The 58,333-nt window shown below is 39.5% G+C and overlaps 3 protein-coding genes across 6 annotated transcripts; 1 reads left to right on the top strand and 2 right to left on the bottom strand.

Annotated features, from left to right (window-relative positions):
* Positions 1 to 770: 770 nt before the first annotated feature.
* gdpd5b (glycerophosphodiester phosphodiesterase domain containing 5b) lies at positions 771 to 46,501 on the top strand. Of its 3 annotated transcripts, XR_005707703.1 has the most exons (18): positions 773 to 1,206; positions 16,821 to 17,000; positions 27,735 to 27,838; positions 29,880 to 29,973; positions 30,233 to 30,292; positions 30,830 to 30,928; positions 31,860 to 31,953; positions 33,663 to 33,808; positions 35,320 to 35,402; positions 36,979 to 37,129; positions 39,081 to 39,302; positions 39,599 to 39,756; positions 39,854 to 40,001; positions 41,351 to 41,433; positions 42,246 to 42,260; positions 43,929 to 44,041; positions 44,362 to 44,661; positions 44,853 to 46,501. XR_005707703.1 is itself a non-coding variant. In XM_040130022.1 (17 exons), exons 2-17 carry the CDS (start codon positions 16,884 to 16,886, stop codon positions 44,936 to 44,938), a joined length of 1,773 nt encoding a protein of 590 aa, XP_039985956.1. In that variant the 5' UTR covers positions 771 to 1,206; positions 16,821 to 16,883; the 3' UTR covers positions 44,939 to 46,501. The 3 variants fall into 3 exon arrangements, 2 of the variants coding, with proteins under 2 accessions (XP_039985956.1, XP_039985957.1); XM_040130022.1 differs by lacking the exon at positions 44,362 to 44,661 and having other exon boundaries at positions 771 to 1,206; XM_040130023.1 differs by lacking the exons at positions 42,246 to 42,260; positions 44,362 to 44,661 and having other exon boundaries at positions 44,853 to 44,964.
* A 1,624-nt stretch (positions 46,502 to 48,125) lies between these two features.
* Positions 48,126 to 51,657, bottom strand: hspa13 (heat shock protein 70 family, member 13). The gene is made up of 5 exons (XM_040130024.1): positions 51,484 to 51,657; positions 51,027 to 51,367; positions 49,995 to 50,208; positions 49,643 to 49,810; positions 48,126 to 49,311 (listed from the first exon to the last, which is right to left on the bottom strand). The coding sequence occupies exons 1-5, from the start codon at positions 51,506 to 51,508 to the stop codon at positions 48,731 to 48,733; spliced, it is 1,329 nt and encodes a 442-aa protein (XP_039985958.1). The 5' UTR covers positions 51,509 to 51,657; the 3' UTR covers positions 48,126 to 48,730.
* A 470-nt stretch (positions 51,658 to 52,127) lies between these two features.
* samsn1a (SAM domain, SH3 domain and nuclear localisation signals 1a) lies at positions 52,128 to 58,128 on the bottom strand. Of its 2 annotated transcripts, none has more exons than XM_040131640.1 (8): positions 57,967 to 58,128; positions 56,869 to 56,949; positions 56,558 to 56,686; positions 55,772 to 55,865; positions 55,385 to 55,542; positions 54,963 to 55,178; positions 54,393 to 54,540; positions 52,128 to 52,958 (listed from the first exon to the last, which is right to left on the bottom strand). In XM_040131640.1, the coding sequence occupies exons 1-8, from the start codon at positions 58,021 to 58,023 to the stop codon at positions 52,804 to 52,806; spliced, it is 1,038 nt and encodes a 345-aa protein (XP_039987574.1). In that variant the 5' UTR covers positions 58,024 to 58,128; the 3' UTR covers positions 52,128 to 52,803. The 2 variants fall into 2 exon arrangements, with proteins under 2 accessions (XP_039987574.1, XP_039987575.1); XM_040131641.1 differs by having other exon boundaries at positions 55,385 to 55,536.
* Between the last annotated feature and the right edge of the window lie 205 nt (positions 58,129 to 58,333).

Genomic DNA, 58,333 nt, shown 5'->3' with positions numbered 1-58,333 from the left:
TCTGACGGTGTGTATCAAGTAACCAAAATATCATCCAAGTGACCTTTACTCTCTGTCGCACGTTAATGATAAAGACTTAATTTTGGTCATTATCTCTCAATATCAGCAAATGCTGTACGCTGTTAGGAAATTAAGCAGATTGATGAAATACCCTTTTGGCTTAAAGGGTAGCCTCACATTTTTTTAAGTCTGTCAGGGGCCCATATGAACACACTTTGTTCACACTAGACATGTTCACTTCCTAATGTACTTTCAGTGTAAATGATGGGGGGGATTCACAGTCTCAATACTGTGTAAAAATGTATTCAAAAGTTTATCTGAGGCTATTTTGAGACTTTGGCGGTCCTAGTCTGACAAGTAAAGTTGGAACTTGACTGTTGTTTTAAGACAGACTTTGAAAAATAGTGAACGTATTCTTTAAATGATTATATTTACATGCTGTTGCGTTCACGTCACATCGGATTTTCTGCATTCGAACGAACTGCCGACTAGGGGAAAACCGATGATGCTAGTTTGGTTTAGTGGCCACGGTATCTCTCACTACACAGTGCTAATAGTGGCAGGGAATAATGGCAAGTAATTTCGAAAACCCTCAAATGTCCTTCAATTTGTTTTAATTTTGGGAGCTGCCGTTTTTGTAAAACGGCGCGAAGGGGTAGCAAAGGCGAAGCAGTCCGGCCAACGATGTGACCTGAAGGCGGAGACCGGGATGAAAGTAGGCTTGGTGACGCTCTTTCGCTGAACTGGAGGGCTGGAGATAAAAGGACCCACACTCACTCCGCCCACCGTTCAGTACGTTGAAATACTCTACCGGTGTGTCTATGTGTCGCTGCTCGCAAAGAGACAAGGCGGCGCGCTGTACCTACAGAGAGGACAAAAAAACAAACAAGCAAAAAAAAAAAAAAACCCACTGGACGCATAGTCTGGGACGAGCAGACGGCACTTCTTTTAGCTAGACCGAAGCCACTGACACCGTCCGTACTCACCCGGCTCCTTTCTCCTTTGTTTTCAGTGTAAAACTTCGGCTTTGTCAGCATTTACCGGTGTGCCACTCACCTCTCGCACGTTACTTTTGACACGGGTTGTCCCCGTTTGAATCTCGGGGGCTCCTCGTCGGGGAGAAAGAAAACCAAAAGCCTGTACTTTACCGCGGACCTCCTGAGCTACCTCTGAAATCACAGAAAAGTGGTAGCAGCCACCAGACAGGTGAGTGTGTAACGTTGTGGGTTTTTTTGACATGTCCATCACGTTTTTATTATGGCGTTTGTGGATACCTATATTTTTTTTCATTTCAACATTTTTGTGGTTGCATATCTCAATGCCATATGTTTAAAAATTGTTTGTGGCTCTCTGTAATGAGAATTGTAACTATGGTAGCATTAGCTAACATGCGTGTAATGTACCTACAGTCAAATGCAAGCAAAATAGTATCCCTCACAAGTTCTCAGGATTGAGGTCTTTCTTTCCTGTATTATTATTATTGTCATTATTATTATTTATTAATATTATAATTATTATTATTTTGTCTTACCGATTTCAGGCTTTAAGCTAAGTACTTGTTCTACTGCTCACTGGTGGTCTCATGTGCACCCATAGACATGGGACACGCCCATGTTTTATCCCGTGTGAACCAGGTTTTCCCTTTTGAACTATTGACTGATTCTTTCACCTGAGTTTACGATCCTCAATTTATATCTGTCACAAAAAATGAATGCAATGTAAAGCTGTATTGTGCGAGTAAAGCTACAGAGGCTGTTTGTTCATTCATCCATTCATATTTACTGTACATGCGTTTGTGTTTACTCGTTTGCAGCCCTCTTGCCACATACTTTCATAATTCATGACGCCATGATTTTTTTTTTTTTTTCGTTTTTGTGGATAAAGATTGCCTGCCTTTTGGATGTTGCTGGTGCATTAGCTTTCCAAGAAAGATTTTATGGTGTGCACATTCACTTATTACTTTCATGTCATGTAGGTTTTGATCATTTTAAGGCTTTGGCTGTTGGAGAGGACCCATTTGGTCCAGTGTGTCTAACCATTACATCCTTCTTGACAGTTTTAACACTTCCCCATCTGTCACTGCTACACCCCCAGTAAAAACAGATAACACTTATTTGTTTTTGTTCTGAGCTCCAGTTGAAAAATGACATTTATTTACATCCCACTGGCATGTTAATAATTACTTTAAGAGATTAGAACCTGTTTAGTCAAGAGTTTCAACAGACAAGTGACTCAGGACTACTTGAGAAATTAAACTGCAAAGCTTTTCTCTTTTTATCATTTTTTTTACAACATCTATTAAGGGATTGAAGGGCTTTTGGGTGCAGCGGGCTAAATTTGTTTGTTTTTTTTTTTGTTTTTTTGGCTTTACAATACAGTACTTTTATATGTTGCTATATAGTAAGAGGGCCTCATGTCTCGAGCGCACCCAGCACTATGAAAATGTTTTCAGGTCATGACACTGAAAGTCATATTGAACGGCACGTAGGAAAATAAATATTACTCTTGATATTCAGCCTGCTCCTGTTTCAGCTGAGAAACTTTGAAAAAAATATGATAGATATGATAGTTGACATTTTGAGGTTCTCTGGAAAAATGCTGACATAACATACAGTTTACTGTACATTTATACAGTTCTTCAAATTTGCTTGGACAAGAGTGGGATATGGGTGAGGTGTGAATTCAAAGAATGGACAACCATGCTAGAAAGGTTTGGGTTTGTTTTAGAAGTACTTTGAAGATCTCCCTTGATTTAGAAATGTTATTTTAAGAGAAAAAGTTTAGAATAAAGGGAGATGTGAATGTGGTTTGCTAAATTCACAGCAATAATCCACTTACTGGTTACCTACTCTTTTACACACACAATCTTGTAGAGGCATTTCTCCACTGAATATATGTTCTGTTTTAGACATTTTAAACCATTTCTTTCTTGCTTTCAAGTTTCATTCATATTACTGCTAATTGAAATGTACACTCATCAAGGAACACCATACTAATACTGGGTAGGGCCTCCCTTTGCTCTCAGAACAGCCCCAGTTCTTCATGGCATGGATTCAACAAGATGTTGGAAATATTTCTTTCAAGATTCTGCTCCATGTGGACATGATTGCATCACATAGTTACTGCAGATTTGTCAGCTGCACGTTAATGCTGCCAATTTCCGATTCTACCACATCCTAAAGGTGTTTTAATGGATTCAGATCTGGTGACTGGGGAGGCCCTTGAAGTATACTGAACTCATTGTCATGTTCATGAAAGGAGTTTGAGACTTTTGCTTTGTGACGCTGTGCATTATTGTGCAAGAAGTAGCAATTAGAAGATCGTCAACTGTGGCCATAAAGGGATACACAGCATCAGCAACAATACTCAGATATGCTGTGGTGTTCAAACGATGATTTTTTGGCATTAAGGGCCCAAAATGTGCCAAGAAAACATCCTCACCAACATTACACCACCACCACGAGCCTGGACTGTTGACACAAGGCGGGTTAGGTCCTAGGTCCGTTGATGGCAAATTCTGACCCTACCATCTGTGTGGCTCAGCAGAAATCAAGATTCAACAGAACAGGCTACGTTTTTCCTGTCTTCAGCTGTCCAGTTTTGGTGAGCCTGTGTCCACTGCAGCCTCAGATTTCTGATCTTGGCTGACAGGAGTGGAACCCGATGTGGTCTTCTGCTGTTGTAGCCCATCCGCCTCAAGGTTGGACGTTTTGTTCATTTTGTTCATCTCACCATAGTTGTAAAGTGGGTATGTGAGTTACTGTAGCCTTTCTGCCATCTCCAACCAGTCTGGCCATTGACCTCAAGAGATCAGCAGTTTTAGAAATACTCAAATCAGCCTGTCTGGCACCAACAATCATGCCACAGTGGGAAGTCACTGAGATCAAATTTTTCTGATGTTTGATGTGAACATTAATTGAAGCTCCTGACCTATATCTGCATTGTTTTATGCATTACACTGCTGCCACATGATTGGCTGATTGGATAATTGCATGAATAAGCAGGTGTACAGGTGTTCCTAATAGAGTTCCTAGTGAGTTTAGTTGTTACTGTTGATTAGACATGTAGAGTAGCACTGTGTAGACAAAAGCTGACCCTATTGCCCGTTTGAGATTAGTATTGATTCTGTGTCCCCGCCATTCTACTTTGTCCTGCTTACAAAACGGCCTCTATGTATTTATGTTTATGTCCTGTATCCTTAAATAGCTGCTTCCAAGAACTGGAAACGTACCCAATACTCATCCCGCTATAGATGCGATATGCTCCACGATATTTGCTAGCTTTTTATACCAGAAAAAACACATCTGGATGATTGGTTTGAGTTGTAAAAAATGACCTGTTTATTGTTGGCTGCACTGAATCAGCGAAGTCAAGTCCAGCCCTCCCTGTCTCTGTATTACTCACACACAATTGCACTTATCTTCAATGCCTATCCCAAGTAAGGATAATGCACTTCCACAAAGAGCTTGCACAACTTCTGAAAGCATTTGCAATTAATTTTCAGCACCGACATGAAAAAATCTGATATCTTCATGGTTCTACAATATCCAGCAAAAGTAAACGTTTAATGGGAAAGGGTAACTCAATTAAATTTAAGGATTTGAGAAAATGAGAATGAAAATCATGGATGCAAGGCTGTGTACATAACAGCCTTGACTCAGTCGAGTACTATAATTTCCACAGTACTTTACGTCATGCTGCTTCTTTACTGCAACAAAAATTTTTTCTTCTGCCAATACATTTTTCACCATCTTAGAAGAGGGTTAACAGAGCATGTTTTGCAGCACATGCTAGCAACACCTAGGGTTGAATTGATAGTGAGGAGTGGCAGCACATGAGACTTTACAGGATGAGCTGGTCGAATTCTGTGATTGGTTTGGAGTTGGTGAGATGTATGGATGTTGACGGGGTCATTGAAATGTAGACAATTAAAAAAAATTCTTGGTTTCTCAAAACAGATGTTGACATTTCAGTCAGTGTGATGTGCTTCCACATAAAGGGGACCTTGCCTCAAAAGAGTGATCTTACTTATTGCTGAATATACTGACTGAATTTAATCTGAAATTGAATGATTGGTTTACAGGGTGAAAATCATTTGTTGTTTGTTATCCACAAAAGCAAGTGACAAGTCAGCTCTTTATCTACATGTAATAACACAGACTTGGTCAGCATCTTCCAGTCCACAGCTCTCAGTCTGTCAAAGAACAGAGTGGGCTGGGGGGCTGAGCGTAGATCATTCATCATCCGTAAAGGTCGGAGCTCTGCTGTTCATGAAAGAGTCTCCTCTGTGTTAAACAAGCTTTATATTTGCAATGCATAGCAGATCCTGTCACTGTGGACAAGTTCACTGTTTAGCTTTACCTGAAATCTGTGTAAGGCTACTACCTGATGCACCAATTTTTGTGACAGATTGTTGTCAAATGAGAGCCTGCTGTAAGAGTCAGACAGAAAACCTTATTTGCGAAGTTAAAATTTCGAGGGCTAACCAGAGGCTTTGGTTCACTTGGTTCACTTTGCTAGTTTGCAACCTGAGCTCTCTTCAAAGCGCAACACTCAGACAGACTGGGAGGCGCACAGTTATTTTGTCAAAGCTGAGGTTCCCCTTTGAAAGACGGCAACAATACCTCCTTGACTGGAGAACAAGTGTGCTTTTTTTTTTTTTTTTTTTTTAAATGTAATATTCCCACCATCTGAGACCCACCACCACAGGGTTCAAACACTGACTTCTGTAGCTGAGAAAATGTAAATTTTGTAACATGAGAATGAGCCTTTCTGTTGTTTTTCATATCTTCAGTGCCTCAGGTGTTTCTGCGTCACCCCTTTTAAGCAAGAGATGTTTAAAGCTATTATGTAATCCTTTTAAGATGAGAAGGATTTTTTTTTTTTTTAAGGTTAATTTATGATATGAATTCATTTCAGACACAATGTGCTTGTATTTACCACTTCTTTGCTACTGGGAAAACAGTTTTGTTGCTTCTATAAACCATCCCAGTAATAGAAGAAAAGAAGCCAAATGTTCATATAAGGAGAGCTGAGTTGCTCTCTCAGCAAGCCAAGTTCACAGTGGTGGCACCTGCTCGCCTGGCCCTGCCTCCAGGGCTCAGACAGCAGTCACAGTAGAGGACAGAGTTTGGTGTAATGTCAACACACTGATGGTGTTGAAGAGCCCTCATGCAGACATACAGATGGCACATTGATAAAACATACCAGTCCACCCACTTTTTACTTTTCTTTTTGGTCATGAAAAACATTTAGATTGAGGAGGCCTGAGTGAACTAAGCCAATGGAGTTGTGTATTTGCCCACACGGTACAACAATGGTTCCCACCGTGTCTCTGCATGCCAGGGATGTCTTTGTCAGCTGTTTGCTTTCCAGGCCACAGTATCAGCACTACAGTATCACCTATGATTGGGAACCAACCCCAGAGTACTTTCTCTCAACCCTAACAGGCAGACAGGCCAGGGGGGGTCCAAACATAGCTCCATCTGCCATTACTTCGTCTTTCTTGAAGCTTCACAGTGGTAAACACAGTGATTGTAAATGGATTTAGGAAGCTCTACACCATGTTGAGTTACGGGAAAATAAAATTCCAAAGGTTTCTGCCAGGCAGCACTACAATCGTGCCATTAAATGCAAGGCACCTAGCTTTCATTGCAGTACAGTCACTGATTTCACTACTACAACTTTGCTGCCAAAAGAACTAATCATTTAAATCCCCTGAAAAGCTTAATGCTCTCTGCTCCTATGAAACGTGATTACACATACAGTATCTTGCTGTAGAAAGTAAACACTTCTCAGTGACTGATTGCTGCTGTGATTTTTTTGGTCAGGTCAGGGCCCCTACACCTCCCTTTCTGTTGACTGATCATGACAAAAGCAAAAGCAACTGTGAAAGCATTGACATAGATAAAATACTATAGGTTCAACTATATGGGTTTTTTTTTTTTTTTTTTTTTTTTTTTTTTTAAATGAATTGGAGCCTTGGTTGAAAAGTATTTTGAGTAGAGGCTGGAGAGCTCTGACAGGTGGCCGTAATGGACTGTATATCTATTGCCTTTACACTCTTTCAGCAAATACATTTTTTTCAATGTATAAAAATCACCATTAACTTCATTACTAGACAAGTATCCAAAAATACCAGCTCACATTTTTCTTTTTCATTAAAAACTTAATGAACCATTTTATGAGTGGTTTGGTGAATTAACAATTATGTGCTTGGAAAGCTGGAGCGTGCCGTTTTAATGGAAGTTGCTGATATTGCAGGCAAGCTGGGCACAAATGCTTAAAGCTTAGTCCTCTTTTGTTATCAGAGCTTTAATAATCATCAAGAAGGAACATCAAATCCATATGAGAGTGAGATTATGAAGCTGCCTCTTCATATAAGGCTTGAATATACGATCCAGATGTTGCTGGTTATAACACCAACACGCTCAAATTAGTTTGATAAAACAGGCAAAGTGCCCATCTTCACACCCCTTACTCTCCCCAAAACCATCTTTATCCCCTTGCCCTTTCATCCTGGCTTTCTTTCTCTCACAAACATTGCACTCCTTACCTTTGGTTGTTTTAATGCAGGGTAGCATATCGTGCCTGCCTACCTACAGTGGACCACACTGTATATTACTAATTCTACTGTTGCATTTGCATTTTTAGCCATTCTAGCCGCAGGGGTTTATGGATGGTAATATCAGTCTGTGTCTTTGGTCCAGACTGAAATATCTGGACAAGGACTAGATGGATTGCCATGAAATTTGTCAGACATTCATGGTCCCCAGAGGATGATACTTACTGATATTATTGATCTCTTGACTTTTTGTCTAGTGCCACCAGCAGGCCAAAATTTTTACTTTTCCAGTAAAATATCTCAATATCTACTTGATGGATTGAGACAAATTTTGTTTCAGGCATTCATGGTCCCCAGCATTTAGCAGTAATTTATGGATTCTAGTTAGCTTGAAAGTTTGCGTTGGCATCATGGACACTGACGTTCAGCTCTGGCCTTCCCATACATGTCCATTCTATTGGCTCTTCATAGCCTGGCACTCTTCGTGTACGGACAGCTTCCTCTCAATTTCCCTCCAGACATCTGAAATCACAGGCTATACTGAAGTTGATGAGAAAGTGTGGTTAAAAAGATACATTAAGCAGACATGAGTCAGTGTCATCCAGTCTTAAAAGTGCTAATTATTCAAACCCACACACTGTCAGCTGCCTAAACAGTGGCATGGTACATCAGAGGTTAGCACTGTCACCTCACAGCAGGCAGGTTCTGGCTTCAAACTTCTAAAAGGGCAACCGCGGTAGTTTCTATTTGTGAAGTTTGCCCATTTCCTTAATGCCTCTGCACCAACACACATGTCTGGGTGGTCCATTCCTCATATCCCAAAACACATGCATTAGGCATTAGGAACACTCCCACCTTTGCACTTGACACCTAATAGATGAAACCTAAATAAAAGCTGCTCATCATTCATCCATGTTGATGGGTGAGGCCTCATTGGAGGAGCACTGTATTTACAGTGCCTGAAAAAACTGAAAGCAGTAATGACCAACCCCTTCATCCACAAGGCTCCATAAAGCTTCTAATACGGATTGATTGTTTTCTGTAGCCACCTTGCTTTGATCAATTTTGTTCCTGCAACCACAAGCCATCTTATACTTATGCATCAAACCAAATACACTTCACAATGAAAGTGCCTTTGCTTAGGAATCAAACCTTTCTTCAGCCCATTAAGGTTGCTTCATACTATAAGAGGAAACCGAATCCTTAAAGATTATTTTTATCTCCAGATGAAAAATGAGCGATATTTGCACATTTCACTTGACCCACTTAAACCTCTGTTGTTTCATCTGCAATGAAATGACAAAGGTGGATTTCTGTCTTTTCTCCAGTCAGTTTTCATTTTGTTTTGCTCTAATAATGGAAATGAATTTCAGTCATGGCAGTTCCTCTTCCTGCTGTCAATTTTCTAATTTGCAGATGCTGATGGACTGTGATTAGATAAATTTTTTCCTTGGATTATGTCTTACCTATAATTTTTTTTTTAGTTTGATGAGCAGTGAGATGAGAAGTGTCAAATTGTCTGGATGTTCTTGTACCGTCCCCCCAACTCTACTACTTCTGTTTATTTGTCACTGTCAGCAAGTTTGCAAAGTATGTCTCCTCAAAATAATTATTTTTTTTCCCAGCTGGCTGTGAGCTACAGCAGCACTGCTCACTACCTGGCATGCCACAGCCCTGGAGCGTGCATTTTTGATACAAGGTTTAATGTATGTCTTTTGATATTTCAAGCTGCTGTGACAACTGCTTGGCTTAGTTGTTCACAAGAAGACACTAATCTTCCTCTAACATTGAGCTGTTTGTGATCCATAAAGCTGTCCAGTCCCTTATGTTATCTATTAGATGGTTATATTAGTATTGTGCCTTATCTTACGCCTTTGTAAATTTCATAGAGAATACTCAATAGTTGCTCAAGATTATTGATATAATGGGTTCTCTCAGTTTCAGAAATAATAATAATTAAATGTGAAATCATGACATGGCCAATATCGTGAGCAGGAAGGACATTAACACCCAGGAGTCCTTGTGTGAACATTTTGCAATACCCTTCTATTCTCATTTGTCAGGCCAGAAAGTTCTGGCACCAATGTCTCTCAACAAGTATGTGTTGAATTCTCAGTTCTTTTTTTCCATCGTGCTGTTGTAAGCTTTGAAAGCTTGAGAAACTGGAACATCGATTAATGTTACTGAATATTCATTGTGCCTCGGGTCTTGTATCTTTATAGATGAAACTGCATTCATTCTTATATGTCAAGGAATATTACTTGACATAATCATTCCTTGCCCTCTTGTTAAAAACTGGATTTGCCTTGTTAGCCTAACGGTTAAGCGCATACCACATAACCACAATCCTGTTTTGAAAATGTTGAACAAAGTCCTTGAGAAGGATTTTCCTGACATCAACCTTTCCTAACATCAGAGCAAACTGCCTGTTAGCTGTCTTCTTTTTTTGGTGCTAACTAACTCGCCTTTTGCTTCCATGCTGTATACTAATCAGTATTCCTCCCTTCATCTTGCAACACTCTGTGAAAGCAGGCTGTTAATTGTAACACCTTCTTATTTGTAGGTGCCTAATCCCCCTTGGTGGCTCTAACAAAGTGGAATCAATGGCTGTGATTGATTCTACAGTAGATCAATCTTTTGTCACTTAGTTATTAAAATACCAAGTTAATTCTTACACCAGATTCCTGGATAGAGTAGATACATTAAGTAAATCAAAAAAATAAAAATGTATTCATATTGTTAATACATTACATGCAATACTTTAAGACCACCAAAAATATGTTGTGTGCTTCTTTCCTGAACTTGCAGTCTCATCTGGAAGGTCACTGTTATTTTTGTCAAGTGATTTTAATGCCATGAAGATGGCAAGGAGAAAACGGATAACTCTACTTTCAAATATAAAATGTAAAATCACAGCATAGATTGAAGATTTGGAGGCTGTGGAACCTTAAAAATTTATATAACATATTCTACAACAAAATGTAAAAAAGTTGTTGAAGAGGAAAATCTGCTTTTCTTTTTGAGCCGATGAGCAATGCTGGTGGGTATGGTGGTGCCTGAAAGCATGCAAAACATGCTTTCCTAATTGTTTACGAACGTTGCTGACTTCAAGTGTGCACAACCTTGTGACGTCAAAATGATGATTAATGTTAGGAGATTTGAGGTTTGTTCAAACAAAACATTTTGAAGGGAGCTTTTGGCCTTAGATATTGAGCCGCTCAATTGATGTCGTAGGGCTGAATCCTTTGCTTATCACTCCATGATTATTGAAGGAGGTGTTTTTCAAGTCTGTCAGCACATGATGATGGGTATGCAGTAGCATGTTTGGCTAATTATCATCATCATCATCATAAAGCTAGTAGAAACAAAATGAAACTGTGGTTTTGTGGGCCTCAGAAGTCATTTAGTGTGAATAAGCTAATTGACATGGTGGATGCAAGTCTGTTACCTCAGTGTTTTGTAGTGCTTGCTACATGATTGTCTTTGAAATGTTTGGTAACTTAGTTGTGATTTCCCAGTCTGTTCTTTATGATACAGTTGACAGTATATATTATTGTGCAGCCTTTACAATTCACTATTCAGGTGCTCCGCCAGCAGTCTTACAGATTATATTATTAAATGGCTTAAGTAGTCTGCATTATGGAGGAGTAAAGGTCAAAAGTAATTTCAAGGCAATTTTAAATTAAGATTCAGTGTGGAAAAAAAGCTGCGCAGAAAGTATTTGTTAGCAAAGTGCTGTGATTTTCCTGCTTTAATGTATGTTCTGCAGTCCAACTTGGTTTTAAGAGTGTAGACCACATCTTTTGCTTGATCCACAGCTATCTTAAGTATAAACTTAGTAACAGTAGTTTTCCCCTTGCTTCACCTGAAGTTGAAGTAGTAATACTTTTGAACAGTGCACATACACACACATTATGCAGTCTACGCCTGGCCAGTAAGAACACGTCTCCAGATTTTTGGTTTCCCAGGAAACTCAGCTGGCTTTATCTCAAGGCCAGAGGAATTAAAGAAAAGCAGTATGAATCATAGCCTGCATTTGTGTGTGTGTCTGTCTTTAATATCTGTGCTCACCTCTTTTTACATGGTTGGTAATTGGCCTTGTGACATAATTTATGCTTTAAATTACTCTTTAAACTACCAGTCTTTCATTTTCTTTACATGGCTATACAATTTACTGCATTGTTCCAACTGATAGAACACAATAATGTCTGAATCAGTGGCCTGTTTATAAAAGCCTGCTAATTTACTATTCTAAACACAGGCTGCAGGTCTGTCCTACAGTGTAGAGGAAGGCATTGGATTTACTATATAGAAAGCAGCAACAATGGTTTGTTTAAACAGTATAAGAGATGGGTAGTGTGAGATACCGCTACCAAGAGTACTGCTTGAGAGATGATGGATCTTTCATCTCACTAAATTTTTAAATGTTGCCAAGTCTCTCTAACAGCTCTGTTGTAATGACTGTCATTGCATGTTATAATGGCCTTTATCAACCATGTGTAACTAATCAACTCCATCACTGGCATCTTCTGATGCCACAGGGTTCAGCCAATCCTCCATGGTGCTCCGTGACCTGGTATCCATTGCACATCTCAATAAGCAGTTCAGATCATTCAAACATGACAAGGATCAGGATAAGATGAAATGGAGGCCCATTTTCAGAAGACTGAATAGATTCCTTAAAGTACTGCAGGTAGATATTTGCGTGTTGTATTCATGACAAGATTACTCTGTGCTGTTTTTGGAGTCAGTCACTGTTTGTGTAAATAAGGTGTTCGCATCTAATTTTGCCCCCTAAAACTTTTTGGCCTTTGCACCCAGATTCTTAGAAGCTTAGAGTGTCACTTCTTTCAGTTCAGTCACAGTTGTTGGTTCAACTCAGAAGTAATATGTGAACAAGAACATCTTGCACTATAACACAATCCAATATAACAACAATACACCCCACGGTGTGAACAAATCACCAGTTGGGTAAAGTCTAATTTAATAAATACCTCCCTCAGAAAGTTAGCGATTGAACATTATAAGCTTCACAGCATTATTAATAAATGTAAGCCTATTGTGTGGGATAACGGGTATTACTGTCATTTTGTTGACTCCTTACATTTAAAGAGGTGTTTTGAATGACATTGTGGGGGTTACGTAGGGATAATTCGTTTATTTATTTATTTATTTATTAATTAATTAGTAAGGATCTTTTCTTTCTCTGTAGTGGGTTGGCCTTCGGTCCCACAGTTCTCTGCTGCTTGCCCTCAGTTCCCTGGTTGGAAGAAGACACTGCTTTCTGCTGGGGAAACTGCTGAAGCATTTCCTCCACTGCAGACTGTTTTCCCTCGCTTGCCTTTGATTGGAGGAAATGAGGCAGCAGAAAAGGAGATGACAACAGCCTTTTTGGGGTATTTCATACACCCCTCATAACATCCCTTCTTGTTGACCCAAGTTTAGACAAGTTGTGAAAGACAGACATGTTAGGAAAGCTGCTTCTTCTGTGGAGAAAAGCTTTGATCAATTGTTGATTTCACTTGGTTAATCTGTTCCAGTCATGGAGGAGCAATGCAGATGACAGTATCTGACAGGGTGTGTAAAGCTTGACACAATGGATCTTTTTATTATAAACCTGACATGCAACTAAGCATGAGGAAGGTGGTCTGTAGTTGTATTTTGTGCTCATTCGCTTTAAAGTTTCAAGTTTTGTGGCCTGGTTGTTGTTTGTGACACAGTGAGTCATTGTGACAGTGCAGCCCACACTCCTTACAGTGGTCACATTTCTACAACTGCTGAGGTGCCACATCCATGTTGGCAAAACATGGTAGTGCTGCAGAGTCTTGGAAGAGCATAATTCCTTCCTGTGCAGAATTGTGTCCACTGGGTCTGATTAGCTGATGAGTTTCTGATAAGACATCATGCTGATAAAGGGATTCATTGCAGAACTTTTCCTTCTGTGTTTATATGCCATTTTTATTACGAAGTAAAAAATGGATTAGCCTTTCATTTCATGGTGACAAATCTGTAGCCTCAGTTCTGCTGTGCCTAATTATGATAATATCCCACATCAAATAGTTGGAATTAAAGGGCTGTTTGATGTTCAGCTCAACAGATGTTGCAGTGATGACTGGGATATTTTTGACTTTGAGGATACAAGCTCATGCCAGACACTGGCATGAATGGAAGCTTTTGGAGGTAAACATGTTGCAAAATAAACCACTTGATCCACTTTGCCGTAACAACATGGAGACATAGCTGTAGATACAGGTTTGAAAATTATAATTTGTCAACAAGTGACAACATGACAGTGCTGAGAGTGGTTGTTACTTTGCCTTGATGAATGCACCACCAGAGCTTCACTGTCAGCTGCATGATTGTTTTCCTGTCTTAAAGGCTTGGTCTGCATGCCCAGACATACATCCATATTAGTCTTCTGTTCATTAAGCTTGCAGTTGTTGATCATACTCAACCATCGCTGAAGTTCAGGTCAACCAATATTAATATTGAATCATTTAATCTAGTTGAGATTTCATTTGGCATTTTTATGTTATTGAGACAGGACATAATGTATATTAGAAATATTTACTACTGTCTATGTGTTTTGAATAAATGAAAAATGGAAACAGTTTTGAATATGTCTTACCACTATTTGGACAAAATTTAAGTGTGGATCTGAAAGTAGTGCTAGATCAGAGGCCATAATAATCACCTAGATCAAAAGGGTTTAACTGGTAAGTTTATTTTTTTTAACCTGAGGGTGCAACATTGAAAGACAAATGGATAAATCACTAAATTTGTAACAGGTGAAGGAAACATGCCTCTGAAATTGCAGAACATAAATACATAAAATACGAATAGAGTGGGTGATATAATGTATCCCAAGAGCCCTGCTTTTAGTATAGCTTAAATTTAAAAAATAAATAAAATATATTTTTTATTATTTTATTTTATTTATTTATTTTTTTTTGCAATTGTTTGCAAATTTGATTGCTTCAGCAGACTCAAAATCCTTTGATTACAACACTGGGATCTCCGTTCACCAGACAGACATGGGTTATTCAGAAGAAATGTCTGACAGGCATAATAGCTATGCCAGTAGTCAAGCAGTGCCTGATCTGATCAAGGTCTAAATCCCTCAGACTGCAGTGTAGTTACTCAGTAAGATTGGCAGCATGATAGCTAGATGTTGGGCAGTACATTAGTGCACACTTAGATAAGGTGATTATTGATAACACACTGGTGCATAGTGTATTTGGCCAGCGGTAGGACATAAAAATGTGAGTCTCTGCATTCATCCGGTCTGTGGCGGGTTTTGTTTGACAGTTTGTCTTGTATCAGTCAGTGGGTAAAGCACTGCATCAACCATGCCAGCACCAGGGGCTTGATTCTCATTGCTGCCACTCAGTACAAACAGTATATTTACTGGCTGTGATTAGACTGTTTGACTAATAGGGTCCTACAAATTGTATGTGTTTTGTAACATAAGATGCAGCGTTTAATTCAGCAATTCTGATGCTGTTATTTTGGATGAGCTAATATAGTCCAAACTTGTCAGACTTTATGGCTGGACATCACAAATGAATTCTAATCTTTGAGTATATTTGCCAATTTTGAGATGGGAAGTTTTACTGTGGTGATTTAAGAGTTATAATAGCAGTAGTGGTATAGTATAATTGCAGTTATTATATGTGGTTAATTAAAGTATAAAACTTAACACTTTTTAATGGATTGAGCAGCACTGCACATTGCCTGTCAAAGACCCTTTTGGTCCTGCTGGGGTGGGCCAGGTTCATTATACCTTCATGTCAGGCCCACCCTCCTCAGAGCAGTTTTACTAATAACAGGAAACATGGCCACTGCTGCAGATGCTAATGAGCAGTTGCCCAGAGCCTGAGACAGCCTGATTACAGCAGGAGGGGTGTAGTTATCATCATGCAGAAGGCTCTGAAACATCAAATGAGTTTTGGACATATGCTAGCTGTGCTTCACAAACTGCAACTAAAGAGGAATATCACTGGTTAAAAGGCTCTAGGGAAACATGTTTTTGTGTATACACTCTTAATTGTGTTTGTTTGACTCCTATCAGCAGACAGATGCCATTAATTATGCATAGTTTATGCTTTGATAACGCCAAGATGCACTTTCAACCCCAGATTGAACTGAGGCATGTGTTTTGGCAACTGCAGCAGCAGCACAACAGGCTCCATCATGTCCCTGGAGAGTGAGGTAAACTTGTGATAACAGTCAGCACTTCTGTAATATCATTATTGTTATTATAGCTGATTGCAGAGTCTCAGTGCTGACTGGGCAGCAGCTCAATGGGAAACTTAACAAAGTTAATAACACTGAATATTCACAGATAACGCAGGCTGGTACCTCTTACTGTGGTCAGGAAGGAAATGGGTGCTGAGATTTAAAAAGTATAATGGTGTTCTGCTCCTTGTCCACACTGAGAGGGGTTAATGGAACTGGAACAAGCACCACAGTAGGATGCCTCTCTGATACGGACCTTCACCAGCCTAAAATTTTTAGATAAATCATTAAATGAAGCAAAGAGCCCCTGGTTTATAGAGGGATCTAGAAAAGGCAGGAGAGAAAATGGGAAGACCCTGTGCAAATGTTTGGGTTCACTGCATCACAGCATTATTGCTGTCTTGCTTGCAGGTTCAGTTGCCTTGTAGCCCACAAAAGCCCTACAAATCAGCATGTATCGGGGTTTTTTTTTTTTTTTTTTTTAAATAAAATACTTTAATTTGAAAGGTTTTGCTAAAATGTCACTGTTACATAACATCCTTGTTACACCTGTTGCCCTTTTCTTTTCCTGGCTTTTTCTGGCCTGGCACAGAAGGGAAAGGTGGCGCCTACACGCTGCCTTTTTGTCCAGATATGTAGTTACTGTGTGATATAGTCATGGTCACTGTAATTTATTGTGATGTGTTCAATAGATGGTCGTTTCACCAAGCCCTTTTCAATTTCTTCCTTTTTTTTTTAACCATGATCATATTGATGAAAGCTCCTAACAGTCTTAGTTGTCATGGGAAATGGGAGCTGGGTAGCAAGCTCTTAATTTGAGGCTGGGCTTTGTATCAAAAACAGGGTGCTTTTCAAGCCAGCATGTGTTCTCTATCAAAGTGCCAGACATGTTACTCCAGTAACTATTTGTTCCATGAACTGTCTAATATGGTCTTTGTAGTCCCAAACAATTTGTAACTACATTGTTTGCTTCCACATTAACACCTTTTTTTTTTTTTTTTTTTTAATCTTCTTACAGGGTCCTTCGTAGTTACTGGGATGTTAGAGCTCTGGAAGCAGGACCAGGACTGACTATAGGAGCATGGTGAAACACCAACCCCTCCAGGTCTATGAGCGCCAACTGTGTTTGTCATGTATCACAGGGATCTATGGTTGCCGCTGGAAACGCTATCAGCGTTCCCATGATGACACCACCAAGGTGAGAGGTGGGGGAAACCCCTTTTGTGGAAGAAGTAAACCAATCAGAATTGCTGTACATCTGGCTGTCAGTGATTTTTTTTAAAAAAAAAAAAAAAACACATCATGGTTATTTTTACAGAACATACTGTATAGTCTGACACAGTGCAGTACACTGTATTTCATACAGTGCAAGATACAGTACATGTATAGAATGATCACTAGATAGTACACATCAGCAACCAATCTGTTAATGCACCAAAGGATGACATTTGACTGACCTTGCAGCATCATATGCCTGAATCCTCCACATTTTACAGATTTACTCAAGTTTTACATTTGGGAGATTGTAGAAAACCTTTTCCCCGGGATGAAAACCCCTTAGATGGTTTGATAGACGAAATGGTAAAAACAACATTGATAAGCAAAGCTATAGGTAACAGAGTTGAAATTCCCCTTGTTGTCACTGATTTTCTCACAAGATAATTAGAAGCTGTACACATTCATATGTTCACATGTGCTCACATCACGCTGGCAGCAAATGAGACCTGGTCGCTCCATTCTTGCACTTCATCTTTCAAGGTCTTCTTTTTTTTTTTTTTTTTAACTAAAGAATTTAGTTTTCATTGTCTGTTTAGTACATCTTCCAATGACCCTACCTCCCCCATTTTTGAAAAAAACGTGTCTAAGAAAATCATTACATTCCTCCTCTAAATTTTTGCCTGCTGAATTAAAAAGCTATCACTGTAGCTTTTACATTAATGTGAGTCTTTTCACAGCTGTGAATAATAATATGGCTGTGCAGGAAGTAGAAAATTTTCAAAAGTACTCCCTCGCTAAATGCACTGTTAAGGAAAAAATATAAAACCCATAAAAGGCTTTAGTGTACAGTCTGTGTTTGGCATCCACAGCAGTGTGCTCTTCCACCTCATGCTCTCTGAATACCCTACACTGATATTTGTCTTTCAGCCATTGATTTGCAAAGAACAATTATTTTTGACCAAATATGTCCATACTGGTTTATCCTCCAGTCTGTAACCTTGAGCTTTCCACATAGTGGCTCATTGGACATTACAATACTCCACTGTTTTTAATCTGAATTTTTTTTTTTTTTTTTTTTTTTTTTTTTTCCCCCCATGAAATTTTTGTTTGTGCGTACCTTACTTCTATTTTTATGACGACCATATTGAGTTACATACCTTACAGAGCGGGGACATGTTGGCTGGTCCTCACTTTCTGACACACTTTCAAAGGGCTGTTTGAGGCTTAAGACTTGGTTTTAGGGTTCAGGTAAGAATTAGGTTTAGGTTAGGGTTAGCGTAAGGGTTGGGGTTGATGGTAAGGGGCTTGGGAATCCATTCTTTCATTGAGTGTGTAAGAAATATACGTGTGTGTGTGTGTGTGTGTGTGTGTGTGTGTGTGTGTGTGGGGGGGGGGGGTGTTGTGCCTGTGTGTATGTTTAGTGCTGGATATACTGCAAGTGTTCTGTATGGGGGTCACATTTATCATAGTCAGGGAACACTTTGTGATAATAGGTTATGTTTATTTGGCACAATTATTTTTAACCATTTAAAGGTACATTCTAAATTATGCAGTTTTTGAATGAATCTGTTATTTTAATACATTTTGTAGCTACACTTTCTTAATAAATATTTAAGCCAGAGTGGGCAACCAGAACTTTCAAATGCAACCCCCAACCAGAGGATATTGCAGTGTATTTTTTCTAGTATTAGGCACATGCCAGGATAAGTATCACAGCCTACAAAAGATGAGCCATGTGTCCTGACCTTTCCCTTAATCTCCTTTATTCTGTATTTAGGAAGGACACAAAGGTTATGTTGCTGCAACAATCTCAAACACACAGCATATAACCATGTGTGTGCTCACATGCACACAGACACAAGGTTGGATAATTTATTTATGCCCACATATCATACTGTAGACAAGCAGAAACCTAGAACACACACAAGACTCATGTCACTCAGCACACACAAAGATTTACCAAAAAAAATATATAGCCTACATTAAACCTATATGAGGTGTTTAAACAGAAACAAATAACAAAGGCAGGTAAGGGTGGTTATGATTGTTAGCACTTGGATCAAATTAAAAGCATAGCAGAACTAAATAAAGAGATATTGATTTCCCTTCCTCTGTTTGCAGGGAAATTTGACACTTTGTAGCTCTGTTTCCTGTTGCAAGTGGTTGTCTTTCAGGCCAACTGACAGGAGATTGCAGAGTCAGCATTATTTGTTCACAGTGCTCATCTTTTGTTTTGACCGTGTGGTGTTGGGCAGCACCTGTCTTAACCCAAGTGCAAGAAGCTCACAGTCAGGCACATGCGCTCTGTGGGTCGCTGACAATTTCCATTCAGTTGATTCAATGTGTTTTCCCCCTCAAAATTCTTTTAACTTGTTTACATAATGATTGTAGAGAACTGAAAACGGATTGAGCCTCCAAGAGTGCAGCTTTTCTTCGTGCTGTCGATAGAGCTCTGTGATCTGCTAATTACTTGTCTTTACTTATTGAGTGTATGCTAGATGCAGAGAGCTGTCGTTTCCATTGAGAATGCTACCTAGCGTAGGTCAAGGTGATGTCATATAAGACTGCATCTTTAACGATCCCAGTAAGCAAACTGTGACCAATCAAGGGCAGGTATCCGCTACATGTAACTGGACCTGAGCTGATCACAGAAGCGTGAAAATTGAGAATGTCATGTTGAAACAACTGTAGGCTCATTCATAATCCACAAGTAGATTATGCTTTTTCTCCTCTTTTTCATCTTTGTCCACTGCAATGAGCTGTTCATCTTGACTGGCTGTCTCAGTTAAGCTGCTTCTGTCTGTGTTTAAGGTGCTTTGTGGGAAGACAGCCCACGTCATGCTTTGCAAGCCGATCTGGCCTCTCAGTAATAATTGAAAGTATTTCCATTTACCCACTCGTTACCCTTCGGTCAGACAAAGGCTTCAAAAAATGAAACAAAGTTGCTCTGCCATCATTTTGTATGGCAGCAATTTATGGCAGGAGAAAAAGCAAATCAAATTAGCAGAATTCAAATTAGATGATTATGGAAGGGATGTTGTTCATAAAATTATTCCATTTTTCTTGCTTTGGACTTATAGAATCTTCAGCATTTTGTGTGTCTGATCACATACTTACTGCTCATTTTTCTACGAGCTGTCAGGCTGAAAGGTCATAAGCTTCAAATATCAGATGTGAGGTGATTCAGTGAGGAAGCAGAGGGTGTGATGGTTAGTGACGTTATACATGTAGAAAATGGTAGTAATTAATCATAGGGTTTTGGCTTGGCAAGTAGCTACTAAAAAAATTCAGTATATCACACCTTCGTGATGATAAAGCCACATTGTTTAAACAAACTATTAGGTTTGTGTCAAAAAAGCAAAGAGGGTATTTTTTCTGAATCATATACGTCCAATATACCACCTCTTTCCAACTGCCATCATCGTCTGACTCGCCTGAATGAAGCTAGGCATTTAGATTTACAGGCTGAATAAACCAAACCATATATCCACGACGGATTTACAATAGGGTATGGCCTTAAATACATGGGAAAAACCTTGTTCACTCAAAATCTGCTTATGTGGTTTCGTCCTCTTCACTGTCATAATGACAGTTCATCCTCCAAAGTAAATATTCACTATCAGAGGCCATGAGTCAGGTTTGTAAATGATTCATAGATTTTTAAAGAGTGAATTGTCCTGATGTCGTAAAACTCTGACTATGCTGGGGAAAAAAGATCAAGCAGGGTAGGGTTTTATTTGATAGTTTATCCAGTTTATTTGATGACATTAATTCGTAGGATGTGATGTTAATTTACTAAAATGTTTCAAACATTTTTTTTAATTTTTTTTTTTAAAGGTTGTGTGTTCGTATCACCTTTTTATAATTTCTTCATCACTCTCTATATATTGTGTACCTCACCAGAGCTGATACAAAGAGTTGAGAAATTGATTATTCAATCGACAGAAAAGTAAGCAGCAACTTTTTTTGTTATTTGATTAGTTGCTTGAGTCATCTATCAAACAAAAATGCTAAAAACTTATTAACAGCTTTTCATTTGTGAAAACCACCTCTTGTCTTTGTCTTATGTGATGACGATGCGTTTTGGTCAGACAAAACAAGAGATTTGAAGACATCAACTTGGGCTTTAGGAAATTGTGATCAGGTTTTTGACATCTTATAGACAAAACTAATGATAGATTAATGAAGAAAATAATCAACAGATGAATAGATAATGAAAATAATCGCTATTCGCAGCCTTACACCTCACTCTGACAATAATATAAAACAGTTACTAATAATTCATGATTGATCTTGTTTTCGACAAGAGATTATGTTCTGGTGGTCTGCTGACTTCCCCATGTTGCCTCAAAAGATGCCAGTCAAGTAGTTTAATGTCACATGTTCCAGATAGGGACACCAAGACCTTGAAGGATGAGGGATTTATTTGTAGATGCACTATAGTGTCAGTACACTGCTAGGCAGGGTTGCAGTTTTATTCTCAAAAGTTGGAGTGATTTATTGGACACTTAACAAAATATGTTCAATCTAAAATTCCACCTGTTAACACCTGAGTGCTCTGATAACTAAGATTTTTGCTGAACATGTTTACTTTATCTGCTGTGATTAGAAAAGCCTCAAGCTCCTTCCTACGTTGCTGTTGAACCTAGTGATATATACAGTAAGTGACTTGTGCCAAATTGTCTAGTTAGTGATCAACTTTTAAAGAAGTAATCCCAACCATAAAAAAAGAAATTCAAAACACTTGTTTGATGGAAATGGTGGCATGATTTCCAGCTAAAATATAGAATATCTACAGATTAAATATTAGAAAATGAACAAGTTTTGTCCATAAAATACACTGACTGTATTATCTGCATTTATTTATTTAAGCATAGTGGGGAATGTGTCTAAAAATATAGAGGAAAATTGAGGTTCAATTCAGTATCAGGCAAGTGTTTATTATATTTTTCAATTTTCAGGAACTCCTTCCTATTTTTGCAGACACTTTTACATTTTGTGCATTCCTCAGGTGGTATAGTTGCTTAATAAAGCAGTGCACGCCCAATGTTGAATGCCAAGGACTTATCGGGATATGCTCAGGAATGTGACAAGGGACTGAGGTGTTAAGTCCAGTGAAGATAGAGGCATGTGAGGCTTTGCCATCAGCAAAAGAATCACAACTATTGCAGCTTTGTCTTTTTTTTTTTTTTTTTTTTTTTTTTAAATGTTTTCTCTCCTACATTAGTTCACAAGTTTATTCACACAAACCAACATGTTTGTGTTTGTTCGTATCTGTCTGTATTCATCTTTGACAACAAGTTGATTCAGGACCCTCCAACATATTTTCTTTCCTCAGTTTTGGCATGTTAGATGGTAGCATACTGAGTCAAGTTGCCAGACCTAATTGAATGCATCATTTAATTGTGCATTAACTATATAGTAGCAGATGTCTACACTGAAATTATCTTGTCACAAATCACATCAAAATGTAATAAAGAACATGTATATGTTAATCATTGTATGTGTATTTTGGGAGAGGAAACCCAAAATTTTAACTGTCAAAATGGGTAGTAATAAACTATTTAATAATAATAAATTATTTGCATTCACATGTTCTATAAGCCTAGGTATTATGCTTTTAGAGACTTTTTCAGAATCTCTTAGTAGATTCTCGCACAGAAGGCTTGTGTAGTGTAGCTGTATTTGAAGGTTTGAAAACTTTTTTAAAATTTTACATCTATACACAGCAATACACTACTTAACTTGCGAATCTGCATAATGACTAGTCTGGATGTGTGAATGTATGTTAATTAATGTTTATTATAGCTTATCAAAAACATTGCATCCTGGTTCCATATCCGACCCAAGGTTGACTTGCAAATCAGAATCAATGGTATTGCCATATGCTTTTTTTCTAAATAGTAATACATACAGCATGTGATTTCTTATGTGAATTTTAAGTAAGTAAGCATGCCCAAGCATGCCCATGCATGCATGTACTGTGCAGTAAAGCAGCAGCTGAGTATTAATAATAACCCTTTTGTGGATATGACACCATATTGTTGCCTCGATCCTGTGTAAAGTATTGAAGCATTCTTGGAGGGAAAAGAGTGTGCGTGTGCGTGTGCGTGTGCGTGTGCGTGTGCGTGTGCGTGTGCGAGTGCGAGTGCGAGTGATTTTGCTCCATGTTTTATTCTTTTTCTTCACCTGCCCAAGAATTACAAATAGAAATTAGCCAGTAGCTAAATTTGGTACATATCATCTTCTCTCTTTCTTTGACATTAATCTATTTATGTATGTTCACCATTTCTAAATTACCCCAAACCTCTTTTTCTGTATTATGTTCTGTTAAAACAAAATATATATCATATCGGACAACATATAGGCAGATAATGATATATCTGTGATAGGCCAACATTAGCCAGTAAAAATTGGTTGAACGATATATCGGGCTGCAAAAAGTTGTCACTGATTGGTTTTGGTTTAGCAGGGTATTAATTAATACTAATGATGTAAATGAGCCCGGCTGCAGTTAGGTTGATTTTGAACAAACTAAATTCAGACTAAAAGACCTGAATTTACTTCAGGTCAACTGTTTAAGAGTAATCTTATGTATGTGGAAATCATTGGAGCACAAATGTTCTCTACTAAAGAACTTGAAATAAAGAGAAAATGCTATTTTGGGTTTGATCACACGGTGTGAGGAAATATATTAATTACATAGGTTGATGGTGTCAGCTCAAAAAGAAGATCAGTGATAGAAACAAAAAGCTCCACCAGCATAATTTTTTAGACATTATAAATTGTTCTTAAATCCTAAACTTTACAAGATAATTGTGGTGGAAAGATAAAAAACAATCCATTAAGTCTATCGAATAAATATATTATTTGCTGCTTCAGTTGTAATCCACTGTACTGGACCTGCTCTGAACCATTAAAGTCAAGACAAATTTATAAAAAAAAAATCAAGCAGAAAGTCACATTTGCTTTTCCCAGATGGTAAATCACTGACACGGTTGCCTGTGATGCAGTGGTGAGTCAGCAATGATATACAGTTTACTTTATGGTGACAGGAAAGAGTTGTATTTCCTTTAGTAGACAGCCTACTGTATATTTCTAAGAATTGTTTCACATTTATGACTCTGCTACTTGCAGAGAATTTATTGAGAAAAGCGCAAGTGGAGGATTTTATGGGATGCATCCTATATAGATATTAATGAGTGTTATACATGCTGCAGTGATATTTGCCTTGATCCATTTAATCCTTTTTAGTAGGGGAGTTTGTTCTATAAGGCTTAGTCTATGACTTCTATCCTTTTTCCATATTTACGGTTTTGGAAACAAATTTGTTCCCTTTTTTTTTTTTTTTTTTTTTTTTAATATATTTCATCTTAACTATTGTAGCTGCTTGGACTACATTTCTCAGAGCAGCTACAGAAAGGGTCCTTGATGATTTTGAAAAGTCATTGTAATATTTTTTGAATTGCTTTTTAATTATAGCTCAACCAAATAATTTGATTGAATTTTTAGGCAAATTCAATAGCTCTTAATTTTCCCAAAGAGAACTAATTATTTCTCCAAGGGTCGGACAGGATTACACTAGTCAGAATAATTATCAGAGCAAAGCAAGTATGTCCGTTGGCATGCATTGCTCTTCAAACGGTTTGGGCTGATTCCCAGGGCTTGTGATGTTCCGATAGATTTCTGTTGCCACACTATCAGTCTGTGCCGTGGGGTGTTGTGCCCAAATAAAATGCCAGCCATGCAGAATGTTAATGTGATGTCACCAGGGCAGGCCAAGTCATGTCAGGATAGACAAGCTCTGCTGCTGAGTTAGCTGGGAAACAGGAAGAGAGAACATCAGGCCTGACAGGGTTTTTTTACATCTCCAGCAACTGAGAAAAGTAAGGTATTCTTCAGAGGTCTTTGTTTTGTCTGTTTTTGATACAAACCCAGACCCTTTAAAAATAAATAAAAAAATTTAAATACATCCAAAATGTCCACTCCTTGAGACCAAAGAACTACACTAATACACTGTATTGTTTGTACTGTATTGTGGTTGAAACACAAAATTTTCTCTCCTCGAAACAGATTTAGATTTATCCAGCAAGAAAAGGTCCCTAATTTTAAATTGCAGGCCAATATAGCAGTGTGACTTAATGATAAATAATAAAAACCCATCTTTAGTATAAGACCTCTGAAATGACAGTGGGACACAGTTTTATTATGTGATCTTATTAATTAGAGACCTCAACGTAGGTAACTTATTGACCGCACCATCACAGCTCTGTCAGGGGCATCTCAGGTCGCATCCATCATAATCTAGAGGGGAGGAAGGGGTGGAGGAGTGAAAGAGTGGGGGTTGAACAATGTCACCTCTCAGGAGCAAGGTTAGATTTCCCAGGTGTTTCCAGGTAGTCAATAAGGACCATGGGAACCATGGTCGGTGCTTTGTCATCAATGAACAGAGCTGCCTGTCATGGAGACCATGGTAACCTTCTCGTTTCTGGAATCGATTTGACTTTTCTTTGTCATAAGACAACAGTTCTGATATTAGTAAATGTTGTGTTTTTGCAGAGTTGGTTAAAAAGTAAAGGTAAAAACATAAGAGTCAAACAGTATTTGCTCTGGCTGAAAAGATAGCTTTTATTTTTTGGGGTCATTTCCTTGTTGTAAAGACAGACGTGCAGCCCATTATTTGCATGGTACCCATATTATCTGATGTAAGAGGACCTTCTTACATAAAGTTTTTTTGTTTGTTTGTTTTTTGTTTTTTTTTCTTACGCTTCTGAAATGTACTTCAGAAGCCATAGCCAAATACGTGAGGGGGTTGAATCAGCATTCTCTCGGGCTTGTTTCCCTTTTTTGTACAACTGATTACTGTCATGCCATAAAACCCCGGTCCAGAAATTAAATAATACATCTTTTTACATGACTCATGATTTCCACATTAAGTCTGACGCAGGTCTGAATGGTGAAATGTGGGAAAGCTCTTAAAATAAGCTTCAGGCAGTGGATTTTATTTATGATTCAGAACGTCTATATTAAACAACTGAAAAACTTTTCAACTACGTCAACTAAACACTGAGAATCACAATAAACAGGTGAGACGGGCTGTCTTAACTGTGTTTTGCATCAGCTGGTCGAGGCGATGATGATCTGATCCTTGGCACACGCAACAGTGGTGGATTCAAGGTGATTGCACAGTGCGAACATACAGGTGGATTTTTTTTTTTTTTTAAATAAATATTTGGATATTTAGGCAGCATCTAAAAATTATGGATTAGTCTATTAGTTTTTCTCAGTAAATCATTTATTTAAAAAAAAAAAAAAAAAAAAACATCACTGGGTTCTGGGAGCTCAAAGGGACATCTTCAAATTGCTTGTTTTGTTTGACCACCAGTCTAAACCCAAAAGATATTCAATTTCACAGATGTAGCACAGACATGTTTTAGGAGCTGGAACTGGTGAATGTTTGGCATTTCTATTTTGATCAATTATCCGAATGCTGATCGACTAATCAAATAACTGACTAATGGTTTGTGCAGTAACCAACATATTGACATAATGTAAATACATCTTTACTGTTTATGCAAATGTGTGCACATATTTTGCCGGACATCTTTTGCCTTCAATTGCCTTCCTAAACTCATGACACACTTGACCTCTATAGTGACTAGAATTTCAATTGACCTACGTCTAAAGATGACGTCTTCTGAGAAAACGTGGATTGTGCAGTTTGTCCAGATTAAATGGAATTCAAGTCACTGAGCAAGCCTGATACTCCTTTTTATCTAACAATGTTATCAAAATATGTGTGTTGTTTTTCTCACACCCTTTCACTTCATGTGTTCACTGGGGTCACTTGATAAAGTTCTATTACTCTTTAACCTAGAAATGTTATTCTACTAAAATGTTTTGTCTGTGTAGTGTAGTACCTAAAAGTTAACAGCACATTTTCAGTCAGCCAACACGGCTGCTTTTCAGAATCTCTTGGGTGTACTGAGTTATCTTTAAAATGATGAATAATTTTCTGTGTTATGAAAAATGTCAAAAGGTTCTTGTCTGAGTCACAGCAAAAGTGTAGATGGAATTAAATTACACTGAGAAAAGGTACAGATGAGGCTGTCTATATGCGCATATCCTCCTGAGTCTGGCCTAGGTGTGCATTCCTGTCTGTCTGTGTCTGAAGATGTCGCCAGCTTAATATTTGCCGCGGTACGAAAGTGCATGACGGGAGGACAGTAATTAGCCGACTTGCATGTGAAGTTATTAAAAGTCATCCCTTGATAATGAGCAAAGTGTATGAGGGAATACACTCTGCAAAGGTCAGCAAGCCAGGTTGACACCCAGTTCCCAGAGTAGATAGGTTTGTTGAAAGTTTAGTTGTAATGAACTCTGCTGGTCTCTGAAGATCTTCTGGAAAAGTTGAGACTGTGCTTGTCAATCCAATACATTATACTGAATGTGTGTCAGAGGATTTTGTATAAAAATAATAATAGGATCTATAGTAGAATTAGTATTAATTGTTACGCCGTGGAGCAGTGAATATGCAGTTATTATCATCATATTCTAATTAAATTAAATTGTAATAGTGGAGCCAAAGAAATAATTGAGTGTGTGTGTGTGTGTGTGTGTGTGTGTGTGTGTGTGTGTGTGTGTGTGTGTGTGTGTGTGTGTGTGTGTGTGTGTGTGTGTGTGTGTGTGTGTGTGTGTGTGCGCGCGCACGCAGTGGGAGTTGCTGTGGTCCCTCATCCTCCTTTTTACCTTCTGTCTACTGCTGGTCTGGTTCTACTTCTGGTGGGAGGCACATAATGACTACAACGAATTCAACTGGTGAGTAAACAACCAAACTGACTGTTCGTGTGTGTTGTCATGTCAAAACTAGGGCCAGACGCCTGTCACCATATTGTTTTGGCTGTAAATAGATTTTTATCCGTGCTTGTCAGCTTGTTGATTTCCAAATCATCATCTTAATCTGTCCTCTGCTTTAATCTGAGCAGAGACCACCCAGGCCTCCACAGATTACACCGTTATATAACAGAGCGATGGCTGGCGATACATTTCCTGTACTGTACAAACACTTAGCCCCGTGCCACATTTATGTGAAAACAAATTTATGTGACTGAAAACCTTATACTGTAAACTCCCACAAGTAAGATTTATTACAAACCATTAAGCAGAATTCATCTATTTTCAAAACCCCACATACGATTTTCCCTAAGCACAAGTAACACCATGATCTCACAAAAAAAAAAACGGCTGCTGAAATTCATAGTATATAAATACTCACATTACACTGTAAATGTAACTGAAATTTATATTGGGTGTTGTTGTAAGTATTACATAATTTATGTTATAAAAGGTTCTTTTAATGCTATGGTGCAAAATGGCTACTGCTGGGTCCCATAAGTGTATGTGTCACATACACTGGTCTTTCTTACCAACTACCGTTCCCCTCCCCCCTCTCCCCCTGCTCTCAGGGACCTCTACAATGTCACCTTTTCCTTCTTTTTTTTCTTTTTTTTTTTTATCGTCCGTTGTCTTCCATTACCTCTTTTCACATTTCTCTCCCGCTGTAGTTTTTTCTGTGATATCCCAGTCCCTTTTCCTCTCTCGTTTTCCCTACATTTTACCTTCTTTCATAGCCTTTTTCCTAACATCTTGCGCTGTGTGTATATTCTCCATCCTCCTTTTTCCAGTCTTATCGTCAATATCACTATTGTCTTTCCATTTTATCTGAATGTCAGTTTTGGTGGGCAGACATTTGCCATTCCTTTTTATAATAGGAAGTGTACAAATTTCCTGCTTTTCTTCCTGCTTTTTGTGTAGTGTCCACAAATAATAACAGATGATATCCCTGCCCTTATGTGTTCTAGTGATTATCAGCAGGGAGTGTCCCAGTCAGTCTGCAGTATAAATGTATTCACCAAGGGCTAGTAGCATCAGCGCTAAGTGACCGTGCTGCGGCTTTGTGCCACTGGAATTACTGATAAGGCTTTAAATGTAATTAGTGCTATAGTCCCTAGCTGCCCTGTCAAGACACACACATGCACACTTGCTCTGCAGCTGTGAACCTTTGGATACGTCCAGTGTCACTCTTTTGAGCATTATAGCTCAGGGCGACATGGATGTATATTTATGTATGTGCATGTGTTTATGTATAACTAAATCTGGCTGCAAAAAAAAAGTAACCAGTGCAGGCTGGATATTGTGGTTGTTCCTTTTACTGTCTGTCTCCCACACTGAAGCTCGTCCAAAAGACAGAAACCAGCTGTCAATAATTGTCACCCATCCATTAATAATAGCAATCACATAATCTCTTTGGTCTGAATTCTCCCTGTAGCCCAACAAAAGTGTCGGCTGTCATGGAGGCTGCTGTTTTTGTTGTGTCTGTGTTAGTTTTATTGCAACAATAAAGCATTAAGCTCAAGGGCACATGATGGGTGTCTGCCTGTAAGTCTAACAGTTGCTCATGAGGCTTTTATTTTGTACAGTATGTATCCTAGTTTTTAAATGTACTTGTATCTGTCTTGCAGATGCATTTCAAACTAAAAATGCTGTAGACCCATAAACTCACATTACCCTGCTATCTATTTGTGAAAGTAAGCCCGCAGATAAGTGTTATCTGCAGGCTTTTCTCAGCCATTTATTGTTAATATAATATAATGTCGTCCTATTACTATTAAGTCAACTTATAAGGCATGGTTTGAGGTTTTTTTTTTAAGGAAAATGATGGTTAGTCATTTTAAAAGCTAATACAAAAAGCCATACACACAAACTCGGTGCTCCCAAGCTTTCAGATTAATTAGCAATGATAAAATACAGTTGAACGCTTCAATGACAAGAAATGTCATCCATCCTCTTGTTCCTGCAGGTTCCTCTACAATCGCTCTGGGGAGTGGAGTGATGGCACTGTTCCCATCCTGGCCACCACAGCTGCTGGATTCACCTATGTTGCGTTTTTAATGGTCAGTGCCATGTAAGATACTCACTAAGGAGCTAGTAAACATATTGTGCTCATGATAATGTCTTGTTGAGGCAGCTTTTGAAATGTCTGTTGAAATGTGTTGCCAGACCAAAGTTGTCACATGGTGATGCTTGGCAAGGTGAGATCTGTGAGGCAGCAGACTTGTTTTTGAAAGTTGTACTCTTATCTGTGTCTCTTGTTTTTTTTTGTTTGTTTGTTTGTTTTTTGTTGTTGTTTGTTTGTTTGTTTTCTTTTTTCAGGTTTTAGCACTTTGCCACATTGCACTTGGGCAACAGTTAAATTTGCACTGGATCCATAAGGTAATGTGCCAAATGTGAGACCAGCTGAGCAACTTTGTTTGTGTGAGTGTGGGTGGTAGAAAAATTTGGGGGTAGAAAGAGGTGGGTGACCTGTCTTTCTTTCTTCTCTTTCTTCGCTTTTTTCGCTTTCTTTCTGTTGGTGTGTGTGTGTGTGTGTGTGTGTGTGTGTGTGTGTGTGTGTGTGTGTGTGTGTGTGTGTGTGTGTTTGTTGGGGTGGTGTTTATACACTTATCTGTTTGCTTGTTGCTTGTGTGTGTGCTCATTCAGTGCCAATCAGCTGAACTTGTCCTGAACTTACAGTTCGGATCATGTTGTCCCAGGAGGCTCGTGAAAGCACAGTAAACGACCTGATGGAGAATACTATCAGCAAACCAAATACAAGGACCAAACACTGTTTGAGGTGTGAAAGGGCCGGGAGCTATTAGGGGTTATTCTGTGTGGTGTGTGTGTGTGTGTGTGTGAGTGAGTGTGTACATGTATGTGTCCAAAGTGTCAGCCTCTCTGATTTTCTGCATCTCTCCCTCTCTGTCCACACAGATAGGAGTGACTGCTACTCTGCTCACCACCATCATTGGGGTGATATCCATCAATCAAACATGGGGGCAAGAGTGGGATGTCATTCCCATCTCCCTGCAGGTCAGCAGACTGAAACATATGAAAGTCCCAGAGCTTGACTTGATGGTTTGATTTTGCTCCCCCCTCTTTTTTTTTTTTTTTTTTTTTTTTTTTTTAAAAGACTCTTTTTTTCAGACAGTTGACAATGAAGAGGCAGACAGGAAACAAAGGGAGTGATAGAAGGTGGTCTGACATGCCCCAAAGGGGCCGGGCCAGTCTCAAACCATTAATGTTGTGCTTATGTGGAACAAGCTGTAACCATTCAGCTACCAAAGGGCTCTGACATCACTTTAATGATAAGTTTCAGTGCTAAACTGAGACTTGTAATCCATGAGATGGAAGCAGTCTGTCATTTATACTTAACAACCTAGACTTCACCCACTGGTTTGTGGACACTGGATAAAATAATTGAGCTGCGACCACATATACCTGGATAAGGAAGTCCAGGATCAACTGCTTGATAGCTCTTTGTATCTCTTCATTTCTAATTGGAACAAAGTGTAGTATACTGCATATACTGTAGTAACATGATACTCTGTCTGTATTTATCCTGGTAAAAATTTGTAGCATAACGATATACATACAAGGAGTTATGAGAAGTGCATAATTAGTGTGTCCCTGTGAGATTATTGCACCACCAGGAATATGTGATTTGAAGTGGATGCACAATTCCACTGAAAATGATGCCATTAAAAATTGAATGCCTCTGCAAAGTATAGCTATTATCTCTGACTGGTGTTACCTCTGTCTCAACTTCAGATAATGTATATAATTCCACGTCTCTGTCTTCGCTCTCTTTATTTCTCTTTTCTTTTGTCATCTATCTTAAAACATGATTCTCTTTCGCATGCGTTTTTTTTTTTTCTTTTTCTTTCCTCCATTTCTCTATATGTTCTTTCTTTTCTCATCTCCTGCCTTCATGCTCTGTACTCCGGCTCACATCTGTGTCCAGGCTACAGGTCCGTTCCTGCACATAGGAGCTCTTGCTGCGGTCACAGCATTGTCTTGGATTGTGGCTGGACAGGTCGCCCGTGCAGAAAAAACAGGTACGTTTACTTTTGAAACACAGAATACAAGTTACTGGTACCTGATGTAACAGTCTGCCACACACACACACACACACACACACACACACACACACACACAGGCCAAGGAAGCGTGGTGAATGATTAACACTATGTAGACAGAGGCCAGGACCTCCAACCAGGGTGTCGCAGATAACGAACATTCCTACGGGCTCATGTGATGTTTTTCATCCAGGACACCTTGGATTGTTTTCTCCTCAAGTGCAGGACTCTCTTGGGATTAGCAGCGCTGAGTGTGTATTCTAACTCTCACTGCTATTGGTGTCTGTAGAATAGAATGGGTGTGAATAGAGTTGAAAGTCAATGTCATTTACATACCAGTTTTATTGTTGCCTGGAGAAATTATAGCCAGTTGTCAGTAGTATTTATTGATTTCGGTCATGTAAATATCAGTCTGTCATGTACATCGTAAAATTTCTTCAAAAGCAGCCATAAGTAGTTAATCTGAAGATACATTTGGCTAAGAGATTTTTCCTTTGAGTGAGTTACATAACTGTCTTTTGGACAAGGGAGTTTCTACCTTGTACAGTGAGAGATATTTAAAACTAATTAGAGGGATGTTTAATTCTCAGCTACATTTTTTTTTTTGGTTCTGCTTTTGGAGATTTTGATGAGGTGTAAAGGTCTTGGCCAGATTACTCCGACTATATCATATCTGCTGTAATGTGGAGTGGTGTGTGAGAGTGTGAGTGTGGCTTGGTTTACTATATTCCTGGGGTCCGAAAAGCAGGAGCCCACTATACTTGTGGGATCTGACAGCTTTGTGGGGAGCAAAAGGCTTGACACCAAAGGTTTAAATGGTTGTTTTAGGGTTAAGGTAAGACTTAGGTTTAACATGAGGTTAGGGTTAGGGAAAGGCTTGGGGTTAGGCATTCAGCTGTGATGGTTAAGGTTAGGGTAAGGGGCTGGGGAATGCATATTGTCAATGACAGGTTCCCATGAATATAGTAAAACAAGGATGTGTGTGTGGGTGGGGGTGAGGGCTATGAATCTCCTGTGTGTAACAAGAGGTGGTCTACTCAACCTTGCCCCACGGCTAACCTTGAAACAAGTACATTTTCCTGTGTATGTGTGTGTGCCCACATTCACAGCCTTCATCACTCACTTGCTCTAAGGTGTAAAAATAAATGTTACCAGGGCAATTATTTGCCAAAAACATGTCCCATTTTAATATTTATAAAAGTAAGATAGAAAGATTGTAAGCTTTATAAATTTGTGTGTGTATTATTTGTAACATTTAGAGAATTAGTTCGACATTTTGGGAATAAACGCTTGTTTGCTTTCTTGTTGACAGATAGATCAGAGAAATTATATCACTCATGTCTAGCTTAGAAAGATTGGTAACGGGGAGGAAACAGCTACTGTCCAAAAGTAACAAAATCGGGTACAATACTCCCTGTAAGTAAAGGAGATATGTTAATCAGTGAGCCTCAGAGGTGCTACTAGGCAGATTTTGGACAGAGCCAGCCTATCTGTTTACCCATTTCCAGTCTTTATGCTAAGCTAAGATAATATTTGCCATACAGTCATGAGAGTGGCATCAATCTTCTCATCTAACTCTCAGCAAATAAGCAAATAAGGGTATATCCTAAAATTTGAACTATTCTTGTAACCTCTGTAATTATATCTGGATATCAGACACAACTATATAAACATCTGTCTTGTCCCAGTGTTCCAGGTGGTGGTCATGCTGCTGTATTTCAGTGTGTTACTAGGACTCTATGTGATGCCACTCTACATCACCTCCCCCTGCATCATGGAGCCCACCACCCTCAAACCATGTCCTGATGTTATTGGTCATCAGGGAGCTCCCATGGTAAGTCAGCTGTACTCTATCATCCAAACAGAATGTGGGAATGTAAAACAAGCGAGTTTAAACAAATTGCATTACATTTGTTTTTACATTACCATACACTTTCAGCTACCTGATGTTGGCTTCACAGAGAATCGAACCATAAACGTCAGCAATGTTGATAACACTGAGCCACTCAGAAAATGGAGCCTCTAACAAAGGGTGTCATGGACCACTTGATTCTGATTTTGAGAAGGCAGAGGAAAAACTGTGCTGCCTTTATAGATATTTGCCCACCTTGTGTTTCATTATTTTATTTTATTATTTTTCCTCTCCTGCTCTTCCTGGAGCTATTCTAGTCTATTAATGACCTTGTGGTCCCACAACTGAAAATAGTACACATACATTGCCCAGTCAGAGCCTGGAGCTTTCGCTGCCTGGTGTATGGCAGGGATATATTTTCTGATGGATTTTGTGTATTTCAGCCTGTCAAAGACATGCTGAGACGAAGAAAATTGATTTTAGATTTCTTACTATCTGTTTCACTGCTGTCCTTTCAGCGGTTTTCATTTACGCCACCTCTCGCACAGATCAGATTTTACACTCCACAACAGTGTTTAAGAGCCTTTGTTAGAGCCTTATTGTAAAGTATGCATCAGAAGGCAACATTAATAGGGTCTATGCACACCAAAGCACATTTTAATTTTTTATATTTGATTTATGTGCTTGGATTAATTTTATTGCTTTTACACGTTACCTACAGAAGGATTTATGTACTTGACGTAATATACTGCTGAGTGTAATGCAACACTTGGAAGGAAAAGGAAGGTGAATTCCTTATTATTCATAACATTTACCCACATGCTTAAAAACACATCCTGCCTTTTGTGGTTTTTGTGTAAAGCAAACGATCTTCACAGTGGAATCTAAAATCAGGAGTGGCACTGAGGCTTAAAAGAGAGTCCCACTGGGAAAAAAAAAAAAAAAATCACATGACTGGACTCAGTTTCCCAAAAGGACTCTGTATTGATTATAGCATCATTCCAATCCTGTGATTCCCAGTAATTAGCTTTGCTCAAAGTCTCATTGTAAGAGTAAGTAAGTGATGTTTAACTTTTTTCACTTAATATCGATCATAGCCTTGATTTGAGGAGTTAAAAAGCAAAAGAGGGCGCTGCCCTGTTTCATTTCACAACATTCCTTTGTGTTCGGAGGAAGGAGTCTGTTTTCCCATACATCTGCGATACACCATATTAATGTTTTTGTTTTTTTTTTTGCTTTGTTTTTTTTTTTCAACTTTGTAAAATAACCTACTGAAAAATATTCATTTTTTTTATGTTCGTCTCACATTTTGTCTGTTTTGTCCTCATTAATAGGACTTCAGTGGAGTCAGCTAATTGTTAAAGGAATACATTCTGTGTGTGTGTGTGTGTGTGTGTGTGTGTGTGTGTGTGTGTGTGTGTGTGTGTGTGTGTGTATGTGTATGTGTGTGTATGTGTATGTGTGTGTTTGTTTGTTTGTTTGTTTGTTTCCAGCTTGCTCCAGAGAACACACTGTGGTCCTTCCAGCGAGCTCTGCAGATGAATGTCAGTGGTTTGGAGGCTGATGTGGCTATCAGGTACACGTGTGCAAACACACACACACACACACACACGTGTGATCAATACAAGAGAATGAAGAAGCCAAACAAATGAAGAGTAATTTAGTCTGTCTAGATTCTGCCTCCATTCCCCAACACACTGCTTTCCTAAAAACATCTGAATACCAGTACTATAAGCTCACATTGCACTGCTTATTACCAACCAAAACATAATTTGTTCCTTTTGTTAATTGTCTCTTAATATAATAAAATAAGGTGGATTATGAGGTCTGTCAAAAAAGAGAAGTAATGGTTATGTGGTCTTAAAATATTGCCATCAAAGAGAAATAGATAAAGAAGTACTAACATTTCAAAATGAGTAACTCAACACATACTTGGGATATTAACTGCAACAGTCACAGGACTGTGGCGCTGTACAGGCTAGAGCGAAGCAGCAGATCAGTATATCAGCAGTCAGTAATTGGGCATCACCGACATAATGGGAGGTGACCGCTTGAGCACAGCAAGACATTCTTGGAGGAAGACAGATAAAGTGGAGAGGGTGGATACTGTAGTGGCCATGGTATATGATGAATAATGGGCTTACATGTCTACTCATGAATGTGCAGTGAGAGAGCATGAGTACTTGTGTAGGAATAGAGAATGTTGCTTAGTTGATGCAGGGTGTGTGGTTTGTAGGTCGGGCCTATATTTTACAACAGTAGTGTGTTTCCAGTTATTGTCAGTACACTTGTGCATCTTAACCAGCTGTAGACTCTTTTTGTGGGTGTGTGTGTCTGTGTGTGCCGTGTGTCCTGCTCTCCCAAGAGAGGTGGATGCGTGTGTGATTGGTGCAGGCCGCTGACAGGTGAGCTCCTGACTGTGCTGAGTAATTAGACTTGATGACAGCCAGAGTGACAGTGAGACTCCACTCCTGCAGCAAATCTGGCGCACACACGTGCAATATACCAACATGTTTTTCTGCTCCTACTCAGTTAAGGATTTGAATGGCAAATTTTGAGAAATGGAATGGCATTTTTGGCTCATTTGGTATTCAAATATTGAGCACCAGCATTTTCCAAAAAAAAAAAAACAAAACTCACAGATGGGCCAAACTCTTGTCTCGTCTCATCTGCTCTCCCTTTCTCTTTTGCCCTTGTTTGACATGATTTCAAGCATGACCTACAGATAATATGGCTGTTGGTGATACTTTTGAGTCCTTTTTGATCGTAAACAGACGCCCTTTTTGAATCATTATAAAAATGTGAGCAACAATAGTTGGGTGATTCTGTATATTATGTCAGTAGGGTTTCAAGAGTTTATACAGATAAACACTGCTGCCCAACTATGAACAATAATTCTCATTAATGTGAAACAGAAATGATCAGTGAACCTATAATTTAAGCATTTGTGTCAGTATGGAATAATCCATAAAGGGGTGAGAGGTGATTAAGCCGCTACGTCAGAGACAAAAAAAAAAAAAACTGACCAATAACAATGAAGGATTCTATGTGATCATTGTATAATGATGGAAATTAGAACATCAGTCTGTTATTCATCTGTTACTCATCTGTTTTTCATCTGTTCTTCATACCATCTCTTCTTTCTTCCCTAGTGTGGATGGAGTGCCTTTCCTGATGCACGATCGCACCCTGCAGAGGACCACAGACGTAGGGAAGGTTTTCCCAGACAGACAGATGGACGAAGCCTCATTCTTCAACTGGACAGATCTACAACAGCTCAACGCAGGACAGTGGTTCCTGAAGGTAATTCTTGGTTGCTAGTGAGGACTAAATTGAGGATTATTTTGAAGCCATTTTAGCTTTCTCACAGCGTGACGTGCAGCGATGTGTGATAAAGTCATTAACCCACTGAGTCATGAGCACTCTGTGTGTCCTTGCTCATTGGTCCTTCATGACGTCCTCTGGTGTCATCTAAATCCTGAGATCCATTAATGTTCTAGAGTGTCTCCTGCATGCAGAGTAGATCAGCGTCAACCAGTGCTTCAGAATAATTTTGTTTCAACCTGTTCGATGTGCCAGACATTGGGTCAAACAGGATGAAAACACACCGACACCCAAGCCATTAAAAGTGTGTAGATTATAAATACTGCCTGTCCTGGTACCCAGTTGGATCCTGCAAGGATCCATATGAAAGTGCACCATCTATAAGAAATGGAGAAATGACCTACTCCATTGTTATATTCCATCTTAACCATTACCTACAAATGTTTTATCATCTTATTCTGTTACTAAGGAAGAGAGTCTGGATATATCTCTTGAAAGATGCAGCACTGTGCTAATTTGCTGTGCTCCACTTTTATACTTCAGTATACTCAAGTCAAGTATTTGTACTCTATACTCTGTCTTCTAACTTAACAAGACTAGGTCAGAACTTATTGTATGGCTGGACCACCCTCTCCTACTTGCTTCTCTCCTACTCTCTCTGCTCACGTATACAGTATTTTAATACAGACAAACTCCCAATAAAGCTGTTCTCAATTGCATGTTTTTTCTGTCTGTTGTCAGACAACAGATGAAGGAAGAAATATTGACTAAAAAGATGCCCATTAAGACTACATTTTAACCAGCAGGCACTTGGAAGCCATTTCCAAGCTGCTGCTCTGCACTGCTAAAATCCTGATTTTCTAACTCTGACATTTTCTGACAAAATCACCATACACATACGTTTCAGCTATATTTACTTGTAAATATCTTCTAGGGAAACTAGCTAAGGTTTCTCCAGAAAGTCATTAGATTTGTTACTAAGTGCTTTTGTGAAGAGGGCTCATTAAAGGGGTCTGAAAAGTTGCTAAATCTAGCAACAAAGGCACTAAGTTGGCAACACTGCCTTTTAATCGCTCCTCTGATGACTCAATAGAAACTGGTGTAACTTATCTATCAATCGGTCAGACACGGACATTCACGTTTATAGGACTGGCCCCACTGTTGCGGTTTGGCCAAAAACTACTGTGGCAAATATCTCTTGGTAAAATGTAGTTTCTGTCCATGTCTTGTTTTCTTGTTTTGCATTTAAAATATGTGTTTGTTAGATATTTTCTTCTGAAGCTGAGATTTTATAAGATCAAATTGCCATACTTGCCTGGCTGTTCTGCCTCTGCTGTGTCAGTATTTGTTTGAATCTGTATTACATTCTCCACTCCGCCCTTCAGTCTATTTACATTGCATGTGTGCACATTGTGGCTGGATATTCTATTCCAAGAAAAGCTTTATTACTTCTGTGTATAGTTCACTGTGACAATTCACTATTATTGTATAATTTCTTAATGTCCAATCATGTCACCCAATATGTCCTGATTGTGCAATAAAAGTATCAGTAAATTGACAAATCAAATTTTTTTTTTTTTAGTCAGAAAAGTGAACTGAAGTGAAGAACATCACGGAAGACCTAAATAAGGACCCTCTGATCGCCTTCTCCTGTGAGCTTTGACAAGGAGTGAAGGAGCACTTAAGCGAGAGAGCGTTATTTCCTAAAGGCGTTGCCCAAACAGTCTATTTAACACTTAGATGGATGCTTTAATTTAAATTATTAATGTATAAATTTTTTTTCTACAGGTTTCCAAAAACACAGTTAAATCCTCAGCAGTGGTAGTGTTATTACCTTGTATTAATTGTAATTTAAACAGTAAAACCAGCAGTATTGCTCAGGTTAAACACATTTGTGATATCCTCGTGCTGCTCTGTCCATCTGTTTCAGGATGACCCCTTCTGGATGGTGCACACCCTGTCTCCGCAAGAGAAGGCTCTGATTGCCAACCAGAGTGTGAGCAGCCTGGAGCAGCTTCTAAAGCTGGCCTCCTATCATAACAGCACAGTGGTTTTCAGGCTCAGGAGACCTCCTCCAGAACACCCCTCCTACCACAGCTGGATCAACGATACACTGCATGCTGTGCAGCAATCTGGTGTTCCTCAGAACTTGGTAGGTGTTCAGGAACCGAATACTTAGGTGGACCCAATCTGCATTGCACTTAGTCCTCTCCACCGCATGATGTCTGGCTAGTTATTCGGAACATATTTTAATGCATTTCAGATGGGTTAAAATGAGAATCAATATAAAAAATAGCTATACAGAGTGATCTTGCCATTGCATCCTAAAGGCAATGATTGTGCCCTAGTCATGGTCATGTGCATTCAGACCCTGTCACTTCATTGATGTTGATGACACAAGATAGAGACAAATGTAACGGCGTGTTCTATGTAATGTGTTGTGTGTAGGTAATGTGGACTCCAGATGAGCACAGAGCTCAGGTGAGACAGCTGGCACCTGGTCTGATCCAGACCTCAGTAGAGAAACTAAGTCCTCAAAGTCTCCATCAGTTGGGCATCAGCAGGCTGCTTCTAAGATATAACCAGGCCAGCACACGGGAAATCAGGTAGGAACATACACACACAAACCTGTATGTTGTCAGGTTGACATCTTAACACTTGGATTATATTCAAAAAACTGTTTGTGTGTGTGGTTGGTTCCAGTGACTTCTCCGAGAGCCACATCAACCTCACCCTCTACACTGTCAACGAGCCCTGGCTGTATTCAGTGCTCTGGTGCAGCGGAGTGTCTTCAGTCTCCTCAGAGGCACCGCATATCCTCAGAAAGGTGCCTTACCCCATCTGGCTCATGGTAAGCATCCATCACATACTGTATAGTTTTTTCTTGTTCTTTGCATGGAACTTCTCACCTTTTTTGTAAATGTGCTGTTGTTTGCAATATTTTTTTTTTTAATTTTGTAGATTAAGTTTAAGACTCTCTGGGTGTCTTTCTTTTTTTCCCTTTTCTGTTCAGCTTCATTAGTGGCTGTATGTACCCATGCTACCTAACAGCCAGAAATATTTGTTCTTGGTGTTTAAATGGCAAATTTAAAAACTGATTAACTGGCCACAGGTTGTACCAGTACAGATGCTATCGGATTACAATTAAGATTTTCAAAACACAGAAGTCTCTTTAACTGACCACATTTCTTGTACGAAAATCTTTACTTAAATTGAGCTAAGAGCTTCACATGAAAGTGCCAAATTTTATCCTTTTTTTTTTTTTAATATGCTGCACTCCATCTGTGATGTGTGCATTTTTTTTATACATCCTTGCACTGGCTATAAGCTAATTGTCAAGGCTTTGATGAGCCTCTCCAACCTTTCTCCTTGCCTCCAGCTGCATCTCTGACTAATTCGGATTTTACCTTGGGATATCAACAGGAGGCCCCAGCTTTCAACTGAGCTCATCCACTGTGTTTATTTACTGCCATGAATATACTATCCTGTTACTTTCCAACACTCATCTGAAGTCTCAGCACATTAAAAAGACAAGCCTCATCACTGTAGCATAATATGTGGAGTATTACTCATGGTTTTCCAGTTTAGTCGTCTCCTGAAACATGTCAACATGGGTAGCACCCACGCTGTGTCTCTCTGGTTTCGTTTCACCTTCCTCGTCTGTGCAGCGTGCAAGCCTGGTTTCCCTGTCTTTGCCACCATACGGGAACTCCACATGACATGGGTTCAGGGAGAGTCTAGGCTGTTGGGCATCTGCAGTACTGTTTGTTAGTTTGAACTATGACTCTTAAGTCAAATGAAATCTGCTATTGGATGTTATTAAGGCCACTTGGAAGTTAATATTTATCGATAGGCAGTCAGGTCTTTAGGCCAGGTTTTCTTTGCCTGTTGACAAAAATGCACATTTAAAAGAAGTGCAAAATATTTCTATTAAAATGACATTTAGTACATATTACATATATAGTGGATACAATTCAAAAATATCTCAATGTTACTTTATTTGCTGGAGTATTGTACATATCCTTTCAAGACAGTTAAGATGCTGCTGCTCACTTAAGAGACTGTATTGTTGATATATACCGCCATCCAGTGGTGGATCTTCCCTAAGCTTGTTGAAGGCAAAATTCAGATTTACCATAATTGTGTGTGTGTATGTGTGTGCTTGTGTTTGTGTTTGTGTTTTTGTGTATGTGTTTCCAGAGACCACATGAATACTGCCTGATGTGGGTGTCTGCAGACCTCATCTCCTTTGCTGTAGTCATAGGAATATTCATTTTCCAGAAGTAAGTATAGTCATGCAGGAATTTATCTGTAGTCAGATCACTAAAGTGAGTGCTTATGCAAGAGTTAATGTTTCTCCATTCTTCTGCTGGTGAATGAGGGAGAAAGTAAAGGCTGGTCTTTTGTGTGTGTGTGTGTGTGTGTGTGTGTGTGTGTGTGTGTGTGTGTGTGTGTGTGTGTGTGTGTGTGTGTGTGTGTGTGTGTGTGTGTTTGCTTTTGTTCTTGTTCTCTTTCACACCAAAACACATAGCACTAATCAATGCTATTTAACAAGTACCATGCACATTTCTGTCTGGAACACATCATGAAAATAACATCAGTTTTTCGTCACTTTTTTTTTTCATGATTTTGTTGTGATGATCTTTAATGGAAAGGCTGGAAAGTACATACAATCATTTATTAAAAAACATTTTATTGATGTAGTCTTTATAAGCTATTGTAATCTATTTCTGCTGTTCTCTCCCTGTTTACCTCTGTGGTGTCACAAACCAGTGGTGATGGAGAATATTTACTTTGTATGAGCACGTCTACTCCTAGCTAACGTGTATAAATCTTCACATCCTCCAGTATTTCTGTTCCACTGTTGGGAGAGTGTGGTATTGTTTTTGAGACAGATGGCTTGTCCTCCTGTCACTTCACGATCCGGTGCAGGTCTGCTCTACAGTAGCTTCTGCTCTCTTCTAAACTGACCTCTCTTTTCTCCCGCCTTCTTTTGTCCTTTTTTGTCCTTCCGCCTCTCCTTCCTCGTCCTCTCTCCTCTGCCTGACGTGCATGCTCCTCTCCTCCTCTGCTGCATTCTGGCATCTTCTATCAGCTATCACATGATCAGGTAACTGGGTCACCTCATCTGATCCAAAGTCTTCTCTCTTTTCACCATTTCTGTCTTTTACTGTCTTTATCCATCGTCCTTTTGTTTGAGGAAGTCTTTTCCTTCTCTCCGTCTTGTTTTCCATTCTTTCTCTATTTTTGTTTTGGTCTCATTCTTTATTATGACATCAGATTTTTGTTTTCTTTCTCAATTTTTCTCTCCTGTTTACTTCCACTCTCTTTCTATGTTTATTTTCTCTTTCACTTCTCTATCTCACCTGAATGCCACTTTCCTCTAGTGAGACAAGTTTATGTCTTTATCCCTGTGGGCTGAATAAAATGAATTTTTTCCACACAACGCAAAAATATCCAAGGGATTAAGTCCCCAATGAGATTTTTAAAAAATTATCTTATTAATCCAAACAACTAAACATCGAAAATGAACTACAGGTATGCAAGGGCCTCAGGATTGGCTTTTATCGATGCTGATGAAGTAGAGTGCCTCTATATTTGCATTTCTGTTTCTAAATGCCTCCGAGCATTAGTCATGGTTTATTATGACTAACGCTCTTCAGTTACGTTATTGAAATAAAGGCTGTTCATTAAAACAATGACATCATTTTCACACATAGGAAATAAATTCCTCTGCCTTGACGGATATACTAATCCGAGACAGCTAGGGAGTGATCTTCTGTGTTACTAAAAATGTTGATTTACTGAATACTGTTGTAACATTTCACAGAATAAATCAATGTTCTGTCCTTATGATAATTCAGAAGGTATTTTCAACAGACATACAGCACATACAAGAAAATTGCTTAATCTTTATATTTTTTAAAACAAACAGCATTGTACACTCTGAGATAATGAGACATGTATTGGTACCACATTCTAATGAGGCACCATTTATAAAGGCTGTACTAGTTGTAACTGCTTTATTAATGGTTAATTTGTTTACTAATACTTAATAAATCCATTATGAGCCATTGATAACAACTTTAGGCTTATTAGGTTGTTAAAAATAACTTTGAGTGATTGGACCATGTGACCACTTCTGGAAAAGTGCTATGGAGGATTTTCACTAAAATCCATTTAACACATTGTCAAGCATTTATTGATGGATTATCAAAAATTATAACTACCTTATTATCAAATACACAGGATAAACGCCAATAAAAACGATTGTTCACAAACTGGAAAGTCAAAATTTGTTTTTAAATAATGGCTTACGAATGATTTATAAAGCTTTAGTAAACACTTTATTAGCCATTAATGGAGCCATTAGGTACAACTTATAAACTCTTTTTATAAATGGAGCCTTATTAGAAAGTGGCGTCCGTACTTAATGCTCATTTCAAAAACAACATAGATCTTTACAATATACGTTTTCATAAAATCCAATGTGTTCTTTTCTCCTCGCCTAAACTGAATTGTCAGATCAACTATTCTGTAACTTCAGTTTAGGAATCACTTTGCACAGAGAGGCATTCCAATTAAACAGATTTTTTATTTCCCCATAAAACACAGCCAGGTATGTGCGCTAACTGCTTAGTTCTTTCTAACAATTAAAATGTATCCTTCTATGGAGCAAAACTTGACCCCAAACGGCATATTGTGAGCAGGGGCGGCAGTATTTAGTGATATCCTCACTGTCTTGAGGTGATGTCTGACCTAACATGTGACCCCGCAGGTATCGGATGAGCGGTATGCGCAGCTACAACCCTGAGCAGATCATGCTGAGTGCCGCAGTCAGGAGGTCAAGTCGAGACATCAGTGTCATGAAGGAGAAACTTATCTTTTCTGGTAAGGCCCTTGCGCGGTGATGAAAGGGATAAGTACACGTTTGCCAGCCTTTGATATCTTGTACTGTGCTCTTGGCGTCATTTATTTGGGCTCCTGAACTCAGAAACAGATTCCTCTCTTTGTACTGTACCTTTTTGATTTACTGATGTTACAAGAGCAATCTCACACTTTTAACTTGAAGATGAGGAATGAGCCTTTTTGAGTTTCAGGTGCCCCACTAGCATGTCATTCCATCCCAGCATGCATCTGTGTGTGAGTATCTGTGAATGTTCTCGCTCCACCTCTTCCTCCTCCTCCTCTTCCTCTCTTCCATGTTGAAGGTCAGCCCCAGTAGGCGCCTGCCTCCACCATCCTTCGTGTGTGATGTGCACCACCTCCTGTCCATCCTACCTCCTCTCATCTCCTCAGCCAGCAGTGACCTCTTCCTTTTTATTCCATGCATCTGTTGCATCCCATGTTACCTGCCATCTCTCTGCCTACTTTGCCCTTCTCCCACCTTCATCCATTCATCCGTCGCTTCATGCACCAAATCTGCCCCTCCCAATGGAGACAGCATTATGTGTAGGGAGCTAATAGACGCCCCAGTCTGTCTAGACAACCTCTAGTGCTGGGGGTAAAAGGTAAGCAACGTACTTGCCAGCTGAATGTTGTTCTTCATCATTTTCTCATTGTTAAATTATATTTTGCACTCTATTGCTCATTTTCTGTCATTGACTTATCGACCCAAAGTGAGAGTTTTCATGCAAACCCGTATTAGAAGTTGTGTTATAGTTTACTGACTTTCTCTGCTTTATCCCTTGGCACCCTCCAGAGGTGAGAAACGGAGTTGGCAGTGCTGAGGAGCTGTATGCGGACAATGGCTACAACTACTACACCAATCAGGGCATCAGCCAGTGATTGTAACTAAGCCCGTGTGAGTCTGCTGCGGTGAGACGGAATCTACAACACGCTGTGTTCAAATCATTCCTGTTTTACTCAGTGTAAAGTCTTTTTCTTCTCCTCTGTCCTACTGATAAACTGACAGACTGCTGTACCTGACAGAGAAAACAGCCACCCCGTTGCTTTGTGTACATTCTGTAAATAGGGTTTTTGTTTGTCAGACATACTGTATATCACACGGGACTACACGCACTTTTTATTTATGGAATTCGTCAAATCTGTGGCCTCCTCCTCTCACATCTAAATGTCCAAGAGGCCCCCCCGAGTTACCGATGCCTGCTTCTTCTCAAAGACGAGTTTCAAGATTCTTTACATTAAGCTCATTTTCCAAAGCAGATTTTAATCACTGTAAATGATATTCCTCTATTAGCAGATACATTTGTATTTAACAAGGCTTTTTAACAAACCTTTATTGCAGCATGAGATAAAAAGCTTAATAGATCATTGTGATCCTGCCTTCTGTCAGCATTCCACTGTGCTGTTGTTGATAATAGTACTAACTTTAATATTTATATTTAAAGCTAAAAACAAAAAAAACACAAACAAGCTGTTTACAAAAGTCCTGCCTTCTCCTCCAGGTGAAATATTCACATGGTGTACGTAAGATAATTTTGATAGAGGCTGAATGAACCCCCTGCCCTACTTTTGATCAGTGCATGTTACAGTAGTGATCATATCAAATGATCTGTGTGAGCTGTGCTCCCAGTGTGTAACCAGAGGAACTGGAGAAAATGGTTTGGCGTGGAGATTTGTGCTGTCTTTTAATGGTTAATGTGAATGTGTTATGGATTATGTTTTTCTTTTTTCTTTTTTTTTTTAAAGATGTGTACGGTGTATTGTGTGTATCCTGGCTGGAAGTGTATTTTTTTACCCTGTGTGCAGTCCTATGTTGAACGTGTTATTGTGTATATAAAAGGTGATCCAATGTGAGAGATGCTCCAGGCAAATAAGAATTACATTTGAACAATGTGACAGCTCAATAATTACAATAGCAATATTCTGGTCATGGTGGAAGTCCTTTCACTTCCAACACAGCCTCTGGATTGCAGTTAGGTCTGTGGTATTGTAGTGCTGACAAACAAAATGCATCTTCATGTTAGTTTCTGGTGTAAAACTGAATGCTGTACGGTAAATGAAATGGGTGCTAAATGTGAAAATAAAGCTCCAACCTAACTGAAGGGACTCTACTACAGGTATCGCAATAGGCAGCGCTGGGTCAAGAAATTGATTGCCTTTTGTGTTGACTTTCTCTCTTTGAGTATTACTGTGCCTCAAGTAAACATTAAAAAAAAAATGTTCTAATACAGGAAGACACATCATGGTTATTATTTGTTGTGATTTATTTTCTAACATCTCAATCTTTTCATGTTTACGAACTTGTCTCATCTTTTTTTACTGTGCGTCTACGGTATAAGACGGCATTACTCTTAGCATTGTATATTTGTAAACATTTCTGACTCCTGTACAGCTGCCAAAGTGATGTAAGCAATCGTGTTTGCCTACATAAAACTTTTAAAGTGTCAAGAAGAGGCTTTATTACTTGTTATATTAAAAGGGGCACATTTGGCAATTGACTTTGTCCCCCACATACACACACACACACGTACACATCAGGAGCATTCATCAGCACAGCCTACGACATACAGACAGGAAGAGCTGGGGATCAAACCACCAGCCGTAATATTAATGAACAACCCACTCCACCCGTAATATCTTTCAAAGAAAGATTAGTGCAGTGCCCCCAGCACCATCAGCATCATCATTCCTGGAACAGAATCTGTTTGAACAACAGGGTGATGAGCATGATGAGTTTGTGGTTTTGTGGGTTGCTCAGGGAATGGACCTAGTTAGACTTTTTCTCAAAATAAACAGACAGAGGAGAATTTGATATGCAACTTTAATAGGTCATAGCAAATTAACTTGTCATTTTTTAGGTGGCTAGACTCTTACAATGAGTAAAACTTGCAATACAAAAATAGATACTAGTATCATAGTCCTATTTCTATAGGACCTGAAACTATTTGTACAGTATGAAATGCAAACAGCATAGCCTCAAATTTTCTTCATCTTAACTAAAGTCACTAACATCAAGATCTCAGTTACAACATGTCGGATACTTCATTTGAAAAAAAAAAAAAAAAAAAAAATAAAATAAATACACCTACTCTCATGTTTGGGTGGAAAACAACAACAGTTTGTTTAGTTTTTAAAAAAAAAAAAAAAAAAAAAATGGACCATCTGTCAGAAGAGAGATACAAATTTTTGGAAAGAAGAAAAAAATCAGCATGGTGGATGGATGTACAATATCCAAACACCAAAATCAAAATAAGTGCAGGTGAAACTATTTTGCTTTACACTGAATTATTAAGCAGAGCCATCATATTTTAAGTACCCAGATCAAACATCCTATCCGTGACAGTAACAATATCAAATACACAAGGCACCAGTAAGCAATGCTTTGGTCCTTCAGTGGGACTACCAGAGTTGACCAACTCTATCTACAGCAGCAAAAGCAGGCTATTGTTCCAAACTCTCATCTGCAACACAATTATTTTTCATTGCCATTGAAATAAAGCAGGTGCTATTGCTCAAAAAAGTGGAAGTCCTCAAAGTGGAACACTCCTCCAGCACGTCTCCTCCATCTCTCTCAGAGGTGAAGAATCTGATCTGCATTCTATTCAAGGGAGGGTTAATGATGCTAATGATTTAAGATTTACAGTACTGTGTTAACATTAAGGCTTACTCCAACATGCACCTTCATCTCTTAGCTGGGGTCTCTGCACCTCACCAGGATACATTATTTATATTGCAGTGAATTTGTTTTAAATTAACTGTGCATATCTGCAACTTTGCACTCAGGTGTCTCTCTGTCCCAGTGGCTTCCACTGGACCTAAAATCATCTCAGGGACCTGGACAAAGGCCTCTCTCTGAACCACTGACTTGCAGCGGTTGACTTCAATTCAAACAATATTATATATTATATTATTATTATTATATAAACAGCTTTCTGAAAAGGCACAAGCACACTGTATGTCAGCCTTCGATGGGAAGATGTGAAAACGCATCAAAGGCCTGCAAAACACCTGAGCTCATCCATACTGTACTTACACACACACACACACACACACACACACACACACACACACACACACACACACACACACACACACACACACACACACACACACACACACAGTTAATGAGAATAAATAAATAAATATCTGAATATGTACTGGCTGGTCTTTAAGTCCTTTAAATGAGTGGTTGTTCCCTGAATTGAACGCCATTTAAGTATCTACCATAGCAAAGCATCATCAATGAAGCTGAATGGATCAGTAGATACACGACAGAGAAGCTTCTCATTCACATTTCACTGGAATCTCAGTGTGTTACATCTGCTGAAACCGCACGGTGAAAGCTGCTGTCACTTTGAGAAAGAGAAAAGGACTGTTGACTTCTGCAGAAGTTATCCGTCAATTAATGTCAAAGAGGAACGATGGTATGTTTCAATACATGATGCGCACTTTTTTGTTACCGTCACCTTTCACAAACAGGGAAGCTCAAGACAAGTTGGAAACCTGAAGGTCTTATATGTCTCCATTTAGGTGGCAGTGATTTTTTTTTGGTGTGCATTTTCCTCACATCAGCAGATGTTGAATTAAGCACATTAAAGAAGCGTGACACAGTTACAAATCTGTGGCAAGTCACTGTGGCGTCCCTTTTATCTTAATAAATAACCTTAGTAAAGATTAGCTAAAGTTCGTCTTGCGCAGGTGTCTGTTTGGGATTTCTATAGCGCTCACTTGCAAAGGCCAGGATCCGCCCATGATGCCAGCCTGGATGGCCACGCCTGTAACCACAGCCAGGTCAGGGTCTACTGAAGTGTTGGGCTCCTTCCCAAAGTACTCGCTGATCAGCCTCCTGATCCGCGGTATCCTGGTGGACCCTCCGACCAGAACAATCTCATCCACTTCCTCTTTCTCCAGATGGCCCTCGGCTAACACGGTCTCAACGGGAGCCAGAATCTTCTGGAAAAGGTCCTCGTTGAGCTCCTCGAACAGCTCACGAGTGATAACAGCCTGGAAGAGAACCGGAGCAGGAGCGGAGCCTTCGGGTAACTCTGAGCTGCTGTGCGTGTGAAGGTGCAGGGGCACCCCGATGGTGACGCTGGGTTGGAGGGTGAGGTTGAGCTTGGCGACTTCCACGGCCTGTCGGAGACGGTGGACATCCTCTTTGAGGGTGGGTGGGACGCCAAACTCCTGTCGCACCCGCTCTGTGGTGTACTGGAGCAACCTCTGGCTGAAGTCTTGGCCTCCCAGCTTGTTATTTCCTGCAACAGAAACCATCTGCTTAATCACAGCGTCCTGTTCTCCTGAGAGACAACACTTCTTTGGACAAATGCTGCTTGGTGTAGTTTCAGATTACAACCACTAAAATTAAATCAGGTTATTGTCTGAACAGATAGTAGACACCTGCCCTTTCCAAGAAACAGACTGACCGGGTGAAACCAGGTGAAAGTTATGACCCCATATTATTTTTAGCTGAGCAAACACAGATAAGAGAATAAAAGAAGGATGCTTTTAAGCCTTTGCTGCTTTTTCAGACACCAATGGGTGCATATTACCTCCTATCTCTTAGTACTGAAGCAGTCAAGCACCTACCTGCCATGGCTCTGGTGAGGAACATGCCTCCCTGCTTGCTGAGCAGAGACACATCCAGGGTCCCTCCCCCGAGATCGACCACCAGCACATTAAAGACGTCCACCTTGTGCAGGCCGTAGGCCATGGCGGCAGCCGTGGGTTCGTTGATCACGCGCAGGATTTCCAAGCCTTCCAGACAGTAACAAGGAAGTTAGTGTGCACATTATGCCAGCTGCATTTCTAATGTCGTGTATGTAGCTTGTACATTGGATGATTCTGGGCAAGAAAGGCTGTTACGGTTCTGCCTGATGCGCTTTGTTGTCAAAAGACTCACTAGGACGCCCAATCATCTTAAAATAATTAGAGTACTGACCAGCGAGGTTGGCGGCCCTGACAGTGTAGTTCCTCTGTCTCTCGTCAAACTCTGCGGGCACCGAGATGACGGCTTTCTGGATAGGCACGCCCAGCTGTCTCTCGGCCATCTTCCTCATCTTCAGCAGCAGCCGGGAGCCGATGAACTCTGGGCTCACGGTGAAGCTACGGTTGGTGGAGATCAGAAACTCCGCACTCCCATTGTTGTTAATCACCTGAATGAGGGGGCAGAGAGAGAGAGAGAGAGAGCGTGAACCGGAGTGAAGAGATTTCAGTGCGAGGGGCAAATAACGGGCGATCAAATGACAAAAAAATTAACTGAAAAGAATTTTGATAGAAGATTTAAAGGACAATTCTCAAGCAGAAATACCAAACAGCATGTGTTTCTAGCTTGTGAAAAGTGAGGATTTGCTGCTTCTCCCTGCTATGCATGTATCGTTCCGAAACTGACCGCCTTTGGTTGTTCAACTGTGTGTCAGACAAAATCTGAGGAATCAACTTGGGCTCTGGAAAAGAGCATCGGGCATTCTTCATTATTTTCAGAATTTTTAAGACTGCATGATTATCCATCAATTCAGAACATAATCTGCAAATTAATTGGTAATAAAAATAATTGTTAGTTGCAGCTCGACGTACATATCGATTATATAAATATTCATTATTATTCTGTGTGCATCTGACTGCATTTATTAAAGTCTAGTGAGTCTACGTGATGGTTGCGGTTTAAACTCACGTTATTATTATTATTGAACATTGCCAAAAGGTGCCTGCTGCTGATGGCAGTCATTAGTTACATCCTGTGATCACTTATTTTCCTGCATTATCTGCGTGAAGCTACAAAAGAAAAACAGGTCACAAAGAAACTACAAACGCAGGACTGATCAACTCCAAAGATTCATTTTTCCCTTCATAAAAGAGCTTAATTAAAGAACAGCAGCTCCTCAAGCTGGTTGCAAACCTGTCTGTGACTGGAGGAGACAAACTAACGCAGCACAGAAGCCACTGTTCGCCCACCAACCCCAGCGTGACCCACCTTAAACGGGTACCGAGCACTCTCCTGCTCCATGACCTCCGGATCAAATATCTTCCCGATGAACCTCTTGGCATCGTAGATGGTGTTCTGGGGGTTGGTGTCGGCCAGGTCCACGGCTTCGTGTCCGGCCAGCACCGTGGCGGTGGTGAAGGAGACGGCGCTGGGGATGCTCTTCCTCCCCTCTTCGTCTGCTATCACCTCCACTTCCCCGCTGCCCGGGTGGAAGACGCCTACAGAGCAGAAGGTGGTGCCCAGGTCCAGGCCGATCACTTTGGGTTTAGGGGGAGGTAAGTACTGCTGGCCCAGATAGCCGGCCAGGAACAGGGCCAGAATCACCGAACCTGTGGACCGGTGACAACACGCGTATTAACGTACAGGTGAACCGAACCAGTAAGCTCATGTGTTAGCATCGGGTCACCGGCTAATTACCGGGGAAAATAACTCTCTTTCAACTTACCGATCATGGAAATTTCTCCGGACATCGTCAAAGACTGTTGCGAAGCCACACACCGCTTAAATTTCACAATGTGTCGGTAAAAAAGAGGTTCAAGTTGCGGGTAAATGACGTCCGGCTTTACCAACTGGTTAATGCGAAACAGACTACCAGCAAAATACACGTCAGCATTCGGTGGCTCCCTGTGGGCCACTGGGTAACGTAGTTTACGGCACACAGCGTCGACGACACGAATAGCGCAGCAGAGTTCAGCTTTGCACTACACTTCCCATCAATGCTGCCGTCATGCGCCGTAAAACGAAAAAAGTTTCGTGACGTGTCCGTGGTCTCCGGCAGAGCCAAAGCAGCCAAAAAAAAAAACAACCCAGTTTCACATTAAAATAAAATGTTAAAGAGTTTAAAAATATATATTATTAACTAAAATTAAAAAACAGAAAATACATTTAATAATAAATTAAGATTAAAATGGGAAAAATAATGAAATTAAATTTAAAAAATCAAATTAAAAATCCCATTTTTTTTACTCTCTTTTTTTTTTGCTTTCTTTCATGGCTATTTATCCATCAAGCACACATATCAGACAGTAGTGGTAGTGGTAGGTGAAATAATTCCAACAGACAACAAAAAAAATTCATACTTAACTGTGTTTGTTTAATTTTATTTACAAAAAGTTGTGAAAACAGATGAATGCAGACTGACACCCACAGACTCTCTCACACGCTCGCTCATTCACACCACACACATCCAGAAAAATAACATACATCTTTTCCTGTGCAGTATACATTATAGGCAAGATCTGAATATGCAACGTTCAAACCCAGACACTACTTTTTTGAAAACATCCCTTCAACAATATCGCTTCATTCATAGGAAAAAGAAAAGATGACACTGGATGTTGAATTGAGATTGGATGTGATGAGACAGCTAGAAATGATGCAGCTGTGATAAATAAAGGCAATATATGCAATAACACTGAATGATTTGGAATGCAATAAATACAAATGACATTAAATCAATGAAATGTCACTTTTTCAACAACATAAAATTAAAAAAAAACAAAAACCTCCAGAACTCAAAACTTACACGTTAATTATTATATTGATAAAGTGTCAAATGGATAAGATGACATTTAGAATACTGGTTGTTTGTTCTTCCTAAATGTATATCACACATTTAAAAAGCTTGTGGACAGCTGGTTGGAATAAGGGACATTACGACACTATTTTGAGAAAATGAAGAGATAATTATTGAAACCATCGGTCATAAGAAAATATTCAACTCTGAATTCCAAATGTCAAAGTAGCCATCTGACAAATGAGAACATTACGAATCCACAGCTACTGTGAGCTGCTCTGCATCCTCTTTGCTGTCTGAACATTCAGAGGGGATGAAGCAGCCCGAGTCTCTGGGACAGTCGCTGTCTTCCTCCTTTAGACTGTGGGAGGATTTGTGCTCCTCCGCATCTCTGACATCATCACCTGTGGCCACAAATCAAATGGAATTAAACCAAATGTCATAATATTACAAGTTTCTTTTTCCAACCACATTAAAGGTTAGTTAAAATCTCTGCCAAGTGGTTCAGTCAGTGGAAATGAACCCATATTTAAATGTGAAAGGCTGATGCTCTGAGACATTTGACATTTAATTTGATGTATTGCTATTATGGCAATACTAATGCACATTATTTTTGATAATAACAATTGTTATTGCCAAAAAGCAGCCCAAAGCACCTCAAACATCCTATTTGACTTTTATCTTCACCTCTTACAGAGTGAAAATATTGAGCCGAAATGCATCATTCTGTAATATTTCTACCTCACCGACAGAAGCCACTAATCCTCATGCCCGCGCTTGCGAAAGCACTAACCTAATGGAGTTCAGCTTGATTAAATTACTGGCATCTCATGTGAGTGAACAAGCCTGGCCGGGTCACGCTGCACCCGCTGCCATCTGTTTAGTCAAACTGTCACCCAAACAGAAAAATGACAATGGCCTTTAATTTGCCTTGTACGCATCTGCCTAAGTTACATTCCATTAAACGGGAACAGACTGACCAAAACTACACAGTGAATGCTGTTTTCTCCCTCACGCTGGAAAGTAGTTTTGCTTTCATTCATGCAGGGGCTCTGTGATAACCAGCCTTCTGTTTCAAGACATCAGATTACAGGAACAACTTCTACCCTCTTAAGCGCTTTCTATCTGAGTAACAGGAAGTCGCTGATAAGCCTCTCCCATGGTGTGTAGGATGTATTTCTATTCAGTGTGGCACAAATGTCTCAGCTTCCACCTGCTGTTTTTCATTTTGAAGCAAGAAAACATTTCAGTTGTTGTTCTATATCAGGCATGAGTTAGCCCATAATTTTTAACCAAGTTGGTGTTCATCTTCTTCAAGTGTCAGATAATGCAGTTAATCCTGTCCATATTTGTGTTAATTTGAAATGTTTCCGCTTTTTTTTGGTAAAATACAGAATTTTAAATAGAGAAGTTGTGGGCCGTCATTAAAGGTAATTGAAACCTTGATAAAAGATTTGACGAGTGCTCATTTTTGATTGGCTGATGAACACATTCTGATGTGCGGCTGCTCACTCAGGTGAGTGACATTTAACTGTTATTTCAGAAAAAGTATCGGCCAAATACTCTTATACTGAGATTTTCACAACATTCATTTGATTTAAACCTTATTAGTGCTATTTAAAAGTAAAACGCAATCTTAATTAACTTTGTTGTCCAAGTTTACATTCTGTTCACTGTACGTGAGCTCTTACAGACACCTTAATAAGCATTTTAGATGCTTATTAAGCGACAACTAGATCCCTAGTTGTCGCTGTTGGACTGTACTGTAACATAAAGTGTTAAAATCATTAAACTTATGATTGGTTCCAGATGTAGTCATAGCGTGGTGTGTTGCTAACCTTCTGTGTAGCGGAATTCAGCAGCAGCCAGAAGCCTGTGTCTGTGCTCGGGGTCTTTGACGTTCAGCTCTATCAGGTCCTTCTCCTGCAGGTGCAACAGGTCCTCCACGGTCTGGTAGCCATTGAGCAGCAAGGCAGAGGCGTACTCCTGCAAAACCAACAGCACTGTTTTTAGTGCCACGGACATACTGTATACCTCAATAAAAACCTCACGTCAGGTTTCAGCTCAGGTGTGTTTACAAATGTATGGCAGAGGTTCCAAACTGGTGACCACAGTATTTCACCTTTTTCATTTTTGAGGTTGAGTTGTGAAAGTATGGAAACATTCCGGTAGTAAGTTTGTTGAAATGCAAAAGGATTTCTTTGAATTTGCAGGAGAGTTTTGTATATTTGTAGCATTATGAGGTTTACAACACCAGAAGAGTTCCTTCTCATGAGGGAAGATGGCAAACAGAATTGTTTACGCTTTTAACTGCTCTCCTGTTGCGACATTAAGTGTCTGAGAACCCTCTGACTTAGGACCATACTAAAACAAGCGAGCGATCCCAGGTGAACAGCTCCCGCCCTCACCTCGAGATTCAGTCGCTCCAGTAGCTCCAGCAACGTTTTAGGTCGAGGTCGCTTGCAGAGCTTCTGTTGTCTGATCTTGGGGGCTGCTTCTTCTTCCTCCTCTTTGTCCGCCAGAACATCTACATAGATGAACTTGAAGTTTCCCACTTTGTTGTTCAGCATGCCTGTCCAGATGCCCATCGGAGGCTTGCTGATGATGTTGATGATGTCACCCACCTAGGAAAAAATGTACAGCAGGTTGTGGTTGATTTGCATATTTGCTAATTGTCCTGAGTTCAACTGGATTGCTCAACCTCTGTCTTTTAAATCCGCATTACAGTTATCTTTATCGAAAAGAATCATTTCTATTGTGGATCTTAGTTGAGATAGCCTTGCTGTTACTGCACAATCTAGCACTGCACACAAACAGCATTGTATGTCACCTTGAGTTTGAGAGAATCTGTGTCGTACGGGCTGGGAACAAAGTCTGTGTGGACACGAGCTCTGCCACAGAACTGTCCCTGGTAGGAGCCGTCCTCCCCCAGCCTCAGACTGTCTTTCTGACCAGAGCCATTGGACTCACTGGTCACACCACCTGAACCCACAAATACGAAATAAACGCAGGATGATTACACAGTTATGGTGATTTAATGAATAAAAAAAAATATTAATAAGAGGAGAGAAGAAGAAAAAAAACTTTTTGTGGATTTTTTTGTGGAATTACTGTTATAATCAATGGAGCGACACACAAGAATTCACTATATGGACTAAAACAACCCAGTACTCTGTGATGCAGCTTTGCAGCGTATACAGTACTTGCAGATACTTACTAGAGCAGCTCTGGCCACTGTAAAGACTTTCTAAGGAGTTAGCTGGAGCACTGCTCTCTGTCTCTGCCTCTGGGTCTTTGTCTGTGTCATCACCCTGGAGGGAAAGAGAAATGAAAAGATGCACAGTTTTAATTGAGAGGCATGTTATTTAACACATCATATAATCATCAATCAGACGTGGATGAAATGTACACGAGTGTCCAAACTGCTGTAGCCTGATCAAGTAAGCCTATGTGACAGTAAAAGACAAAAAAGAAACTAAAACAGAGAGCTTCAGGTGGAGATGTAGGTTATGAAAGTTACATAGCTGCTCAAAAGTTTCATCTTATCTTTGCGTCAGTGTTACGGTAGAGCAAAAAACTGCAGGAAGACAATTTCTGGTGAAGGTCAGAGGGAAGTGCATCATGCAAATACTGTCAGGAACAAGCTTCATATATGAGGATGTGGGTTCTTTAGAGATGAAAGTGATAATACTCTTGAGAAAAACAGCACACGTTCGCTGTTTTTCTCAAGAGTCTGTCCGGACTTTTGCTGCACTTGACAGGTATCAAGGGGGTTTTTTGATTATTTGTGCACCCAAACGCTAGTGATCTTTACCCTTGATTTACTAATTTATTCATATGAATGATCAGAAGCTTTATCCATGCTGCCTGGTAGCACCCTAATTAAATAATAAGAGGAGGCTGTGTGTGTGTGTGTGTGTGTGTGTGTGTGTGTGTGTGTGTGTGTGTGTGTGTGTGTGTGTGTGTGTGTGTGTGTGTGTGTGTCTATTTTCCAGTGACTCACTGTCTCCTCAGAGAAAGACTTGGCATGTTTTTTCCCCATTTTTCTGCGCATGGTCATTGAAATTGCCTTCATCTTCTTCCCAAGTCCAGCTGACTTGTTTGGGTCTGAACTTTCACATTCTTCTGTGAGCTGTGTGCAGAAAGTCGGTTTAGTAGATATAGTACAGTAAAGGCAACACATTTAGACCACAGCTTCTCATCTTTCTCCCATCTCATAGTTTTTTGTCCAAACCAGTTGTGCTTCAGCTCCATAAACATGCAAGCTTTTCTTGTCATTATGCATATAAAATAAAAACAAACACATCTACGAACCATATTAGTTCCATTTTCCTCTAGTTTGGCATGTGACTGGTGATGTCTGAGACCCTCAAACCTTCCGAAGCTCGTGGAGCGCTGTGGGGATGATTAGAAAAACAAAGACAAAGAATGTCATAAAGGCACAGGCACAGGCACACAGCATTATCAAGTCATTGTACTCATGTGTCCTTGTCTCAGCTGTCTCAAGGCTAAAAAAAATCCTTGAAAACCTGCTGCGTCTTTATGTGGATTTTGTAGATAAAATAACACTGAAGCTTGTCTATTAAAGAGACAAATATTCTCTCAGCAGGGAAAATATTGTCTCCATACAAGCGCACAGACAAACTTGTCATGAAAAATGTATAAATAAATACATAAATAAAACAATTGTGTCCTCACAGCACTGGTGACATGCCCTTATAGCTGCTTCAGTCTGGCTCAGTTTTAATTGTTTCTCCCTATTTTTTTTTTGTGATTTTTCATAAAACTAAGTCATTATAATCTCTCCCAAACCCCCCTCATCTCTACAGGAGAGCACCAAAATAATTATATAAATGAATAATCCCAGGAAATCCTGGTTAAATACAAAGGCCTAGACAGCCCTCTGTGGATTGATTTAAGGCAGCGTCGACTACTTTGACTGACAGGCCCACATTTTACTCCACTGTCCACGAATGCAGCAGAGGAAATGAAGGGTTTTGTTTTAAAGCCATTCTTTCCACAAATTCTTTTTTTTTTTGTGTGTTGTTGCACTGTTTGTATCTTACTGTCATTGTCTGTTTCACAATGTGAAAATGAATTAGGAAAATACATTTTATTGTAAATATACTACATCAAAGTATGCCAAGTAGTCTTTCAGTGGCCTGTCAGTATTTAACAAAGTATAATTTATCCCTACACCCTTAATGTATTTTAAATATGTTTTACAGAAACTTCAGCTATTTGCACAAAAGATTTTCATTTGGAATAATGATCTCTCTTTCTCCCTCTGTCTCGTCGATTCATTATTTTTAAAGACACTATGCGAAAGGTGACATTTGAACATATCTACTTCCTACAAAATGTCGTGTCAGCGGCTCATATGTTCAGATTTCTGTTCAGATAGTCACCTACCTTTGGTTTGCTGTTCTTTGCTCTGTCTGACACACTGGATGCTGTCCTCTGTAACATTTTCTGCTGTTTTAAGGTTTTATCAAATCCTGGCCCTTGCTCTTCTCTTTTCTTTACCTCGCTGTCCTAACAGTGAAGTGTTAACTAACAAAGAGACTTGCCTGTCTGATGGACAGACTGGCCCACTTCCTTACAACACACAGGATGTGAGGCAATTGACATTGTGCATCTCATTGCAGTATCGCTTTGAAAGGGGAAAAATACAAATGCTTAAGTGTGCATTTTGTGGCCGGCTCAACGAAAACTTCAAGAACCACTTCCCGGAACGGCTGCATATAAATTAGCTATTTGTTGTTGCTTTTTTTAATAA

This window comes from Xiphias gladius, chromosome 7 (assembly GCF_016859285.1).
Source record: "Xiphias gladius isolate SHS-SW01 ecotype Sanya breed wild chromosome 7, ASM1685928v1, whole genome shotgun sequence".
Classification (NCBI taxonomy): Eukaryota; Metazoa; Chordata; class Actinopteri; order Istiophoriformes; family Xiphiidae; genus Xiphias; species Xiphias gladius.
Note: the sequence above shows the minus strand (reverse complement) of the source record. Positions and strands in the feature narration are given on the sequence as shown.

Coding starts and splice junctions, on each gene's coding strand:
- gdpd5b (XM_040130022.1), top strand. CDS start 16,884: ATGGTGAAACACCAACCCCTCCAGGTCTATGAGCGCCAACTGTGTTTG. Junction 31,954..33,662: donor CGCCCGTGCAGAAAAAACAG/GTACGTTTACTT, acceptor GTCTTGTCCCAG/TGTTCCAGGTGGTGGTCATG. Junction 33,809..35,319: donor GTCATCAGGGAGCTCCCATG/GTAAGTCAGCTG, acceptor GTTTGTTTCCAG/CTTGCTCCAGAGAACACACT.
- hspa13 (XM_040130024.1), bottom strand. CDS start 51,508: ATGTCCGGAGAAATTTCCATGATCG. Junction 51,368..51,483: donor CGGAGAAATTTCCATGATCG/GTAAGTTGAAAG, acceptor ACCGGTCCACAG/GTTCGGTGATTCTGGCCCTG. Junction 50,209..51,026: donor GTGCTCGGTACCCGTTTAAG/GTGGGTCACGCT, acceptor CCCCTCATTCAG/GTGATTAACAACAATGGGAG.
- samsn1a (XM_040131640.1), bottom strand. CDS start 58,023: ATGTTACAGAGGACAGCATCCAGTGTGTCAGACAGAGCAAAGAACAGC. Junction 54,541..54,962: donor TGGAGCGACTGAATCTCGAG/GTGAGGGCGGGA, acceptor TTGGTTTTGCAG/GAGTACGCCTCTGCCTTGCT. Junction 52,959..54,392: donor TGAATTCCGCTACACAGAAG/GTTAGCAACACA, acceptor TTGTGGCCACAG/GTGATGATGTCAGAGATGCG.